Source organism: Coptis chinensis, chromosome 8 (assembly GCF_015680905.1).
Source record: "Coptis chinensis isolate HL-2020 chromosome 8, ASM1568090v1, whole genome shotgun sequence".
Taxonomy (NCBI): domain Eukaryota; kingdom Viridiplantae; phylum Streptophyta; class Magnoliopsida; order Ranunculales; family Ranunculaceae; genus Coptis; species Coptis chinensis.
Window position 1 is genome coordinate 11,772,636 of NC_141463.1, and position 57,656 is coordinate 11,830,291.

At 36.2% G+C, this 57,656-nt stretch overlaps 3 protein-coding genes and 1 long non-coding RNA gene across 5 annotated transcripts; 2 read left to right on the forward strand and 2 right to left on the reverse strand.

Moving 5' to 3' along the window:
- Positions 1 to 9,231: 9,231 nt before the first annotated feature.
- Positions 9,232 to 12,120, forward strand: LOC147479964 (small RNA-binding protein 11, chloroplastic-like). Of its 2 annotated transcripts, none has more exons than XM_086579909.1 (5): positions 9,232 to 9,450; positions 9,577 to 9,696; positions 9,769 to 9,837; positions 9,938 to 10,044; positions 11,783 to 12,120. In XM_086579909.1, the coding sequence occupies exons 2-5, from the start codon at positions 9,603 to 9,605 to the stop codon at positions 11,855 to 11,857; spliced, it is 345 nt and encodes a 114-aa protein (XP_086436035.1). In that variant the 5' UTR covers positions 9,232 to 9,450; positions 9,577 to 9,602; the 3' UTR covers positions 11,858 to 12,120. The 2 variants fall into 2 exon arrangements, with proteins under 2 accessions (XP_086436035.1, XP_086436034.1); XM_086579908.1 differs by having other exon boundaries at positions 9,314 to 9,450; positions 9,574 to 9,696.
- Positions 12,121 to 24,320: 12,200 nt separating this feature from the next.
- On the forward strand, positions 24,321 to 25,003 carry LOC147479965 (uncharacterized). The gene is made up of 3 exons (XR_015203523.1): positions 24,321 to 24,404; positions 24,523 to 24,612; positions 24,723 to 25,003. It is a non-coding gene; the product is annotated as an uncharacterized LOC147479965 (long non-coding RNA).
- Positions 25,004 to 33,612: 8,609 nt separating this feature from the next.
- On the reverse strand, positions 33,613 to 35,071 carry LOC147479966 (uncharacterized). The gene is made up of 2 exons (XM_086578529.1): positions 35,057 to 35,071; positions 33,613 to 34,953 (listed from the first exon to the last, which is right to left on the reverse strand). The coding sequence occupies exons 1-2, from the start codon at positions 35,069 to 35,071 to the stop codon at positions 33,613 to 33,615; spliced, it is 1,356 nt and encodes a 451-aa protein (XP_086434655.1).
- A 60-nt stretch (positions 35,072 to 35,131) lies between these two features.
- On the reverse strand, positions 35,132 to 37,048 carry LOC147479967 (uncharacterized). The gene has a single exon (XM_086578530.1). The coding sequence runs from the start codon at positions 36,461 to 36,463 to the stop codon at positions 35,132 to 35,134; it is 1,332 nt and encodes a 443-aa protein (XP_086434656.1). The 5' UTR covers positions 36,464 to 37,048.
- Positions 37,049 to 57,656: the final 20,608 nt, after the last annotated feature.

Here is a 57,656-nt window from a genome sequence, read left to right on the forward strand (position 1 = left end):
ATAAAAATTAGTTAGTTACATAATTTAATTGTGCTATTGAATTGTTTCATGAACCCCCTTCTCCCAAATTGTTTGGGGGTGGTATAGAAACACAATGTAAATGTTAAGCACATATTAGGTTGTATATTACGTATTATTTGTCTTAAAAATAATAAAAATAAAAATAAAAATAAAAAGTTTATGTTATACACTTAGGAATATTGGTATTGTTTCTTTCTCTATACTCTTAGTAATCTAGAAGTCTCACGTAGCTTTTGCATTAGAATAGTTTTTAGAAACTTAGGTTAATATGTAGGTAATAATCTTTGCTTCTATCTATAAATATATTACATGAGTATCTATGATTGTTTGGCAAGAAAGTTTCAAATCTAGGCTAGAGTACTTATTCTACAAATCTGTGAGAATATAGCCTAAAGCCTTATATGAGTGAAACATTTGAGAAATGACACAAGGGAGAAGTATATTCCGAATAGAGAAATCACACGTCCACTTGCTTGACCACTATACCATGTCCTAAGAGAGAATTTAGGCCATTTTTGGATCGATATAGCTAGAAATTCTGACCTAAGTATATTTTCCGCTAGTCGCCGTATTGAGCCTTTCATTAGCCCTTCCATAAACCACAATTCCTTTACCCTGTTACAAAAAAAAAAAAAAAAAAACAACCTACCCATTTTAGAATAAGTCTGAGAATAGGATGAGTGAAGAAAAGAGAAGAGAAAAACCTGTGTAAACAGAAATTAGTTAGTTGCTTCAGAAAAGAAAAAGAAAATAAGTCTCCATCCAAAGAAAAGAAAAGAAAAATAAAAATAGAAATAAAATAAAAACTCCAAAAATAGAATAAAAGGAGTCGAAAAGCCAAAATAAAAAGGCTAAGGATGGAAACAAAGTGTAGAAGCAAAAGAACAAGGTTTTCTCTAGTTACGTAATATGAAGACTCTATTATCTCAGACTTGTCTTTTTGAATATCCGTTTCCTTCATTCTTAAACCATCTCCTAATCCCCGCAACACCTAATAAAGACCTCTAGCTCAATTAGGAATAGGTTAGTGGGATAGTAAGTGGCAGATGTGTTTGATCAACTTCGCTTTCTTTGTGTGTCATTGAGATTGTAAGGTAAAGTATGCCCACGCATTTTGGAGTAGCAAAACTTGAGTGGAAAAATCGAGTGATTTTTGTCTTGACTTTTATGTGAGAACCTACTTAAGGACGCTTATTCCAAAGTTTTAAACGGGACTTTATTCTTGCATTTCATAGCATTACTCATTGTATATATGTTTATTAAGTAGATGATTGATTATTATGCATATATTAGCTTAGGTTTTGACATGATTATTCTCGTATTCATTGCTAGTGAGATGTATAGATAATTGAGACATAAATAAGGAAACAATAGTTTTATTTCTTAGTTGTTGTAGTATAGATGAAGTTTGTGAGTACCTTCATTTGGAAAACTCTCACGAGAGGCTATAACTTCGTCCACTTAGGGAATTCCTAGTGGTTTAAGGCCTTGTTGCATATGGTCAATGCAATCGCGACTCAGTAAACGAGTAGATAGAACTCCATTTTTGGTCACTTATTCTAATTTCTCATCTTTGCTTGAGGACAAGCAAAATGCTGTTTGGGGGTGGTTTGATAAGAGCCCAAAACTGTAGTTTTAACCCCTTAACCATCATACTTTTAGACCAATTATGTGAGTAATAATTAATAGTTAATATTGATTACGTGTTTTTATGCATTTCAGCCTTCAAAGTCCATTATGTGCAGAAATGTGCCACTTTAGCGAGATAAAGGAGCAAAGGTCGGTTGCTAAGGAGTTCTGTGAATAAAGGCCAAGATTCAAGGAGATAAAGCCTTTGTAAAGCCCGGTCAAAAGCTGAAAAGTCAACACAGGCAGAAATAGTGCACAAGTTAGCAGAACTTCCGAAGGCCGTATCTTTGGACTCAGACCTTGGAATTGGGATTATCTTATGTCAAAACGACCGGCTCAGAAAGAGCTTTCCAATGGTCCAAGCCTTGACCCAATCAGAGGAGCAAAAGTGGACGAAATATCTGTCGAAGCCAACTGCAGCTGAAGAGCCCATTTTGGACTAAAGAAATTGGGTTTTGGGCCCGATTTTCCGGCCCAAAACATGGCTCCAAGCCCATGCACGATTTTTGGATCTGAAGCATATAAAAACAAAAGCTTAGCTCTTTGTTAATGGTAGATAGTTAGGTTAGGAAGCTAATGTTAATGGAATTTAGGGTTAGAAAAAGATAGATCTAGATTAGTTAATTACTTAGTTTTCATTCCATTAATTAGTTTCATTATTTGTTTTAGATTAGTTATTTAAATCATTGAATATCATTCATTAGATAAATAAAATAGTTGTTATTCATTCAATCATATCTTGTTCTTATTGTTCTATTAGATTTATAAAGTTAATTACTTATTCCATAATGACATGTTCTTATTATTGTTCTTGTGTTGGGAATGGTAGTATAGAAATTTCACATCAAATAATTACTCTCACCATTGTTCCTTTTGGTTTGATTAGTTGAATTCAATTTAAGTCTAGACAGTTAAGAGTGGAACGAATCCTTACTCATTATGTTGCATGATTATGTTTTGAGAGTAAGAAGAATTGATTTAAACGTAAGAACGGTAGGATTACGTATTAGTGTTGTTAACATTAATATTTATGATTCTACTATTTTTACGGTTATCACCTACTATTCAGTGCTCCTCCCCTTATTCCCCTCTCTATGGGAAGTCCCCTCCCTTATTCTAAGTTACGTGTCTTTGGTTGTGCATTTTATCCACATTTAGGAGCTTATATGACTAACAAACTATTGTCAAGAACTACTGAGTGTGTTTTTCTAGGTTACAGCATGCAGCATAAGGGGTACAAGTGTTTTGACCACTCCACTGGAAGAGTATACATATCTCGGCATGTCCGCTTTGATGAGCAAACTTTTCCATTCCAATCTTCGCCCTCAAGCTCTACTGATGCATCTACATATTGGGTTATGGTTCTAGTACTTCCTTCAGTCTCTGAGCAGGTTCCTCTCAGTTCTCCTGCTCCTACTCCTGCTACAGTGATTGTGCCCCCTCCAGTATCTTTTAAGACTACTAGTTCTCCTATAGGTACTGATTCAGGCTCCTCGATCTCAATCGTCTACCGAAACTACAGATGGCCACTCTTTTGATCCAGGGTCTGGTCCACTTCCTAATTGTTCCTATTAGACATACTATGGTCACTCGTCACAGGGATGGCATTCACCGACCAAAAGTTCGCACTGATGGTACGGTTCGGTACCCTCTTCCTCGTGCTCTAGCTACTTAGCTTACCTCTTCCACTGAGGAACCGTACCCACTTGTTACTCACAGGCTGTTAGGTATCCTGAATGGCGTCAAGCGATGACAAATGAGTTTAATGCTCTTCTGAAGAATAAGACATGGACTCTAGTCCCTCCTCCCAGAAGCGAACATGTGGTACCAAACAAATAGGTCTTCAAACTCAAGCTAAAATCGGATGGATCTATTGAGCGGCCTAAGGCTCGGTTAGTGGCCAAAGGCTTTCATCAACAGCCTGACATTAATTATGGCAAGACATTTAGTCTAGTGGTGAAACCCACTACTATTCGGACAGTCTTGTGCCTTGCTGTATCTTATGGTTGGTCCTTGCGACAGTTGGATGTCAAGAATGCCTTTCTCCATGACTTTCTAGATGATATAGTTTATATGAGTTAGCCACCGCCCTGGCTTTGTTTATCATACTCGTCCTAATCATGTATGTTGACTTCATAAAGCTATTTATGGTCTTAAGCAGGCCCCTCAAGCTTGGTTTCAGCGTCTCAGTACATTTCTTCTTCATTATGGGTTTCTTCAGAGCCGAGCAGATTCGTCTATGTTTGTTTTTCGCTGTTCATCATAAATAATGGTTATGTTACTATATGTTAATGACATTATTCTGACTGGAAATGTTCCATCTATGTTGTCCTCTTTCATCTCTATTCTTGGAGTAGAATTTGAGATTAAAGACCTTGGCTCTCTCTCATACTTCTTAGGCATTGAGATCACCTCCACTCCTACTGGTCTCTATCTGTCACAGACCAAGTACATCACTGATATACTACGACGTTATTCTATAACGGACTGTAAACCTTCTGGCACCCCTGTATGTGCCAAATCCTAGCTTTCTAACTCAAGTGGTGATCATTTACCTGATGCTACTGAGTATCGTCAGCTTGTTGGTTCTCTTCAGTTTTTGACATTCACTCGCCCTGACATTATATATGTAGTTCATCACGTGGCTCAGTTTATGAGTACTCCACGCACTCACCACTTACTTGCGGCCAAACGTATTCTCTGGTATCTTAAGGGCTCTCTAGAGGTTGGGTTATTGATTCGTCATTCTCCTAATCTACTTGTCATTCTGGCTTATTCTGATGATGATTGGGTAGGTTATCCCGATTCTCGTCATTCTACCACTGGCTTTTGTGTGTTCTTGGGATCCACACTGGTTTCTTGGACTGCCAAGAAGCAACCTACTGTCTCGCGGTCAAGTGCTGAAGCTGAGTATCGATTACTTGCTCATGTGTGTGCTGAAACGATCTGGGTAGCTCACTTGCTGAGAGAGCTCCAACTCCTAGTTTCGGGTCCTATTACTCTTCTCTGTGATAACATAAGTGCAACTTACATGGCATCCAACCCAGTGTTTCATGGTCGGACTAAGCACTTTGAGTTGGATTATCACTTTATTCGCGAGTGCCTCATTGTTGGGACTCACCGAGTTCAATTTGTTCCCTCTCTAGATCAGCTTGCTGATATCTTCACCAAAGGGTTACACAAGCATTGTTTTCAACTTCTATGCTCCAACCTCGTCTCTCCAAGACAGTCGAGTTTGCGGGGGAATGTTAAGAAAACAAATATGTAGCAATATCCTTCTTGATTGTTTCCATATGTTATGTGTAACCTAAAGTATTGTGTATATATAGTACCTCCAATAGAGAGAAACATACATAGAAATTATCTCTTCTACATATACTAGCTTGATCACCTTGATGTAGAAATCGACCTTGCTCTGCCTACGAAGCTACGGATCGAGACCCTTGTTAACAATTCGCCGAATTATTCGCGAATCGAATTTTTGAAGGGAAAAACATATAATATTTCCGAATGTTTGAAAGATTCGCAATAATTCACGATTTTTTTGCCTTGAAACGAATAATACAGATTTTGCCGAAAAAAATTCGGCTAAAAAAAATAAAAAATCGGTTCGCGTTTTTGTTATTTTTTATGTACTTTATGTCCTCACTCTTACTTTAAGTCCCTCACTCTTACATTTTTAGTGATAAATGAATCTAAAAGCTTTGCTTTTATACTTTTTGGGCAATATTTAAATTGTCATGTTATGGTGTGTGTGAATTTTGAAATTTGAACGTTAATTTCAATCCAAGAACAAATAAATGAAAATATCTATGTGGACCATTCATTTGGTTTCAATATTTTTGTAGCTATATTGTTTAGATATGTTTGTTATGTTATAAAGAATGACAACTATTACTAATATTTACTAACATAATATCACGAATTTTTTACTTCTGAATTTTTGCAACCAAACGCTTAAAACGCGTATTAATTAAACACCGTATAATTACCGTATTGAATTTTTGATCGTACCATTTTTTTGAATCATTGAATAATTTTCAAATTATTCCCGTACTGAATTTTTGCCGTATCCCGAATTGCTAACAAGGATCGAGACATTGAGTATACCGTCCTATAGTCCGTTCTAAATGAGTGTATTTCAAATCTAATGAAAATGTACAAACACGTACAACACTACAACGTAGCTGCTTGTAGTACAAAGTTCGAATTGGGCCATTGTAATCTATATAATAAAGTAGCTTGGTTTTTTATGTATTTATATCAAGTGGTCAGAGAGAAAGCAGTTTTGGGATGATCTAACAGTAATTATAATACTTACTAATACCCACAAAATTAGGAAATAAGAATAAGAATCTTTCATCAGGCCAATCTATCTTTTTCCTTCAAATCACTTTTAGTTACCAATAAACAAATCACTTTTAGTTTTGGGATAATCTGACGGTAATTATAACACTTTCTAATACCCATGAAATTAGAAAATAAGAATAAAAATACTTCATCAGGCCAATCTATCTTTTTCCTTCAAATCACTTTTAGTTACCAATAAACAAATCACTTTTAGTTTTGGGATAATCTGACGGTAATTATAACACTTTCTAATACCCACGAAATTAGGAAATAAGAATCCTGAGAAAATATCTCTTTTTTCTTCAAATCACTTTTAGTAACCAATAAACAAATCATTTTTAGTTACCGAAAAAAAAATAAAAAATAAAAAAACGTCTTTCACTCTTTCCTCTCCCTCATGAAGATACCTTACAACCCTTTCTTCTTCCTAACCAGTAAGATAATACCATTCTTCTCACCCTGTCACGTTTGAGTACAAGGATCTCTAGACGCAATCCTCAGCTTAAGGTAAAAAAATCTCATTACTTCGTTGTCAGTGAGTTTTGTTGTTTTTTCTACTGTTTTTTCAGTAACCTTCTTCAATACTATCTTCTTCTCTTCAGTAAGAATTCTTAACATGATTTATCTATCTCGGTTCTCTCCACTGCGTCATGCTCTCTCCACAACTCTAAGTCTCTTCTTCAACAGGTAATATTAATTTGTATTTAGTTTACATACTAGTTCAATGCATAGTTTTATGGGCGTAATGAAAACTATGCCTTTAACACTCAGTTTGGATTTTCGGGATGGGATTTTGGCAAAATCCATTGATATGTGAATAAATATTTTCTATTGAATAAGATTCCTCGGGATTAAACTACAATTGTGAAGGCAAGTACATTTTAACGTCATTTCCTTCTAATTGTTCAAGTTTATTTCTATGCACAGAACAACAAAGAATCTATATTCATTTCGATATGTACAGAGTACCTAGACTTCAACGCTTCTTTTGCAATATTGAACTAATCAATGAAATATTTACGTATTGTTGAATGGGAACTTTTCAGTCAACATGACTGAGAACATGTCTGAGTTACAAGAAAATGTAAGAGTGAAGAATTAGCAATAATGGAAGCAAGTAAGTTAGTGGAAAAGTTATTTTTCACTATTTATATTTGAAAAACTATGTCTTATTTGCTGTAGATGTATGCTTCATTTTGTGCATTTTGTAGTTGTAAAGACGTGTTGAGTGGGAGACTAAATGCAGAAGAATGTATCGTTTCCCAATCCCAAATGTTTGTGCTGGACTCATTTCCCATGTTTATTGTGTTGCATAAGCACATGGTCAAGGATGTAACAACAACCAAAAGAATATAAGTCAAGGCACAAGTAGAACTTCTACTTCTTATGATATCATCACTCGAGTATCAAGGATCAGTATCTTATCTTCTTATCAGATTTTTGAATCCTCATAATTTATAATATGATATTTTAGTTTTGATAAATTTTTATATTAAGGTTGTAGTTTCTTGGATGTTTTCGGCCTCTTTGTATTGTGACTTTGTGTGCACTTATTAGGACTTCATAACCGTACCTCACAGTATATGAATTTAGTTATTATTTGATAGTTATTAATTATGTTAAATCCAAGTACAAAGGATTGTGGGTTGAATTGAAACCAACATTTTGAGAATGTGACACATGAAGACTACCTCACACCAAGATCGAAACAAGTAGATAAAAGTAGGCAAGAAAGCACACTTTCATCAGATACAATTGAGTTGAATATTTGGGTCAGAAGTTTGGAAGCTAATGGTTTATATCCTTGGATTGTCTAACGAACGTTACCGGATTGACAAAATATTACATTTTCATCATTGCATTGTGAAAGGTTGGCTATGGCTTTGTGATTAAGATTTAGTTGCAAGAAGTGGCTACAGAAGTTCAGATTTCATTGTCAATTGGGCTCACTTCTTAATAGCTAGTTACTAAACTGCCCCATGTTGTCCTGAGCATTGGTTATGGGCTGTCTTTAGCTTCTTACGCAGTAGTGTTGGTTGCATATATGCTGGATTTAGTAAGGATCTATTTTGTTTTTACTTATTAATGGATCTATGACTTTCACTATTATTATATTTATGCAGGAACTATCCAACGAAGGAAATAAATATGACAATATTTTGGCAACTGACAGATTTTCCACCCATTAAAGTTTGCAAATTGGGTATTATAGGCATTAAGAGCAAATTTTGGAAGTTCATTTGAGTAACAAACCTATTCCCAGTGGTATTTTTGAGTAACAGATCGAACTATTCCCAGTATAATAGTATCTTTGAGTAGCAGACTTATAAATTTGTTTACAATAGTTATATTTTAATTGGGCCTATTTGAAGCTCCATGGACTCTATATTGGTCATTTGAAATATCTTTGTTTGTTCAATATAATGACATAATTTGTAGTGCATCTTACATATGATCTATTATGCATTTTTGTAGTAATTGTGTAATGGACGTGATTAATTAGATGTATTGAATTCATTTAGCTACTGTCTTCAAACTTTTGATGTTGAGAAAATCAAAAAACTTGAGAACTTTTTGTTACTTTAGTAGTTCATATTAGTTACTGCTTTTGTTGTTGGCTGTTGACACTTCGTTTGGCAGTCCATTGGATTGCAGACTTGCAGACATGTCCTTTAGCAGGAAACATTTGATATCAATTTGGGATCTTAGTTGTTTGATCCAAGCATGTTCTACTGCAGGACTATCTGCAGAACTATTGATGATAATAATTATGTGCTCATTAATAAGTTAATCTTGTTATGTATTTAGCAAGATTAAAAACAAGTAAAGCAAAATACCCACAAAATTTCTCTCACGAAGATTATTATTGGCGAAAATTGCATTTACTTGCTTAATGATGCGGATGGGGTGTGCGACAAGTTCTCACTAAGAGTCTAATAATGCTCCAACAGTGTTTGTATAATCCTTGAGCTTTAGGTTTTTATTGATAGCAATATATACCTTGGATTATAGGAGTTTGCTATTGACTTTTTATTTATTTTTTTAATTCTTATAAAGAGACTTAACAATTACTCATGGGATTTGAAGTATTTGTGGGTGCATCACTTTTATGGGCATGTGTGAAATTGAGTATGTATGATGCACAAAAGTTCAATTTAAATATAAAAAAATAGTGGAAAAACTCTTGATTTTTTCCCAATAAAATTGGAGTTAAAATAATAAATTGACACTATTTTATTTTGCTAAATTGACTCGAGTGGCTACGCCCCGGGTTAAATTCTCGTATTTTAAACGATCACATTTTAAGTTTTTAACTCCTTGTTTTTATATTGGACAAAGAATTAAAAACAAAAGGCAAACTGACGGCCCGAAATATTTTTTCCAAAAACTGGAGATTTTTTTATATTAGATCTCAAGTCTCACTTGGCATCTCGAGCTCGATTTGTAACGGTAAGAAATCTTCTATGTCTTTCTTTGATTCTTTAGGTTCTAACAAGCTTGAATTTGAATTCCCATCTTCCCAGGACACTATATATTTTGTTAACGTGTTTGAATTTGATCTGCTATGAATAGTAGAGAGTAGCCATTCCGGATATTCATAAATGATGACGAACTGGAAACCTCTAGTTAAGAGGATGAACCCATGGAACCAATTCTTATGTACAAGGGGATTTTGCTCCCGACTCTTTGTTAGCAGTAAGTTTTATTTCCCCTTTTCTATTTTGTTCAATGTCATGCTAGTAACAACTAACAAATATCTTTTCTCAGATATGTCGTTTTATTCGAATGAAAGTGATCTGATAAACCTATTTTCGCCCTTTGGCAAAGTCAAAGATGGTAAACATTTATTCCTGTCCAAGAATTTTCTCTTTATTTTTTCTATGTGAATATTAAATTTTTATTTAAGATTATGTTTTCTGCAATGGATTATACACAGCCAAACTAGTGATGGACTATAGAACCAACAGGCCAAAAGGATTTGGTTTCATCTCATTTGAATCTGAAGAGCAAGCACAGAAAGCGTTGAAGGCTATAAACTGCAGCGTAATTCTTTACTTGTTTTATTTGAAACTCACCCAGTTGATAAAAATGACTAGCTTCATCTTATAATGTTCTGATATGGTTATGCTCTATATTGCACCTCATTATTATTAGTAATCGTGATACAGTTAAATAAAATCTGTATATTCCTGCCTAGGTTAGGTAAAGTTGAATTCAATGTGCTGATAATCCACCTCCCTTCTCCCGCACACACAAGCCACTATGAGTTTTCGAAGAGGAATCCTCTTCTTTTCGTCTTCAAGATCTTTACTCATGGACAGAAAAATACTTAGGGTGCTATCATAACTAATTTACAATGAAAAGGATAGTCAATTTCTGATATGATATATTGATATCCTTGTACAAGCTTGTAGAAGAGAATTACAGGCCACGTTCGTTGCACTAATCATTTGCAGTCTAAAGTAGGGGAATAGAATAGAACATGATTGTGCAGCTCTAAACATTATGCTTCACTACATGAGTATATGAATTTTACTATTTTTGAATAATTTTTGGTGGTATGAGCAAGGGCAATTATTTCGCTGTCCGAAAAAAGCAAACTGAAGCAGTTGAATAGTTTAAGGAAAACCGTGAATTACTGTGTTCCATCATTTGAGTCACTCTACAATGGAGTATGGAACTCAATCTTCGTTTATGGTTCTGTCCGCGGCTTCCTCAAACAAACGAGATGTACTTGATGCCTGCTTCAAACTAGACAGACTTTCTTCCCAAGTATACGTTAGATCAGACCATAAGTTTAAATTGTCACCTTTCAGCTAAAGACTGTATCTGTAATAGCCAAACCAGGCTAAGATCGACTCCCAGTTTTGCAGCTGTAAGAACAAATGGAACCGAGTCTGGGCTCTGGAACTGTGTCTGCCAGGGTGTGGCCCTAATGAAAGAGAGGCTGCATGTGACTGAATTGTATAAGTATTTCTGTAAGCTACATATGAACGTTGAACTTCAGAGTGCCTGAATCTGGTATTAGAGTAGTGCTAGTGTCATGTTTGGACTGAGAGTAAGCTTAAATTTGGGAAGGTAACAGAACACAACTGGTTTGGTGAATGAATCCCACGTCGTTGTCTTGTCAAGTAAAGAAAGCCTGTTAAAGATACCCAAATAATGGAATTTTTGTCTGGTTTGCACATTGATTTACTATTAGCACGTGATCAGTTTTGTTTAGAAATACCTCTCTCTCTTAGCATAAGTTCAGACTTCAGAGAGAGGAAAGTTGTCTAGTTTATCTCAGGAAGGCTGAAGTTGATACAAAGTGTTTTTTTAATATGAAATGGTTGCTTACACTGTCATCAAGAAGATTAGGAGATCTGTCATTACTGAATTACCTCAATTCAAACCTGCCTTAAAATGTAAATAATTGGAGATAACGACCTTTAAGCTCAATGGCATTGCAAGTGATTCAGGTGTTGCAGTTAAGATACTTGTAGGCTTGTACTGTTGCCGGATCTGTTATGTGTTCATCCTCATTGTTGGCTTGATTACTTAATACTGCTTGAGAATTATACATGTAGCCAGCTTATCCAAACTAAATGAGTGCATCTTCTATTCTTCCCACATGAATTGTGATTTAGTGAACCTAGTGACTTCTGTGGCTATTGTTCAATCAACTGTAAGTCTGCTGTAATCTGGTGAAAATAGAGCAGATTTCTATCTTCATGTATATGTTCCTGTTTGCCATGAAGTTAGTGTGATCTGTGTGCTTTGTATTTGTTATTATTAACAGATCGTGGGTGGTAGACTGATATTTGTGGAATTCGCGAAGACTGTAGAACCCCAAAAGTCTGATGCTGTCTCCTGAACTGTGGGCTCTTTGCCAATTTGGTTTTCTTCACCTCTATATCTCCTTGAGATCAGCTTCTTTGACCACACTATAACAGGGTCCTACAAACTCGCCTTTGCACCATCAACTTGGGTTGAATTGTGAAATGCGGCACAAAGCTGCAATTCATGTTTTGTTTGTCCTATTTAAAACGCAGAAAGAACTGCTCGAGTCGTTTAAAATATTATGTTATTTGGATTGATATTGCCTGTCAATATATGCATTTTGCATAGGGAATCAAAGATCAGATGATTTATTTTCTGTATATATATCAGGCCTCTTAAACGGATTATCCGGACGGTGTCTTGGACAGTTTATTTAGTGTCTTGAACAACTTTTTCATTTACGCTTATTACATGGTCATGGGCAAGACACTAAATAAGCTGTTCAAGACACTAAATAAGATATATCAAGACACTATAACATGTCTGTAAACAGATAATCCGTTTAAGAGAATTCCTGTATATATGTATATCTCCAAAATTTCCCCATATATCAGGATATGATATTTTCTACTGGCGTTCACGTACAAGCAATTTTGATTCTCAACCTACTTGAGTGAAAAATGACTTTTCCTATGAGATTGACCTATTTCTTCATGTGGAAGTAGACAAATTAACACCTTCTCAACCTTGTGAATCTGACTATTTTGGGAAACTATAGAAAAAATGCATATGCTTTTAATCAGAATAATTCCCAACTGTATTCTTCGCTTTCACAAGACTACTGATTTTTCCCTATCTCACAGTTGTTTGGTAATGCATTTTTTCAGGCCATTGTCCATAACAGTCATTTTCCTAAACTATGGATAGAGATTGTGCTTGGTAATAACAGCAATTTTAGCAGACTTTGGTTGTGGCTTGTGCTACTTTACCCTGAAAATATTGTAGTATATCTCAACCATTCAAAGTTACCATTCGAATTAGAGAAGATGGTACAATTCAGCCAAAGCTTTGCTGCCACTTAAAAACTTTCATCTAGTTTGGGTAATCAGGAAGACCGTGAGTAGTTGAACCGTCTCTTTTCTAGTTCAAATTCTAACTACGAGAAGTTAACAAATTTGCAGAAAACTTACCATAAAAGACAGTGCAAATTAATTATAACTGCACTACAAGTCTCCAAGACTACAACACTGAACACCACCATGAGCAATAGTCACATGAGATAACAACTTCCATTCTTCTATGGCTACGACAATATAGTCGAATTTGGAATCAAGAGACCGAAGGATTTTCTCCACAACTCTGACATCCTCCGGAACTTCACCATTTCGCCCCAGTTGATTTACAACTGCCTGAACTCTTGTGAAGTAATCAGAAACTAATTCTGATTCTTTCACGTGCAAGGACTCAAACTCACCTCTTAGAGTTTGTAGGCGCACCACCTCCTTCACTTTCTCAGCTCCTTTGAAGGAATTCTGAAGAATGTCCCATGCTTGTTTCGAGTTGTTTGCACTCGAAATCTTCTCAAAAGAGGCCTCGTCTATAGATTGATAGATGAGGAAGAGAGCATTCTTGTTCTCTTTCTTGAATCTCTCAAACTATCCTTCTCAGTTTGATTCAAAGTGGACTCATCTTCAGGTTATACATATCCTTTCTACACAGATTCCCAGACATCTTGAGAACCAAGCAACGCCTTCATTTGTATGCTCCAATTTTCAAAGTTTTCCTTTGTGAGTCGGGAAAGCTGAAACGGCATCATTCGGTTGGACATCTTCAACCGTAGCTCCGATACCACAATGTTGTGCTAAACTTAAATTTAGATCACTCACACACAGAAGGAGAACAAAGTAACTCTGAAACTTCTCTGGAATTCTCTTATCTCTAAAGAATGGATTACATGACTTATATAGGACTCAGAAACTCATAGATACATGTATCATACTTAATAACTTGACTCTTAGGATATCTAGATATTTTACTCTCAACTAGGTACATGAACTCTAGAAACTACTATATTTATTACTTTGGTTTAATTTCCAACATCGTTTTGTAGAATGTTATATTGTGATCCATGCGGTTTTTTTTTCCTGATGAAGGATCCATTGTGGTTGTCTTTCATTAATTATCCCCAATGCCAATGGAATTGTCTCTAACTCAGCTGAACTTTGCTGTGAAGCTTCAGCCATTTAAAGAACTGTTTTATTTTACTGGAATTGTCTCCATATTTTTTTTCCAGGTTTCCATGGAAAAGCTTCAGTATGTATCATGTATGCAACTCCGATATTAGTTGAGTAAAATTGTTGAACACGGGAAAGACAGTGGCAATGATTTCCACTGAAAAGTTTATTTGCACAACCACTATAAGTGAGGATCGTCAATGTGCCAAGTGCCCAATTATTTTGGAAGGTCTAGAAACTTTGGCACAAGAGTAGCGATATATACTTGAATCAAAATCTGATTCTCATTGTCCTGATCACGAAGGTTCAGGACAGATTAATTGTTCACGTCACAGTAAGAAACATAATGTGATTGCATTTGGAAGTATAAATACTAGTCCAGGGACAACATTAAACATCTAAAAGAGCCTACGGGTTTGTGTGGACAGTAAAAAATTTACAAAATTTGTTTCTAAGATAACAACCAGCGAAATAATCACGAGAGATTTTATTTGTGTTTTCGTCATTAATTTCACTACACGTACTTGTTCCTGTAGAGATTCTTGCTGACACTTTAGGTTGCAACCAATATATTAATTTGTAATATCTATGTAAATTCCCTCACTGTAGCTATCTATATAATAAGCTAAGGTTTTTTTAGCACTACAGGACAAAATAACAAGCAAAGGAAGATCCAGATCTATTTTAGGAAAATCTAACGGCTGCTGTGCACTTATTTTTCCAGATTTTGGGTTTAATCTCTCTCACCAAACAATCGTACATAAAACCTCTCCATATGCCAACAAACTAACATAACACCTCTCTTTTTTAAAACAAAATAAACTGACAAAAATACCCCCGAAAACTATCCCAACACCACCGTAAACAACTCTAGCCTCTCTTTTATCTTTTTCACATTTGAAATTTTTTCCTCACACCATAAACCCTCCCCTCTCTTTAGTCTCTCTCTATTTCCCGACACCACCACAAACTCTCTTGACTCTCTCTTTATTTCCTGACAAAAGATTACTCAAATCTTTTGAAATGAAAAAACATGTAATTTACTTAATTTTCTTACTGTTTATGGTAGATTATTGATTGGTATGTGTTCTTCCACCTCCCCAAGAAAGTGGTGAAACTAATTGGATATTCTCCACCAAAGTGTCTATATTTCTCATTATTTGCATGAGTAAACATCTTTCATGTAATTTAATTACTGAAGTTGAATGTGTAGTCTATGGTTAGTCTGCATTCTTATATTTGCAGACTAAATTCACAAAATCTTTGAAGATGTAGTATGTGGTTACTCTGCATTCTTATATTTGTGTAGTAGTTTTAGTCTTGAAGTTGAATGTGTAGTCTGTGGTTAGTCAGCATTCTTATATTTGCAGACTAAATTCACAAAATCTCTGAAGATGTAGTCTGTGGTTAGTTTGCATTCTTATATTTGCATAGTAGTTTTAGTCTTGAAGTTGAATGTGTAGTCTGTGGTTAGTCTGCATTCTTATATTTGCAGACTAAATTCACAAAATCTCTGAAGATGTAGTCTGTGGTTACTCTGCATTCTTATATTTACATAATAGTTTTAGTCTTGAAGTTGAATGTGTAGTCTGTGGTTAGTTTGCATTTTTATATTTGCAGACTAAATTCACAAAATCTTTGAAGATGTAGTCTGTGGTTACTCTGCATTCTTATATTTGCATAGTAGTTTTAGTCTTGAAGTTGAATGTGCAAATCCGTGGTTTAGTGCAAGATTCTTATATTTACAGACTAAATTCATAAAATCTCTGAAGATGTAGTCTGCGGTTACTCTGCATTATTATATTTGCATAGTAGTTATAGTCTGCATTTTCAAAATCAAACCTTCAAGTTCTAAAAGAGATGGAGATAAAATTGAGAAGATGTCTGCTCCAAAAATTACGAACAAACCAAATCTTGTTAAAATCAGTTCAAGTTTTCATAGATTTGCAATTTCAACTTTAGATTTTTATGTTTGTGTATGTAGTAGTTTTACTATGCATTTTGATATTTTCGTAGTTGTTTTTACTCTGCATTCTTAAATTTGTATAATATTTTTTATTTGTTTTTTCATGTTTGTGTAATGTGTGGTGGTAATTTTACTCTGTATTCTTAACTTTGCATAGTACTTTTTACTCTGCATTCTTAAATTTTACTCTGCATTTTTAGATATGCATAGTATTTGTACTCTGCATTCTTAAATTTGCACAATATATATTTTTTATTTGCTTTTTCATGTTTGTGTAATGTGTGGTGGTAATTTTACTCTGCATTCTTAACTTTGCATAGTATTTTTAATCTGCATTTTTAACTTTGCATAGTACTTTTAATGTGCATTCTTAGATTTGCATAGTATTTATACTCTGCATTCTTAAATTTGCATAGTAATACAATTCAGCATTTTAAATTTTGCATAGATGATCTTTGTTATTAATTGGTTTTCTGTCATTATAACAGAATGTAAACAAGAAGAAGTTGTACAAGACATTTAGATCTTCAATATGAGGAAGAGCTTGTGGAAGCAATTGAGACAGCAACAGGAGCAAAGAAGGATTGTTTGTGCTTCATTTAGATTATCTGCCACAAGGCTGCTTGAATGGAGGGTCTCTGCTGCTAATAGCCGCCCACCTAATCCTAAGTGAATTCCATGCCTTGGGAAATAATCGTCGTCTCTGAGCTTGGTTTAGTTTTGATTAGATTAGGAACTTTGTTTGCGTAGACATATATGATGGTACATTTGCTTGTTTATTATTGATTTATAAGTAGAACCAAGTTGTATCTATACAAGTGGTTAATATGAAGTCTTAGCTCCCTTGAATGCGTTTTTTTGCACTGAGTAGTTTAAAATTGGAGCTCGACATAGCTGACGCATTTAATGAATCAAATCCCGGTGACCTTTGTAGAAAGGTTAAAGGTTGTGCTAAATCTGGTGAAATAATCAGGAAGCCATATAACCTTGCTTCTTATGCCCAATTGTATAAACTTGTGCAATTTGTGTTCCTGGGTTATTTGCACCACAATTCCTAAATATAATAGTGAACTTGTGTTACTCTGCTTCATTCTAGATGCCACCGATACAAGATAAACTTCAGTGATTGTGTCTACATCTTGCATCTTCATAGAGAACAACTTTTATACTTTACATTTACATATATTATGTCAGGTGTCGGGCAATTTTTATTACCAAAAAGTTATTATGTAAATTTAAGTTTTCATAGGTCAAGTTACTATGTAAATATAGATTTACATATATAATGACTATGTAAAAACACAGTTACATATATTATGTTAGATGTCAGGCTAATTTCATTTGGCACGTAAAAAGCCCACTTTCATGCCAAACATCTCAACCACTTGAAGCCTCTTATCCCAAGTTGCAAATTCATCTGAAGAGTTAATAAGATTGTTGGCCTTTATAGCATCAACATCGTCCAAAGTCTCAATAATTCTCCTGCAACCATCTTCTCACCGACCACTTCTAGACGAATATCATGAAGGATGCCATGCATTTTGACATTAGCAGAGTTCATAGTACTTTTCATGAATTAAGAAGTCACAACATTAAGAAGCCGCAACGTAAAATTCTTATGCAAAAACAACTTTTCATATAAAACTACTATGCAAAAATATATTTGCATAGAAAAATTAGTTTGAAAAATTAAATTTACATACTATGCAAAAATAAATTTACATAGAAAAATTTGTATGCAAAAATATATTTGCATAGAAAAACGAGTATGCAAAATTAAATTTGCATATAAAGTACTACCTATGCAAAAAACAATTTACATAGAAAAACTGGTATGCAAAAATAAATTTGCATAGAAAAACGAGTATGCAAAAATAAATTTACATAGGAAAACTCATATGTAAAAATATACCTACATAGTATAATTTATAGTGAGAATACATTTGCACACTGAAAAATTGAAAGAAGAAAGGAAAAAAGATAGAAGAAGAGAAAAAATGGAACTATTTGTTCAAACCCACAAGTTGAGATGACATCATCAAGTATACTCAATTAATTTGAAGAAAATTGAGACCCAATAATAAGATGAAATTGAAGAAGATCTAAAACAGTTGAAGAAAATTAGTTAATAGATTCAAAATCAAATCTTTCAAACAAACCAAGCTCCTATTTAGAAAAAAATTGAAGGTGATTGAGAGAGAGATCGAATCAAACCTATCGAAATTGATTACTGATAAAAATCGAAGGTGATTGAGATAGAGATTGAAAGTGGAAGCTTGTTTCTTCAATAGCGAAATAAGAACATCACTGTTTCAATGTTATTCAATCGGTGCTCTTTATTTTTATTTTTTTCTCGTAATCCTCGGTGTTCTTCAATCTTAAATATCTATTTTCGTATTCCCCCATATATGAAAGGGTAGAAAAGGAAACAATTTTGGTGAGGAGATTAAAATTAGACCGGGTTTAATTATTTTTACAAAACCAGAAAGGTTATATATAAACTGTTTGAAAAGAGGGGGGCTTAGTGGGTCAGGGCAATTTGAGGGTGGTTTAGTGTAACGGGTTTTGAATGAGGGAGGTGAGCCTCATTTCTTGCTTATTTTTCTTGGTATTTTTGAAACGAAATTAAGATTTGTATGTGCGTACCAGTTGGTAAACAGCCGTTCCGTCAATGGCAGCTTGTAGGTTCGAGTCCGATCGAGTCCAGTTATGGTATATTTACTTTTCATTTTAAGCTTTAAGATTTTTCAGTCTGTCGGTTGTCGGTTCTGCTACTGGTTTTTTGAGATGGAGACAAAGATAGAAGAAAGAGGAGAATAAAGTCAAGTAAATTACTTTTGCTTCTGACTTTTTAATTTTTGTTTCCAACTCAAGTTAAAAAATTGGCACGTGGTACTATTTTGAATGAGGCAAAATACACTTTGGTTATTATTGAATTAAAGAACATTTTTTCGATTTTCTTAGCAAATATACCATTTAATATAAAAAATCTATATCATCGATACAAAAATAACTAAATATATTTATATTATATAAGAGGCGCTCGGAAGCTAAGGCAGTTAAAATTGGTTTTCGGAGCTAATAGTTAGAGAGCGCGATATGCGAGATTAATGGGACATACGGGATGTATATATTTGGTCTTTTTTAAAATTTACAATAGTATAATCATATCAAATATTTTTAAATAGTTATTAGCGATCCAATCACATTTAACCAACTCAATCTTGGAGTACTACATAGATGTTTTTTTAGCACTACATGACAAAATAACAAACAAAGGACGGTCCAGATCTATTTCAGGAAAATCTAACGACTGTTGTGCACTTATTTTTCTTGGTGTTTTTGAAATGAAATTAAGATTTGTATGCGCGTACCGGTTGGTAAACAGTCGTTCCGTCAGTGGCAGCTTGCAGGTTCGAGTCCGATCGAGTCCAGTTATGGTATACGTAGTTTTCATTTTAAGCTTTAAGATTTTTCAGTCTGTCGGTTCTGCTACTGGTTTTTTGAGATGGAGACAAAGATAGAAGAAAGAGGAGAATAAAGTCAAGTAAATTACTTTTGCCTTTGACTTTTTAATTTCCAACTCAAGTTAAAAAATTGGCACGTGGTACTATTTTGAATGAGGCAAAATACACTTTGGTTATTATTGAATTAAAGAACATTTTTTCGATTTTCTTAGCAATATGCCATTTAATATAAAAAAATCTATATCATCGATACAAAAATAACTAAATATATTTATATTATATAAAAGGCGCTTGGAAGCTAAGGCAGTTAAAATTGGTTTTTGGAGCTAATAGTTAGAGAGCGCGATATGCGAGATTAATGGGATATACAGGATGTATATATATATTTGGTCTTTTTTAAAATTTACAATAGTATAATCATATCAAATATTTTTAAATAGTTATTAGCGATCCAATCACATTTAACCAACTCAATCTTGGAGTACTACAGAGATGTCAAACCCAACAATTATGTTAAATATTTAAATAAATAAGAGGAGAGAAGAGATATTATATTGGGATAATAATCAGAATACAATAATTTGTTTATTAACTTTCGTTAAGGATGATAAAATAAGTAAACTCTTAGCTTTGTTTGTTGATTATGTCCTTTTATGATAAATCCGGTTTAAGAATCCAATGATTTGTTAATTTTACGTATATTTTTTGGATGGAGAACCGACATTTTCAATGATTATTTTCTTGGTTTAGTTAGAAATGGTCATCTCGACCAATTAATCAATCAATTCGGAGATTAAATCAGGCTAGTGAGAATTTTTTAAAAATGGGTAAAAACTAATCGGTCTACTACGATTAATCATAATCGGTGTTTAATCTCCGATATTGATAGCATAGCCTTGGATTACATAGCATTTCAAGTTAAACACTTTCATGCTCCCGCTCTCGCTCCCTCTTCATGTTATGGTGACTAAGGTCTTAACCCTACATTGGTTGAAAATCTACATATTAGTCCATTATGCAACTCCAATCTAATTGATTATTTTTTAAGATGACATTTTCTTTCAATTTAAAGTGTGGTGAAAGGCGCGTCGATGAGTACCTTTAAGATAGACACGACTTATGGTGCTTCATTATGCGAGTAAAGTCATTCAAACCAAACTATTGATTGGCGAGAAAGCTAGAAATCCGGTACTCATCCCAAAAATAGTATATTTGGCTCCCTCACATTTGGAGTTGCCTTTCAAACTATATATCAAGGTGACGATTCTCTATTCGACTAGCTTATGCCATGACAAATCGAAGGGCCATTTAGTGAGACATTGATTTGAGAACACCAAATTTTAGTCACAGACAACTCTATGTGGCCATGTTAAGATGTATTTCTTCAAAAACAATATATGCAAAAATTGTACCACAAATATCGTATACCCAGAAGTTTTGCTCTAAGGACATCAATACCAATGAGGAAAGGTGAGTGGGAAATTAAGGATGACGATTTATAGTTATAGTTATAATATAAAACCGAGAGTAGTCTTATTAATGCTATGTAATCTTTCTTTGATCTTGAGCTGGCGTTACAATAAATGTTTTCTGTAAGATAATGTGTTGGATTCATATGTGTATCCCTTTATTTCAAATGCCCCTCTTTCAAAACTTGAGTATATTTCTTTATGGTTGTTGAACTCCATCTTCTCTTCAATATATTTGCCTACAATAGTGTTTGGGCTGTTGGGTTTATGCTATTAATTCAAGGTTTTCTCCCTTTATTTCTTATTTGTTTTTCACTCAGATATGCCTTGAATTTATTAAGGTGTTTGTAAGTGGTAAGTGAAATGAGTTGGTTTGTGAGAAATGAACTGCATAGAATTGTCATAACCCCACTTGAGTGTTTCAATGACATGGCTATGAAGTTTAGAACTACTGGAAATGAGTAGTGCATTTTACATACCCTATCTTTATAAGCTTATAACATCGATTCACTGCTGCCATGAAGATTGTCCCTTGTGGTGTTGTTTAAATACAATGTGTCTTGAGTGCCATCTGGCACAGACATTAACTAGTAGGATAATAATCCAAAAGGTCGCAGCCGTTGATCACTGGCTGTAACCAAGATCCATTTTTGCATTTTCTCATTGGCAAAAAGTCACTTAAGAGGACCGCTTGGAAAATAGCCTTTGTCAGCAGGGTCTTAACTCTGGAGCCAAAATTTAAAACTGGGCCAAATGGGATTTCAGATAATCCAATATATAAGACAAAATAGTATGTCCAAATCTTATATTAACCTCAGACGTAACTGATACTTGAATCAAATCAAAGTCATACTAGTCAACAACCCATAAAACTTGAACATAAATATGACAAAACAATGCAAAATAACGCATAAAAACTCTGTGGGAGAAGAAAGAGAAGATGCGCGGCCTTGATTGCTTATTATGATGAAGCGTCTTGGCGCTTCGGTTGGTGCATGACAAATTTGACCGATATTGGTGTTTCTATAAAAGAGAAGACTCCATTCTTATAATATTGACGATTTTGAGCACTTGTGTTATATATATATATATATATATATATATATATATATATATATATATATATATATATATATATATATATATATAATGGAACCCTAAGAAAGCAATCAAGCAATAAACCTTTCTTCTCCCGTGGACGTAGGCGGCATTGGCACCGAACCACTATAAATTCTTGTGTTTTGTCTCTTTGATTGGTTGTTTAATTCTACATGGTATCAGAGCGGAGTGCTTAATCTCTTCTCTAAATCAATCTAAATAAACACAAAACATTATGTCATATCCAAAACCAAACCCAAAGTCTGTTGTAACAACAAAGACTGATTCTAATCCCGGTTGGAAGCTGTCATCAATCCTTTTGAATGGAACAAAATATATACCTTGGTCTAGGGCTGTTTCGCTATCTCTGGGTGGCAAGAGGAAATTAGGGTTCATTAATGGTGCAAAGGTGTGTCTTGCCATTGATGATGCCGAATATGAGAATTGGGTTTCCAATGATCAACTTGTTTGATCTTGGTTACTCAATTCTATGGAGTCAACTATTGCTGGAATTTTTACTTTCTCTGATTCTGCAAAGGAGATGTGGGATTCAATTGAAGATTTATACGGAAACCAGAACAATTCTGCCATTATTTTTGAACTTCAACTCGTAATCGGTACTGTAAAGCCCATATTTGTAATATGTATGTATGTATTTATTAATTAATTAATTTTTATTTTAAATGTGGTTGGATTGGATTTGGGATATGTGGGCCTGATTTTTGGGTCCGAGTCTGTGTTGGGCTTAGGTTTCAAACCCAGGTATATATTCATATTTTTCCAGAAAATAGGGTTTTTTGGATTAAAATAAAATAAAATGGAGGCGGCTCGATTGCTAGAGAGTTGGAGCGCAATGATTCGGACTATGAGGGATTCGTGGAGCTTTTAATTAATGTGAGTACCTATATATATATATATATACTGGTTTGGCTAGAGTGCCACTCTTATCTCACACTTCTCCTCAACCGTCCGATCTCACCTCAAGATCTGATGATCTAATTCACTAAAAAAATCCGATATTTTAAAATTTCGTAATATTTCAAAATTAAAAAAACAAAATAAGCCAAAAACGCGAAATTGGAGAACTCTCTCTCTCTCTCTTCAATCGGACGATTAACAATTGTTTAATTAAGGTATCAAACACTTTCATTATTTAATTTGTTTAATTCGTTTGATTTTCGTTTAATTCGTTTGGGTTTTGTTTAATTCGATTGAACAATTTATATTTTTAATGAAACTAAATATATCAACTTTAGTTTAGCTTTAAACATAGTGATTTATTCTCATCCCTTGCACTGGCCTCTTGCACATTTTGAAGAGGTTTAGTGGCAATTTTGGCTGATCATAAAGCTCTTTATAACTTCAACTTCTTATTTTCAAAAAGATTTACAGAGTTTTGTTAGCTTATTTAAGAGTTAGTGAAAAAGTTGACTATAAGTAGACAATTTTGTAATAGGTTATATGATTGGGATTTGCTTACGCCAGATTCAACTTTCCCAACAATTAGCCCGTTCTAAATTTCTAATGTACCTAACTTCTTGAAAAGTTGTAAAGATTCTTACAATGCAGTTTATTCATTATTGTGCTCAATTTTTCTATATGGTCATCGATGCTGAAATGGAATCATTATTTGGTAACAATAATGAGTAAACTGCTGGATTATCAGTTTGGAACTAGCATATTCGGTGAACTCTGTCAGAGTTTTGAACTAACATATTCGGTGAACTCTGTCAGAGTTTTGAACTAGCATATTCGGTGAACTCCAAGCATCACCCTTTTTGTTTGTTCTTTATATTGTTATTTCAGTGTTAGACTTACTATTGAAAGCATCTGTCCCTTTCCTCAAGGATTTATTGTTTAATCGTGGATAATGGTTATTGATGTTAACATGCTTCAAATCCTCATTGAATCTTTCACAGATTGCTAGAGAGATGGTAATAAGCCCTAGAAATTTGAGGTTGGGGCTTTCAGCTATGGTAAAGAGAGTTGGATTAATGGATCAACCAGATAATCCTGATGGCGAATTGATCAAATACAAGGTACATCACCTTCTATTTGAGAGTTGGTTTATGTTACAGTACATTGAGGAGACAGAAGAGCTTGCAATGAATAATCTAAAGCAAAACAGGTATATCCTGGATATAATTGCTAATGAACTATTGGAAAATTCAAGGATCATTGGATTAGTAAGTAAAGTATAGCTCTTACTATTACTTTTTTTTTAGGATGAGTGTAGGCTTATTTTCCAACTTGATCATTAAGGAGATTGCCATTTAATTGCCATTTTTACTTGTACAGTAATTGAGTTTTATTTTCTCTTTCCTAGGAAGTAAAGGCAAAATTGGAAGGACTTTCTCCAGTAATGTTTGAAAACTTTGCACAACTATTCCAGATCAACTTGGATGAGGTTTGCACTTTAATATGGTTTTGCAGTATCATCATGTATATATATTCAGAGAATGAGAGGTTTATGGAAACTCAATTTTGTCTAAGTTTTACTTATTTCTATGACAACTTGTGGGTAGATCTTCGGTATATTCTGTTGAACTTCCATCTGCTTGCTCTCCTAGATATGAACTTCGGAATTCTCTCATAAACATTTTCTGCAAGAGAAAGTAAGTGGACTTGGTGTTAAGTTTTCTTTCCATTAACCTCAAAAAAAATTTCCAATTTTTATTGTGTTATTGTTATTGGTATTAAGGAAAGTGTATTTTGTGTGTTGCAGATCCAGCTCGAGTTTTATAATCCTCAAAGCTCTGGATCAGCGTCATTAGTGTCTTGTGTGGATAGTCTATGTAATTTGGCTGTTCAAACTGCTGAAGTTGGATGCAGTTAAGGGAGCTGAATTGTTGAACTTGCAGCAGTTCTGACAAATATATTTCTTTGTTCCACGTAGCTAGGTTATAAATTTTTTTTTGGAGATAATGAAAAGTTGAAGACAAATATGTATAACCAAGAAAATGGTTAAACTAGTAACGCAAAATGGGATTTTCAGTTTCAATTGGATCACAATTCTATGTCTGTATGATGTATCAAATTGCTTTTAAATGAATTGTGTTGATTGTTCTTTGTTCAACATAACAAAATGGTGACAAAATTTAAAAATCTTCCAACAATGTGTATTTAAAAAGGTAAATGTATGCTCTTGACTACAGAGACAACGAGACATATTGTCACACAGTCAAGTGATTCAAGTCAGCACTCAACAAAGTTTACACAAAGTCTCGAGCTGGCTACCTGCTCAGAAGTTAGAAACTGTAGAGTTAGAACTACTATTTCTTCACCACATCAGCTTAAAAAGCAAAAGGATGTTGCTGCTTAATGTCAATGAAGCACCAGAAAAGCACTAATGAAGACCCAAGCAGGTGGGATTTCATTATTTTTTTTTTGCAGGTACCTCGTCAAAGCATATTTTACCTAACTGCAGCAGAACCAAAATTTTAAAGTATGAACCCACCAAGAAATAACTTGAAAAAAAGAACTTTAAAACAACATCCTAACCACAAAATTGATCAAAATCTCATACACTACCAGCTCATTGTTGTTTAAGTCTACAGGAGAAACATGTCATTGAGTTTTAGTTACATAATTATTGTCACAAAAAAAAGGCAAAAAGGAAAAGCCTCTATAACATTCGAGAAGAGCAGATATTATACCATCTATTTTAGTGTACAAAAGCTCTTGCAGCACTGAGGTGACATCAACACAGAAACAAATAACTCAGTCTCAAACATAGTACAAAATGCCGCGATATATCGCGATATGTGCCGGTTTTCTAGAGAACCGATATCGAAATATTGGCGATTCATTCCTGGTAAAGGTAACTCATCTTACCGGATTAATACAAGCAAAAATCGCGATATTTTGGATAAATTCAATTTGCCAATATACCATGTTTTTTCAATTGAAACGTTTTACTTGAGCAATATGGGATTATCTCTACCACTTCTTCTACTCAACAAATTTCAAAGAACAAATGGGTAGTGCCAAAGCTTTTTCTCATATGGTGATGGTCAATTCATTAATCGATCTACTATGTCTTTGAACTTTGAAGATGAATTGAAAGTAAAATCAAAATTTGTACAGAAGGTAAAATCAATTACGTGTAGCTCTAATAAAACATATATCTGAAAATTTTTGCAGAGTAAGAGTAGAACAAGATGAAGACGAGAAGACTTTGTGCTTACCCATTTGGATGGTGGAAGGTCACGTATTCACTAAGAATTGGACTCAAAATTAGGAGCCCACTACATTTTTGGGCTGGGACCCATTGTTTTACTCTCTAAAGGCTAGCCATTATGAGTTTAAGACTTGAGCTTATATCTAATTGACATTTTTCGAGATATATCGATATTTATGTCAAATTATCATTATTTCAATAATTCCAAATCTCATCTTACCAACCCTTTAGACATTATATATACCAAAAATATCGGAAATTAGCCCATCCGATATATTGCTCTGGCACGATACTTTGTACTATGGTCTCAAACTACAATCTTCAAAGCTGCAATCTGTCAGAATTGCAATCTTCAAAACTAAAATCTTCAAAAGCTGTCAGAACTGCTGAACTGCTGCAGGCCTTGTGAATGTGCAGGAATAAAAACAGAACTGACCTTTGCCTTGACAGTATCGGCAGTCCACTCTCCCGCTACCTCCACAGATCACACAATGTGGACATATACAATAATGTGGACATATACAATAATTCACAGATCACACAATGTGGACATATACTAAATACAATAATGGATGCAAGCCATAATGAATATGCTAGTTCAAAACTCTGACAGAGTTCACCGAATATGCTAGTTCAAAACTCTGACAGAGTTTAAAACTTTGACAGAGTTCACCGAATATTCTAGTTCAAAACTCTAACAGAGTTCACCGAATATGCTAATTCAAAACTCTGACAGAGTTCACCGAAAATGCTAGTTAAAACCAAGGCCCAAAATATCGATATCGATGAATATATCGGTGTACCCAAAAACCGATATATATCGGATATATCCATTTTTTTGGTGACCAGTCCAAACTATTTAAAATATCGGATATATCGGAAATATATCAGAAATATATTGGAAATATCGGATTTATATTAAAAAATGGTCAAAAAGTCAACCGATATATATCGTATATATTGATTATATCGGCAATATAAAGTTTTATATCGGAAATTCGGATATATATCGGGAAAAAAGGGTTCTATATTCGGTGGATATATGTCGGAAATATCGATGTCGGTGTACCAAAATACCAATATATCGGCGATATATAGGATATATCAGCGATATTTTGGTCCTTGGTTTAAACTCTGACAGAGTTCACCGAATATGCTAGTTTAAAACTCTGACAGAGTTCACCGAATATCCTAGTTCACCGAACTCTAACAGAGTTCACCAAATATTCTAGTTCAAAACTCTGACAGAGTTCACCGAATATGCTAGTTCAAAACTCTGACAGAGTTCACCGAATATGCTACTTCACTGAATTCTAACAGAGTTCACCGAATATGCTCGTTCAAAACTCTGACAGAGTTCAAAACGCAATACTTTTTTTGGGATTAATTTCTGATACATGCCATCACCAGGAGACATTATATAGGGATGAGTACAGACCATGGGGAGTTATGGATTTCAATTTTCAGCATGAACTAAAGGTAAATTAAAGCTATCTAGCCAACAACAAAATGGAACGGATGGAAGAATAGCAAGGGATGACATGGTTTATACAGTGCTTTATACAGTAAATTACAAAATAGATGCAATGATTTTATCAAGTAGTCCTAAAAACGAAAACTTATCAAATATTTATCAAAACAGATGCAATGATTTTATCAAGTAGTCCTAAAAACGAAAATTTATCATATAGCATATTCAAAATTTTATCAAAACAGATGCAATGATTTTAATTAAGTTGTTACTGATGAAGATTTATCAAATATTATTGAAGAATACGATATTAAACAAAACCCAAACTAATTAAACGAAAATCAAATGAAAATCAAACCTTAATCCAGAAGCTTGGTTGGGAGTGGAGAAGAAGAAGCCGAGAGAGAGAGAGTTCACCCAATTTTGCGTTTTTGGTTTATTTCGTTTTTTGGATTTTGAAATAACGTGAAATTTTGAAATATCGGATTTTTTGAGTGAATTAGATCATCAGATCTTGAGGTGGGATCGGATGGCTGAGGAGAAGTGTGAGATAAGAGTGGCAATATTAGAGTGGAACTCTAGCCAATCCGATATATATATATATATATATATATTAAAAATTTACCGAAACAAAGAAAAAGACTTTACTCTCGGAAGTTTTCTGCTCCGTTTTTGTTTTGCTTATTCTTCTTGAGCTAGTTTTTCTTGTCCTGCATATTGTTAAACTAGTTAAATGTTATATATGGTTTCCTTAAATATTGAAATTATTATTGGATTGCTGAAACTCTGTTATGTGCATTAATGTCTGCGCAAGCCCAGAGAACAGAGAATTGTCGTGCATATGATTTGAACCTGTATAATATGTATAATGTTGTTGTTTTGAGTTGTTGGTTGATGTTGGGGAATTAAGGTGTTGTTATGCTGGTGGATTGGTTGATTGGGTGGGTGCTGTGAAGGTGGAAGGAGGCGTTAATGGCGTCGAACGCCATTGGTGAGCAGTGAGGGTTTTTGGGTTTTGAGTATACCCTAAAGTTTTGGTTGTTGATGGGGATCAAAACCCAACGGTTTGGTGGTGATTGTGGTTGGACAGTGGTGTAGAGGAAGCTTCGACAGGCGTTAATGGCGGCGCGATTGAGTTTTAGAGCAGCGAGGGTTTTGAGTTTTGATGGTATCAAATTGTTGGGTTTTTCATCATGATCAAAACCGCTGAGATGAATGGGGAGGAGGAGGAGAATTGGTGGCCGGAATTCGGGCTGGAACGTGGTGGAGGAGAGCTAGTGAGGGAGGAAGACGAACCTGGTCCAGTTTCTAATTTGGTTGGGCTTGGGCCTAAACCTTTGTTAGTTGTTGGGCTGAAATTAATCTTTTGTTTTGGGCCAGTTTAGATTAGTTTCCTTGGGCCAATTTGGGTTAGTTTTGTTGTTGGGCCGATTTTTCTTTTATTTTGTGGGCTTGGTCTTTTTTTAGTTATGTGGATCCGGCTAACATTATTTGAATCTAATTTGGTTTGAGTCATGGGCCCGGCAGCGGCGCCAAAAACTTGATAGAAAATTAGTCAGTCTAAATTAATAGACTAATCTAACCCTAATTAAACCGCAAGCGCACAGCTATCGTTGAAAATAGTTACGGCAAACGGGTCGATCCCACAGGGACTGCTACTTAGAACAACTGAGTACTAACTGATTATTTATCCTAATGCGAACAATGGTGGTTTAGAGAAAGTTTGGAATTCACTATTATCTAAAACTATTTAATTTAACTAATTTCTATGAAAGCAATTAACTAAAGAATTTGGTTCAGATGATTGGAGAGGAACTAGGACTTTAGATTCCACCACTAAACCTTTTAGTAAATATTTTAAGATTAGGTTTCAATGTTTCAAATTAATACGAGAAACATCCGAATGAGAAATCAGTGCTTCGGGATTTTATCGTGACAACGCTTAATTGTATATAAAAACATCTTTGAAATTCAAAGACAAAAGATCAAACGTAAAAGATTATTTGTCTTTTTAAGGCACAAATAATATCCAAATATGATATTGGCAATGGAACTTCGGGCTATGATTATTAGTCGATCGGTTTACACTACCTAGGATGCTTGACATACAAGGTGCACAAACAAAACTAGCTATTAATCGAGAATCGACAAAAGAAGGTTGAACAGTAAATTGTATATGTGAAACAACCGAAACCCAATCATAAAACAAATACATCAAGGCTAGGGCTTCATCATAGCCCTAGCTTTAAAAGTTTAGCTAGACATAATAACAATTGAACTTAAACAAAGGTAAGGGAAAGAATAACTCATGCGTTCCGGAGCCTCTATTCTCTGGTTCGATCTCCAGTGTTGTGTTCTCGGCTTGGCCTCCCTTTCGCTTTTTTTTACGGTTGTCCGCCCCGTTCGAGAGAGCCACACTTCACTGCTCCCAACCAGCGACCTCCACGCTCTGTGCTGGTTTGGTTCTGCCTTCTTTTCCAGCCAAGAGACGCCTTCTTCACTCACTGCTGTTGCCTCTTTCCAGCCCCCCAGCGACCTCCAGCTACAGCCTCCTTCACTGCTGTGTTCTACCTTTTTCTCCAGCCAAAACCAGCCCCCAATTGCTCTCGCCCCCTTTCTTCTTTATTTTCACTTGTATATATAGAGGTTTCGGTTTTTAGCAGTGTTTGATTTGGAATGGAACTAGGAGTATCTAATTTGGTAGCGAGATTTTCGAATTCGATCAGTTTTATTTGAATAAGGACTTTCGGCCTTTTGTTCTGTTAAGTGAAAAATGTTTACGTTCATGAGCGAAGGGTGGAGAAACATAAGGTTTGATTCGGTGCTCTCATGTGGACATGAACCGGTATGGCCATTAATTGTTAAGCGGTTCGGTCCAACCTTTTAACTCTCGGTTCGGGCTTTGGTCACTTGGGCTTAGTCAAGCTAGGAAATAGAGGCCCTCTCTATAGCACAATCAGTCAACTTCCAGACTTTTCAACCTGTTCACGCATTCATACCATTTCTGCAAAAACCAAGGAAACACGATAATCAATACGAAATTATATAAAATAACTGGACTAACTCATATAAAATTGGGCGTGAATATGTAATAATTCTGCACTTATCAAATACCCCCAAACTTACATTTTGCTAGTCCTCGAGCAAAACTAAAACTAAACTAATGACAAAAACAAAAATTCTAACTCACTTTCGTAGGAATCACGATTACACTTAGCATGTGTAACAAGCCTTTAAACCTCTAGGTTACCCCTAGTGGACGAGTTTAGTCTCGTGAGGGTTTTCAGAAACGATACCCACAAACATTAACATAGCATAACCAATGGTGAAATAATTTTCTCAGAGATAAAATCTTTTTCGCCCACTACTAAACAAGTTCAAAAATCAGCAATTGTCACAGTTTACATCATCATTACCAAGACTCATCACTACTTCCAAAGATAGAAATCATTGATTACTACTCCAAACCAAAGCGTGTGTGTGTGTTTAGCCAAACTAATACAATCTCTTATCCAAGTAACGAAATTCCTAACTTACTATCCAAAGAATATATCAACCTCAATCCTCACCATTCATACACTCACAAGAAAGTCTCTCTTTTAGATAAGTTTTCAATTTTTACCTCTGTATGCAGGGAAATGAGTAAAATAATAGAACATCCCACATACTTAGCTAGAAAGACGGACTTGTGAAATTTCAAAAACAAATTAGTCTCATGGAAAGAAAATCAATCACATGTGAAGTGTCGGGTCCTTCACTTTAGCATCCTCTCGCCTATTCTACACTTCATATCATACTTTTGTGATAAGTCTGGGTATTAAGACGGGGCTTAGGATAGGTTAACAAGAAAATGGTAAAAAGGAATCAAAAATTTCTGAGAATAAACTAAAGACCATCTTGTACTTGACCTTCATGGAAAATTTCTTCACTTTGTAGATCACATTACTTGACTTTCTCACTACTTCTGCTCAATGATGTCTTTTTTTTTTTTTTTTTTTTTTTTATATATATATTTTTTTCTTTCTTTTCTATTGAATCACTTTGAGCAAAAAGAATGATTTTCTTCATTTGATTTTGGTAAATTTTCCTTCTGAATCTTCTTTCTTCTAGCTTTCTCCTTAGTCTTTTAGAAATTCTCAGAAATATGGGTAAGGCCAATAATATGGGTTTACACTCCATATCTGGAGTTGGGTTAAGTATAGTTGGTTTGAGAAGAAAAGGCTTAATATATAAGGCTCAAAAGGGGTTAACATGATGATCCTACTAGGTGGGATAAATAAAGGCTAATTGGTTCACTACTTGACTTATCAGTATGATATTCCGCTTCGAATAGACTACAAGACCTAATGGCTATCTCCCAGTTGATGTCACTTCGGATCGACCAAAATAAGAAAAAATGAGACCATACAACGAATTTAAGCACAGAAGAATGATTGAGTCAACTTAGACTCAGAATTTACGTAAAAACTCTCCAAGAAATTCAAAGGCTCAAATCTCACGGGTTAAGTCTCTATATTCCTCTTCTAGTTCACTAGGAGATTAAATTACTCTTCAATTTGACATGTATCAGGTGGCTAATAGTGCATATTCCACTTTGGCTTAGACTTTCATCAACAAAATCTATTTCTAGAGGTAGAAAATAGTCTAAAAGCAACAATGACTTCAAAAGTGACTCTTAACTTCATAGATTCCTTGAAAATCAGTGGCTTTAGAAATCAAATTTTTTTTTTTTTTTTTTTTTTTTTTTTTTTTTTCATCATAGAAAATCACCATTAATTATACCATGTTGGACATATTTATTTTTCGCTAAACAAACATTTAGGTCTCACCCCCAAACTTCTTATAGACATTGTCCTCAATGTTAACATAGATGCGTAATTTAAAAGATAACAACATGGAAAAGTAAAAGTATATAAGGAAAGAGGTTACCAAGAGCTTCCAAAAACGAAAAATAATATGTTTGAGTCACCTGTAGAAATTAGTACCTCACAAAAGATATAACAATGATAATATAAAAGAGGAATCAAGTTACTACAATGACTAAAATGTGTCACGTGTCTCATCCCATGGAGTTACACGTCTCCAAAAAGTCGGAGAAAAGGTGCTAGAGTGGAATGCATGATACATGTGCACAAAAGACTCAACAAAAATAGAAACATGGGTTGCCTCCCATAAGCTTCTGATTAACGTCTCTAGCGCATTTAATGCTTCGCACACCCAATTCTTAGATTAGCATTTTGTCTACCAACTAAACACAAAATGAACTCTCCAAAATTGAAAAAATTTCGACAGAGTCTCCTTTGTATTTTCGACATTTCATAAATACAAAACCTGTCATAACCTGAAAATCACAATAATATGTTTCTCATTGGTTAACCCAAATGGAGACTAGGGGCTGGAATGAAATATTTGGGAAGGAAGTTCAATTTAACTCTGTCACCCCCAAACTTGTGCAAAACAACACTTAAACATACCATGTATCACCTAATAAGATATGCCGATGTAGTGCACTATAGGCTAACATGGGACAATGCACTTAACAAATAGTGAAAATGCCATGAGATCTTCGCAAATCTGACAACACTTTCAAGTCATCTTTTCTCACCCAAACGGTACGTACATTAGTTGGAAAGTGTCTAGGGTCTGTTTGTTTAAATCTTACTTTTCTTTTCTTAGGATGAGTCATAGGTAGACTATAGTCAAATTCCAAAGAAGAGTTAGGAAGCGAATTAGATGTGACAAACTTACTAGGATGGTCATGAGGTGAAATACCTGATTGTGGAACTTGGTTCACAGAGTTACCCTGGTTTACACTAGTATTAGCTTTATACCAAAACTGAAATGCTCGTTTTCTAACCTGACAGTGATACTTAATATGCCCTTCACCACCACAATAATAACAAACAACAAGAGGCCTAGGACGTTCAATATGAGTAGTGGAAGGTGCAGTAGTTGAGACACGTTCTAAAGAAGACTATCGTGATCACTGGAACACTCCCCAACACTTGGGATTGTATCCAAAATTTCAACATCATTACACAGGTTTGGAAATGTCACATTCGAATCGAAATTCTTCTTTAAAAGATCAAAATCAGTTTCAATACATTTTTGCCTTTCCTTGATCATGTCAAACTCATGTTCCAAAGATTTATTCATATCACTAAGAGTTTCATTCTCCACTTTCAATTTATTAGCAATACGCATAAACTCATTAGCTTTGGAACTCAAAACAATGTTTTCACTCTCAAGAGATAGCATCCGGTCAGACAACTTCTCATTTTCCTCAAGTAATTGTTTATTTTTATCTAACAACTCAAAATAATCCTTAGCAACTTTCTCATGAAAGTCATTCACTACAACAACACAGCTAGGGTCAAAACATGGAGTGGAAGTACTAGAGAGAGGGACGATGGAATTAGGACATGAAGAGTTAACCTCAAGAGTACTATCAAGAGAGAGTTCATCAGATAGAGTATGCACTACCGCTTTTAGTACATCATCATCATCACTATCAGATAACCAAAAATCATCATCCAAAATCGAACTAGCGTCATTATTAGTGCTTAATTGTTTGCTAGCAGTCTCGACCATATTAACCTCATATATATTCTCTAACTCTCCAAGTTGTTTGCTCACATCAAAAACATTAAGCTCGACTGTCATATTACCAAAAGAAACTTTCATGACACCATTTCTACAATTTATAATGGCATTAGCTGTAGCCAGAAATGGTCTACCAAGAATCACAGGAATATTTCCTTTAGAATTTTGGACAGGTTGAGTATCAAGAACCACAAAGTCCACTGGAAAATAAAATTTATCTACTTGAATCAAAACATCTTCAATAACACCACGAGGGATTTTAACAGATCTATCAGCAAGTTGTAATGTTATTGGAGTGGACTTAAGCTCTCCCAATCCTAATTGCACATAAACAGAATAGGGAAGTAAATTCACACTCGCTCCCAAATCAACTAAAGCTTGCTCTATCTTATGGCTTCCTATAACACACGAAATGGTGGGACAACCTGGATCTTTAAACTTAGGTGGAGTTTTGTATTGAATGATTGAGCTTACTTGCTCTGTAAGGAATGCTCTCTTCTGCACATGCATCTTACGTTTCACAGTACACAAATCTTTTAAGAACTTGGCATAGGCAGGAACTTGCTTAATAGCCTCAAGAAATGGAATATTTATATGAACCTTTTTAAAAACATCCAAAATTTCATTAGATTGTATTCCTTTCGTTACTTGAACCAATCTTTGAGGAAAAGGAGCTTTTGGTATATAATGTGGCACGAGGGACTAGACTCTACGGGGAATAGAAGGTTGCCTAGAAGCTTCACTCAGCATGAGGACCACTAATATCACTCTCCTCACTTTCCGTTCACCCAAATCAGACCCTAACCTCTACCCTAGGCATCTCAACCTTATTATCAACATGTTTACCACTCCTAAAAGTAGTAATGTCGACTTTACTTGCTCATGGTGGTGCCCCTTGGCTCAAGTTAGAGCCTACCTCATGTTGACCATTTGGATTAGCTACTGGTTGACTAGGAAACTTACCCTTGTCCCTTTCATTCAAAGTATTAGCAATTTGACCTATGGTGACTTCAATCTTCCTAATGGCTTGAGCATTATCTTGAGTAGCAAGTTGACTGGCTTGCATAAACTGTTGGGTTGTTGCCTGAAATTTCATGGCGTTTTGTGATAATTGAGCAATGGCTTCTTCTATAGGTGAAAGTTTAGGTGGTTGAGGTGCATACTGTGGTACTGGGGTTGAGTTACCCACGGGGCCTCCCTGGTGTATACCTTTAGACCAAGACAAGTTAGGGTTATTACGCCACCCTTGGTTATAACTATTATTAGAAAAGGAGTTATTGCTTGGGTTCTGGTATGTGTTAAAGGCATTGACTTGTGCAGTCAAGCCAGGGCAATTATCAATAACATGATCAAGACTATCGCACAAAAGACAACCAGGGGTCTCAACATTATTAACTTGAGCTGGAGATTTTGTCTCCTTTTCTAGCTCAAGAGCCTCAACTCTTCTAACTAAGGCAACTATTTTAGCATTCGCGTCACAATCCTTATCAACGTGAAACATAGCATTCTTTGTAGTACTACTAGCCACCTTCTTAGGTTCACGACTAGTTTCCCACTGCTGAACCTTTTCAGCAACGTCTTCTAAAAACGACCATGCATCATCCACAGTCTTATCACAAAAATTTCCCGTACTCATGGTCTCAACCATGGCCTTAGAATTAAAATCAAGACCCTCATAGAGAATCTGTATAAGTCTACCCTTCTCTAGGCCATGGTTAGGACACTGCAAGAGCAGGTCCTTGAACCTTTCCATACACTTCCATAATGACTCCCCATCAGCTTGGCAAAAAGATGATAAATTTTTTCTAAAAGCAGTTGCCTTATGATTAGGGAAAAAATTCTTTAAGAACACAATGCATAATCTTTCCCATGTAGTTATGGAATTAGATGGAAGGGTGTGAAACCAACTCTTCGCTTTCTCCTTAAGGGAAAAAGGGAATAACTTCAGCTTTATAGCCTCATCGCTAAACTGTTGAAGCTTAACAGTCCCACAGATATCCTCAAATTCCCTTACGTGAAGATACGGATCTTCCTCATCCATTCCCCTAAACTTAGGAAGTAGCCCTAGTAGATTGGGCTTTAACTCAAAATGATTAGCATTAGTCGGTAGAGGAACGATGCAAGATGGTCGAGTTGTCCTAGTGGGATAGATAAACTCCTTAATGGATCTAGGTACTTGGGCAACAACTTCGTTATTATTGCCTCCTTCCATTTTTATTTTTTATTTTTTTTATTTTTATTATTATTTTAAGACTCTATAGGACGACACCCTAACAAAAAGAAAACTAACTTAACACCTAAGACTATAATTAATGCAAACGATGCACACACACAAATAATATCAAACAATTTTATTTCAAACCAGATTGAATTTTCAATAATGTCTAATATATTTGCTCCTAAACCCAAATAACACGATTCCCAGTTCTTGTGCAAAAGCACCGTCACTCGATCCACGTGTCAAAAGGGCTTTCCTAGTGAGCGGGCTAAACCTGTCCTAATGCAAGATGCCTAAGGCTGGTCAAAGGTGACTTAACCAATCCTAAATGCAAGAAACAATAAAAATAAGCAAAACACACAAAACAAACAAAGTCCAAGCCCACAAAGGAAAGAGACGTACCTCCGTGAGCCGCTCGAGGGGCTACTTGCGGCCGGTGACGACAAGCAAGCAACTTCACAAAGTCCACAACAAAATCACGACTATCGACCTTGTAAGAAGAAATCTTTGCTTAACTATCTGCAAAAATAACTAAAATTAAACACGTAAACTACGAATTAATATAACTACGACTAAACTTAAACTACTTAATCACGATAAATAAGACTTTAAAACTCAATTGTGCCACTACAATCCCGGCAGCGGTATAAAAACTTGATAGAAAATTAGTCGGTCTAATTAAATAGACTAATCTAACCCTAATTAAACCGCTTAAAGTTTACGCCTATCGTTGAAAATAGTCGCGACAAGCGAATTCGATCCACGGGGATTCTTTGTTTAGGGACAATTGAATACTAAAATATTACCTAACCTAATTCGACAATGTTGTTTTATAGAAATTTGGAATTACTATTTAACTAAAGCTAATTATTTTAACTACGTTTACTAAAATAATAAATTAAACAATTGAAATTAAACGAACGATTGGAGAGAAATACTAGGACTTTAGATTCCACCACTAAACCTTTTAGTAAATATTTTAAGATTAGGTTTCAATGTTTCAAATTAATACGAGAAACATCCGAATGAGAAATCAGTGCTTCTCGGGATTTTATCGTGACAACGCTAATTGTATATAAAAACATCTTTCGAAATTCAGCACAAAAGATCAAACGTAAAAGATTATTTGTCTTTTTAAGGCACAAATAATATCCAAATATGATATTGGCAATGGAACTCAGGCTATGATTATTAGCTGATCAGTTTACACTACCTAGGATGCTTGACATACAAGGTGCACAAACAAAACTAGCTATTAATCGAGAATGCGACAAAAGAAGGTTGAACAGTAAATTGTATATGTGAAACAACCGAAACCCAATCATAAAACAAATACATCAAGGCTAGGGCTTCATCATAGCCCTAGCTTTAAAAGTTTAGCTAGACATAATAACAATTGAACTTAAACAAAGGTAAAGGGAAAGAATAACTCATGCGTCCGGAGCCTCTATTCTCCGGGTTCGATCTCGGTGTTGTGTTCTCCGGCTTCAGCCTCCCTTTCCGTTTTTACGTGTTGTTGTCCGCCCGCTCCGAGAGAGAGCCACACTTCATTTGCTCCCAACCAAATGACCTCCACGCCTCTGTCTTTGGTTTGGTTACGCCTTCTTTTCCAGCCAAAGGCGCGCTTCTTCACTCATCTGCTGTTGCCTCTTTCCGGCCCCCAAATGACCTCCCTCTGACCTCCTTCATCTTTGTGTTCTACCTTTTTCTCCGGCCAAAACCAACCCCCCTAATTGCTCCGCCCCCTTTCTTCTTTATTTTCACTTGTATATATAGAGGTTTCGGTTTTAGCGGTGTTTGATTTGGAATGGAACTAGGAGTATCTAATTTGGTAGCGAGATTTTCGAATTGATCGTTTTATTTGAATAAGGACTTTCGGCCTTTTGTTCTCTGTTCGTGAAAAATGTTTCTGTTCATGAGCGAAGGGTGGAGAAACATAAGGTTTGATTCGGTGCTCTCATGTGGACATGAACCGGTATGGCCATTAATTGTTAACTGGTTCGGTCCAACCTTTTAACTCTCGGTTCGGGCTTTGGTCACTTGGGCTTAGTCAAGCGCTAGGAAATAGAGGCCCTCTCTATAGCACAATCAGTCAACTTCCAGCACTTTTCAACCTGTTCACGCATTCATACCATTTCTGCAAAAACCAAGGAAACACGATAATCAATACGAAATTATATAAAATAACTGGACTAACTCATATAAAATTGGGCGTGAATATGTAATAATTCTGCACTTATCAGCGGCGCGATTGAGTTTTAGAGCAGCGAGGGTTTTGAGTTTTGATGGTATCAAATTGTTGGGTTTTTCATCATGATCAAAACCGCTGAGATGAATGGGGAGGAGGAGGAGAATTGGTGGCCGGAATTCGGGCTGGAACGTGGTGGAGGAGAGCTAGTGAGGGAGGAAGACGAACCTGGTCCAGTTTCTAATTTGGTTGGGCTTGGGCCTAAACCTTTGTTAGTTGTTGGGCTGAAATTAATCTTTTGTTTTGGGCCAGTTTAGATTAGTTTCCTTGGGCCAATTTGGGTTAGTTTTGTTGTTGGGCCGATTTTTCTTTTATTTTGTGGGCTTGGTCTTTTTTTAGTTATGTGGATCCGGCTAACATTATTTGAATCTTTTGTTTGAGTCATGGGCTTGGCTAGTTAGGTCCGAACCATGGTCATGAGCCCATGAGCCATGCACCTTTACCTTAGCCATGACATGAACTATGACCTTAGCCATGAACCATGGCTATGACCCTGAACCTGTTGAACATGGAAATGTCATGTTGATTTTGACATTGACCATTGACCGTTGATTGTTAATCATTGACTGTGGAATGTTGACTTTTTCCAGATTTTCACATATTTAATTTTATGGACAATTGTAATAATAAAATGTTGTCGAAAATGGTATAACCTTGTTTGTCATTATCTAAATAAAATTTGATGTGAGTAGTGTGTAAATAATATAAATATTGGCACGTAACAAGAGGGGAATTCTTATAAGACTTAGATATATATGTTTTTATGAGAATTAAACTACATACAGACTCAGATTCATGGACTTTAGTATTGGGCTTTTGACGGTTGATCAGTTTGACTTGACTTGTGCTTTGGACTCGAATAATTATGCGTGATATTTGGACTTGAGTTGTTATTTCTTTTTAAAGTCGTTTCATTTTAACATTTGGTAGAATGGACATATATTTTGATTATTTATATACTATTTATATGGTGCACAAATGGAAATAATGCGTGCCTTTGATGGTGAATTGAGTTCACATAAATATATTAAACGAATACATTACATGATTGATTACTATTATGAGTTGCTACTTAAATGAATTGTGATGGGTGTATGTGATATGATTGGCCCTTTGGGCGTTTCAGTGAATCTGAATGGCCTTTCTGGCGTAGCCGAATAGTGGCTTGATTATTCTGTTCGCAAAATTAGAACGAGACGCGCGATATTTTATGCCGAATAGGGGCAGTACTCACATAATGGCTTTCGTGTGAGGGTTACCTGGTATGCGATATCCCGCTTAGGATAGCTATGCACGGAGTGGTTCATTATGTGAGGGGAGGCATGTGGATGTATATGTTCGGCGTTGGGAAGCAATTGTGGTAGCCAGGGAAACTAGGTAAAACATAGAGACGACGTGATTCTAGAGACACTTGAAGAAACTCCAAACAATAATTGTGAGGATATAACAAAGTGTACGTTAAAGCTTAAATAAATGATTTATCATAATTTAGGTTGCATTCACAATGGTTTTGCAGAAGGGTGGGTTGAAGTGATTATTTATGCAGGTGTGACCCACTCTGTGATTTGGTTTACACCAGTGTAAGTATAGAGTAAGTTTTAGTTTGGTTATTCTATTATTAGATATAGTTGATCCAGTACGGTTTGAAGTTAAGGCGCCTCAGTGGAGGAACTACCTGCCTTAATTATTGTACTTAACAATGTTGTATTATTCGTTGGATGTTAAGGCACCTTGGTGGAGGAACTAACTGCCTTATTTATTGGGTATATATATGTATTAGTATGATTTATATTTTAGGGCTACTCACACCAGCATTGTTTATAATGCTTACCCGATTTGCATGTTTGCTTATCGGGTGGGTTCATTAAATGAACATAGTTGATAAGTTTTGACAGGATTAGTGTTGAAGAAGGTTGGTTGCTGCTTGTGGTTTGCGTTAGCGTTGCATTCATGATATATTTTGTTTTCCCTTAAGGTGTAATAGATTTTAGTGGAGACAATGTTGTTTTGTATTTTCAATTGTAATTATAATTAAAGAGTTGTTGAAAGGATATTTGTAATTTAATCTTATTTGTGAGTTTTTGGTTATGAAGAGGACTTTTGTTTATTTGAAAATTTTTATTGGTTTTGAATTATCCGCGTAATTAAATAGATGATGGGTTTTTGGAAGTGGAGAGTGCATCACACCTCGAAAATCGAAAAGTCGGGAACAAATATTGTTTTTCCGATTTTGTCGAAATTTGGTGTGTGACAGGTGTTTTGCAACAAGGTGAGAAGACTTTTACATAATACCTTGGGAATTTGAAGAAATTGTGGGATAAGTTTAACATATATCATCCACACACCACAGATGCTAAGACTCTTTTGAAACGGGCTGAAGAGGATAAAATCTTCACAGTATTTCGTAGTCTTAAACTAGAATATGAAAATCTGGAAAGCAATATTCTAATGGAAAGCACTCTTCCATCACTTGCTACTGTTTGTGCAACTATTCAGAGAGAGGAAACAAGGAAGAAAACCATGAACTCCGAGGTGAAGTCCTCAATCTCTGAATCTTTTGTATTTCTTGCAGAAAACGATTTTCGAAAGAAGTCACAGGGATTTGAAAAAGGTAAGGGAAAAAGGGAACAGTTTCACTGTGATCATTGTAGAAAGAACTGGCACACCAAGGACCGTTGTTGGAAATTATATCCGCATCTTAAAAAGGAAAAGGAACTGTCCAAGAAAGAGCATGCTGCTAGCCGAGACATCAATGTCCAACTCAGATATTAGTCATCACTTGAGTCAAATTCTTCAACAACTCACTAAGTCCATGCCATCTAGCAAAGGTCAGTATGTCTCAACTCATGTGTCAGGTAATTTACATGCCTATTTTACTATGCTAGAAAATAGTAACTCATGGATATTAGTGAAGATATAGTTCCTGCCGCAGAAGTTATTGAACCTACTGAAGTTATAGTATCAACAGAAGACAAGGTGCGGGCGTGCTCACATGCTGAGCAACCAAGGGGCGCGCCCTCTCACTACTGACGACTTTACAGTAGACATGGCGCGGGTGCGCTCACATGCTGAGCAACTTAGGGGTGCATGTGCTCTAGCTCCTCCAGCTACTCCAGCACCTCCAGTTTCTTGACAATTAGAACGAGAGAGACGACCTCCAGTAACTCTCAAGGATTACTATAAATATCTGATAGAGAACTGCATCCCCCAGTGATTCACAAGAATTTTTATTCATTGCATGACGTTTCATATCTGCTACAGGAGTATATAACGTATGCTAATATCACTTCATCTCATCATGCTTTCTTGAGTACAGTCGATGATGTGCAAGAACCCAAGAACTTTAGAGAAGCTAACTCTTGTCCAGTATGGAGAAAGGCGATGCAGCACAAGAAGAACTTCGTGCTCTAGACGAAAATAAAACTTAGGAGATTGTTATGCTACCTTACGGAAAGAAAACAGTTGATTGTCGTTGGGTGTTCAGAAACAAGTTCAACAGTGATGGTTCCTTAGAGAGGTCTAAAACTCGACTCGTTGCAAGGGGATTCACCCAAACATATGGTCAGGACTACAAGGAGACTTTTGCACCAGTTGCAAAGATGAACACGTTTAAAGTTCTTGTATCTCTAGCTGTAAATCAAGACTGGAAATTGTTTCAGATGGATGTTAAAAATGCATTCTTACATAGTGATCTTAAAGAAGAAGTGTATATGAGCATCCCACCTGGACATCCGAAGGAGACTAAGGTTGGATTAGTATGCAAGTTAAAAAAAGCTATCTATGGACTTAAATAATCTCCACGAGCGTGGTATGCCAATCTCAGTTATGTTCTAGCTATGACCGGTCTTAAGTGGAGTGATGCTGATCCTTCCTTATTTGTTAAGTCTAGCAAGTCAGGCTTGGCTGTTGTTCTTATTTATGTTGATGACATAGTTATCATAGGTAATGACCATATCAAAATCTCTAAGCTCAATGATTTACTGCACAAGAAATTTGTTATCAAGGATCTGGGTATTATGAAGTACTTTCTTGGGATCGAAATTGCTTATTAAAAAAGAGGCATATTTCTTAATCAAAGAAAGTATGTGTTGGATCTTTTGAGTGAAGTAGGAAAACTGGGGGTAAAACCATCTGATTCTCCAACTGACAGTGGAGCCAAGTTGGACCACACCGGAGATCTTCTCACTGACATTGGTCAGTATCAACGATTAGTTGGTAAACTAATATATTTAACTATTACCCGACCAGATATTTTTTATGTAGTAAGCTTGGTTAGTCGTTTTATGCATGCTCCAAGGACTCCACATATGAATGTAGTTTTTAGAATACTGCAGTAACTGAAAGGGTCACCAGACAGAGGTATTTGGATGTGGAAAAATGGGCATACATCTATTACTGCTTATACAGATGCTGATTGGGCAGGATGTCCAGTTGATCGGTGGTCTAATTCCGATTATTGTACATTTGTAGGAGGTAATTTGGTCACTTGGAAGAGCAAGAAACAAAATGTAGTGGCTCGTTCTAGTGCTGAAGCTGAGTACAAGGCTATGGCTTCCACCACCAGTGAAATCATATGGCTTCGTGCTCTTCTGAAGGATTTGTATTTTGGTTTGCATATGCCAACTACACTTTACTGTGATAATCAAGCTGCTATGCACATTGTTGCAAATCTGGTGTTTCATGAGAGAACTAAGCATATTGAAGTTGACTGTCATTTTGTGCGTGAAAAAGTGTAGTCTAACATTGTCACTACCTCCTTTGTTCGAAGTGACCAACAGCTTGTAGACATTTTTACCAAGGGACTTCCAACTTCCAAGTTTCATGATATACTCTCAAAGTTGGGCTCGCTGGATATCTTCGCACCTACTTGAGGGGGAGTGTTTGAGAAGAAAGAGACAGTGTCACAACCCGAATTTCTAAACAATTACAAAGTCAATATTTGAAATATAAATATCTCAAACATTACTATGTTCAATTGTCTAAAACCCAGGCTATGACGGGGTGGATACAACACATGCCAAAACCTAAAACCCAAATCATAAAAGCATAAACCCAAGAATTTTCCAACATCACTTTATTGAGCTATCTTCCGTCCAAACAAAACATCAAACAAACTCTAAGAATAAAAGTCTTCAATATCTTATTCTCATGTCATATGAATATGAAACTATGTTATTACATACTTCTAATAAGAATTGGATCTAATAAAAGAAACTAACGGACTGCTCCAGGCAAGAATCCAAATCACACGCTGCGGTTTTACTGCCTTCCACCTACGTTCCCAAGAACACACCCACGTTGCCAAAACAAAGCAAACATGGGTCAACAAAATGGAATTTGCTGGTATGAGTAGACTAATCACATATAAACATTTCCAGTCTTTACTTATCAAACTAACACTTTAAATATATCATAACTTAATCATTCTTAGCTTGGAAGACAGGTAGTTTCGTCATTTTAACCGGCATAATTTCTTCCCAAGCAAGACTTTCATTCTATTAACTCATTATAATAACTCGTTTTAATAACTAAGTAATTGAATTAAAACTTACCGATATCCCCTTCTGTATAAGGGTAGGACCGCGTCCCTCCACAAAATATTAGTAAGTCCTACCCTCCTGCAAACGTAAGTTAGAAATTTTATATAACATATGTAGATATCCTATAGGTATTCAAATGTAAGCCCAAACACACTCGTATAATCAAATCGATTTCTCTTATTAATTAATCAATTACTTTTCTTATACACCCACCCTTTAGTACCTACTCCACGATTTTCACTCCACACATTTGCCAAATCACACATTTCTGTGTGCCTCTCTCCCACCGAATACCACAATATCATAGCCATCTCTGGGCTTTCATACACATATTTCACAGCCTCTTAGGGCATAAAACTCAAGTCATTCATGGTACATTCAATGAATATCTTAGGTCATTCCCGCCACATTCAAGGAATACCTATCATATCACTAACGGGCCATTCATGGCACATTCAAGGAATGCCCTGGGTCATTCCCGCCACATTCAAGGAATACCCAACCCTACATTCCCGTACACTCAAGGAATACAACTAACCCGCAAGGCGAATACCTTAGTTCCTCTTTTGGGCAGTCTAAACAATTTGGTCATTCATGGCACATTCACTGAATACCTGGGTCATTCATGGCACAATCAATGAATACCCATTTATAACGCTAACGGGCCATTTATGGCATATTCAATAAATGCCCACCTAGCATATGACATCATTAGTCATAAAACTCATTTCCGAAACTTGAGGCGTGGAGAGTTCTAAAAGAGTGCGGTAAATTTGTTTACGCATTATTGAACTTTATTGCATATATTATTTCAAAGAACGAAGGAGTAACTTGTTTCACGTATTATTGTTTACACGTTATTAATTAAATTGATGTCTAAGTGTCATAGCGTCGTATATCAAAAACTGAAATATCACATAGTAGTTAATACACGTACACACTTATATATATAAAGGTCGATCTTAGCCTAAAGCCAAGCACGCTAATAGCCCTAAACCTATCATAATAGACCTAATATTAGTCAAGTCAAAGGTCAAACTGGGTTAACTGGTCAAAGTCAACCCTGGTCAACAATCAAAGTCAACCTGCCAAGGGTCAACAACAGTCAACCAGCTAGGTCAACTAGTCCCAAACTCCTCTAACCCAAAAGCCCAAAGTTTAATGCCCAAAGTCTAAAACTTAAACCCAAAATAAAATCTAAAAGTTTAAAATACTCAGGCCCACCCACTGATTCGGCCCAAGCCCAAGCCAACACAAAACTCACGTACTGTTCACCTTCTTCCTCCCTCATCAGCTCACCAATGCCTCCACCACCAATCAACCACCACCATTCACCAACCTAACTCCACTATAAACCCCACGGTTTCACTCCTCACCAAAAACCCATTCTGTCGATACCCTCAAATCCCAATTCCTTTATACTGTAAGAATCGTGATCGACCCGCCATTAATGGCTTCTTCAAGCTTCAATCGCCCCCTCTCCAGCACCCACTCAACCACCAACAATCCACCTCAACCTAACAACATAACCTCACAACAAAATCAAACAAAACAATCATTTAAACAACCCAAAAATCCGGACGGTTTGGTTCTTGTTTGAACTCCATTAATGGCTGTTCAAAGCTTTCAAAGCTTCACAGCACTCCTATTCTCAAACAATCACATCTACATTCATCACACACAGTCCACACAACTCCACAGTTCACCCATCCAACCCAACAGTCTAACATCACGACAAAATCAAACAAAACAAATCATTCAAACACAACAAAAAAATCGGGATGATTTGGTTCTTGTGGTGACGCCATTAACAACCTGTGTCAAGGCTTCGACAGTTCAATTCTCAAATTCGTCAGAATTTTATATACTGTAGTACTTCAAAATTTTATCTAACAGCCGGCACCATTAACAGAGTTTACAAGATATCAAATAAGGAAATTACTATTACATATATGATTAGCAGAAAACAAAAATTTAAAAGAACATCTTCAGACTACTCACTATTTATAAACCGAACAGCTAGATTTCCAAAAGCGGAAAAACCCCAAAAGTCCGAAGTCGACTGTTGCGCGAAAAAGACGATCTTCCTCATTCAAAACCTTTTCTTTTTACTCTCCAACAACAACCACTAACTGGTGTTACTCTCCTTTCCGTCTCTTATTTTTTTTATGTGTATAACTCTTTGTGTTTTCCCCCAAAAACTCTACGTGAGAAAACTCCTTTTTATTTTTTAAAAAACCCCCCACCGAAAAACAATGATGATAGTTATCTATTTACCAACGGGGCTTTTATCCTTAACTAATAGTTATCATATATTTTGTTTTACCTACGGGGCTTTTATCCTATTATTATTATTATTATTATGATACTAGGAAAAAAAAAAAAAAGATGTGATGTTATAGGATGATCGCGTCGCTTGCTCAGTTGCTCATGATGATGAAAGCGTCTTCGCTTATTTCGGTCGGTGCATGACAAGTTTGACCGATCGATATTGGTGTTTCTATAAAAGGGAAGACTCCGGGGCCATTTGTTTTTGCCTTTTATAAGACATTGATGTCTTATAACCTCTTATAAGATGTGGACCAGTGATTTTGGACATTTTTTTGGTTTGTTTTTTGCCTCTTATAAGAGGCATTCTACTATAAATGTCTTATAAGAGGCATGATTTCTATAAGTACCAAAATTGGATCTACTAGAATTCTGCAAGTCTTGTAAGCTAGAAAAAGACATAAACGCCCCAAGCACACTACCCTTAAACCCTCGTTCTCTCTTCTGCCTTTTCTTTCTCATTTCTTCTTTGCCTCCATTTTCTTTAACTGCCGCCACAACACTACCCCAAAGCTGCTGCTGTTGTCGCACTTTGCTACTGCTACTGCTCCACTTTCGCACTTGCACTCGCACTCCCTCCACTCGCACTCGCACTTTGCTACTGCTGCTGTTGTCGATCCAACCGTTGCTGTGATGGTATGTCGATCCAACCGTTGCTGTGATGGTATGTCGATCCAACTGCTACTGCCTTTCTTTCTTTCATCTTAGTGAGGAATTGTGAGTAGTGACTTGTAAAATAGCATGTCCAAAAGAAGTGCACTTGTTGGTTCTATTGATTTATACTGTATTAGGGAGTCACTAGACAATGTGCTTCAGCAGTTTTGCTTGTGTTTTCATGTAGTTGTGAATCGAGGTTTTTTTCTTCTGATAATTGAAATGACTTGTGGATGGTAACGAGTTGTTTTTTGAATGTCCTCGTATGTAGAGACTTTTCATTTAGAACGTCTTTTTTTTTTTTTTTTTTTTTTTTTTCTGAGTTGTGGTTTTATAAGGTTTTGTAGGATCTTGGCAGTCTGTCAAAATCTTTCCCAGTGGTTTCTCAATTGATATGGTTTCTCTCTTCTTATTGAATGTTTTCTTTTGTTGGGTTGCCTTTGCAATTAGTGGTCCATGTTCTTTGTGACTCTGAATATTGTTGTAGTTCTTGAAGAATCTAAAGTTCTAGGTGAGTTTAACATTTGAGTTCTTGTACAATCATTTGTTTAATATCTAAGCTAAGATATGTTCTATTTCAAAGTCTCGATTGTTTTTCCAATATATTTCTGGAAAAACAATCGAGACTTATTGAAGAAGAACTCGGCCCCATATATTAGCTTTTAGCATTTCTTTTGATGTACAATTGCATTGCATATGCTACTATTCCAGTCGTCACATCATTCACCATCTGCTCATATGAAATGCAATTATTTAGATCGAAATGATTAAAATTCAATGAACTTCAGTACGAACAGATAGACCTTAAGCATATATAGCTGAATCCCAGAACAGGGTATTATATGTATATATGTAGTTCCTTATTTTGAGTTGAATGTTGAAGATATATAATTATCCGAACTATGCTTTGAACAATGAACTATATGCATTGTTATTTAGATTTTCAAAGTGCTAAAATAATCTATAATGAACTGTTTTTCTTTTTGTTTTTTTAAGGCGCTTGTTTGTTTACATTAGAACATATATATCATGGCTAATAATGTCGACAATGAGGGTAGTACTGAGAGTAGCGCGGCCAAGGTTCACCATGTATTTACCAATGTCCCTGGATTAGCTCAAGTTTTCCTAGACTTGTGTTTGGAAGAAGTTACGAAAGAGGGCTACCAAGGTTCATCCTTAAAACCTATTAGCTGGAAACGCGTAAGGGATACCTTGAATGATAAGTTTAAGTTAAACCTTGAGCAAAAGGCTTTCAAAAATAGGTGGGATGCACAGAAAAAGAAGTATGTGGCTTGGAGGAATTATGTTGGAAAGAGTGGTGGAGGAATCAATTTTGCACTTGGGAGTATTAATTGGCCAGAAGAAGTTTGGGTTGATGTTCTTCAGGCAAGTGCTATTATATTGCATAATTTGTTTTGTAGTAATTCAAATTTGTTTTTATTTTTGTGTTAATTATGTTATTGAATTATTTTGTTTGGTCCAAATTAATATAGAGGAACCCGGCTACAATAATCTATAAGAAGGAGCCTCTGAGTAATGCAGAAGAGTTGTACAAGTTGTTTGAGGGCACTTTAGCGATGGGGGATGCTGCTTATGCTACTGGGGAGGTTGGGTTGCCAGATGATCACGTGGTGATTGATGACGATGATTCAAATATGCTGAATGATGATACCATTCCAATTCCAATCCCAGATGTGGAGGTAACTGATTGCTACTGGGATAATGTACACATCAACACTCCTCCTGTTAGCGCACAACCTAGCACCCCCCACTTTGAACAAGGTGGAACTAGCAGTGTTGCTAGTGATGGTTCAAAAAAGAAGAGGAAGAAAGTAGTTGATGAAGAGGAATCTGATGGTGTGCAAGAGTTAATTGGTGTGGTGAAGAATCTAGTGACACATGTGGAGCTTGAAAGGATTGAAGTGAAGAAGAACATGGAGTCCTATTCTATGTCTATATGCATGGGTATTCTGAATTATCTAAAAGAAAATGAGCAGATGACTATGGATGTGTATATGGGTGCAATGGTGAAACTTGCTGCAAATAAGGAGTTTAGGAAAGCCTTAGTTGAATTAGAGGATATGGAGGATAAGAAGATTTTTCTCACGGGATTGGTTAACATAGGAGTTTAACTTGGTGGGGATGTCTTAAAACATACTCGGTCTATTTTTTATTATTATGTTGTAATGTGATATTTAATTAGTTATGCATATGACAATGCACTATTTTTGCTATGATGGAATGTTTTTGTTATATGTATTGTCATTTCATGGATGTTTTTTTATTTTGATATTAGATCATGGCTAGGGTTCAACTTGTGTTTTCCACTGTGCCTGGATTGGTTCAAGCTTTTCTTGATGTATGTTTGGAAGAAGTTAGCAATAAGGGATACCAAGGTTCATCCCTAAAACCTAATACTTGGAAACATGTGAAAAATGAATTGAATGAAAGATTTTGATTGAGTATAGATGCAAAAGTTTGTAAGAATAGGTGGGAAGTTCTCAAGAGAAAGTATATGTTATGGAGAAATTGTGTTCGATTAGCGGGTGGAGAATTCAATTATGCACTAGGGGGTTGTGATTGGACGGAAGAAGTTTGGGAGAATGTAATTGAGGTAAGTGCTTGTATTCAATTATTTTTACTCAGAGCATTGTGTGTTTGATTATCCATTATTTGACTTTGTTTATTTTGTTGAAACAACAGAGAAATCCAGATGTTCAAGTGTACAAGAACAAGCCCCTACCTAATGCAAATGAGTTGTACAAGTTGTTTGAGGTCACCTTGGTTTAGAAGAATTGAGTTTGGGGTTTAGAAACGTCATGAGTGTTGAGCAAAATTATTTTTATGTTGTATTTGGATTTAAATGTAATGTAAGAATTTCTGTTTTGACATGTTGCTTGTATGTGAAGTGGTTATGAAATTAGACGTGAATTGGTGTTATGTAATGGTATGTAAAGCAGGGTTATATTTGTCAAATAACCTTCTATAAGATGTTGTATGTTTGTTTTTTCTTTTTCTGCAAGTGCTTATAAGAGGAACTTAAAATAAAAAACAAACCAGTTTATAAGACCCTCTTATAACTTAAACCAAAAAAACAAATAGGCCCTCCATTTTAGAATATTGATGATTTTGTGCACTTGTGTTGTGCTATATATATATATCTCTGTAATGGAATCCTAAGAAATCAATCAAGCAATAAATCTTTCTTCTTCCGTGAACGTAGGCTGCCGCATTGGCACCGAACCACTATAAATTCTTGTGTTTTGTCTCTTTGATTGGTTGTTTAATTCTACAAACTCCAATGTGTTTATATCAACTTTTCATGTAACAACGCTAGTATTACTATCACACTCTATTGACTTTGATCTAAATGACAAGACACCATCAAAATTGTTTGCATGTACTTGATGAGTGGCTGAACAACATTCCAGAACGCAAACATGGACGCATCGAAATCCCGGACTGCAACACCTTATTGTTGTTTTGTTGGAAAATATATATATATATATATATATATATATATATATATATATATATATATATATATATATATAGATTGTGAGAATCAACAACTTTGATCCCCAAGAACTGTAATCTACAATCCAGAGTCCCAGAGATAAGATGTTTTAATTATATGCCTGATCCCTTGAACAAATCTAATTAGAAGTTTAGTTATATATCGGTTACTGATACGTACCAAATGATTATTTTCCTGGCAAAAAGACTTCGTGACTAGAGCAATTTGAAGTAGCAGTTGTTTTCTAAAACTTTAGAGTTTACGGGTTATTTGAAAATGTAACTCCCACAGTAGCTCCTTGTTACTGCCATCTTTTACGCAGTGGAAGCTAGGCTCCCCGAAGGTTTGAAACTCCTTCTCTAATTTGTTTAAGTCTACTTTTGCTTCAACAGGATACCTTGAACCAAAACTATTGTAGAATGCGATGAACTTATCGAAAAGATCCAAAGTAGATCTGAAATATTCGATTGTGATAAGCCATACTGACGTCCATGGCTATTCCACTCCTGGATCCAAAACATTGCCCAACTACCTTGACTTAGTGCGCTTTGGGAAACATCAATCCAACACTTTCCCAGTCCCTTTTGGCTCTGGATCTATCAATCAAAGAACAAAACAACCCAATGTCAGTGGGAAAAATGAAAGGAAACACGATCGGTCACCTCATTTTGTTGCATGTGTTCCCATATAAAATTTTAACTACCTGCTTCCATTCAAACTCCTCCTCACTTGTCGCTATCTTCTTCCCTGCTGTCGGCCAAAGGCCATGGATGGAAAAGGCTAGGGGAGTTTAGTTTTTTTTAGCGTTGCCAAGCTTTCTTCCTTCGATGTAAAAATAAGAAAGTGGCCACTACATGGAAAGCACATAGTGATCGAACAAACTTGGCAAAAAAACACTTCAGAGATTTCAAGAAAGAGAAAACAAAGTATAATAAGTAAGGCGGAGCTTCTTATTTGAAAGAAAATGTGTATACATATTCTCACTGACCTAATCCTGGTGGCAGGGACTGGGCCAGGATTCTAAGCCAGGGGGTGCGAGATTATGTGCACACCCCAACCCACCTAAAAAAAACCATATGCAATTTAAAAACCGTATGAATTTTTTTTTATTTTTTATTTTTTTTGTCGAAATGTCTAAACAATAGAGATAAACAAAATTATGCATTTATTTCAATTAACAAAACTAGAGTGCGTTGACTACTAAGAATTTAATATGGACTGATGAAGTTAACTACTTAAGCACTTAAGTCATTAATTGATACTACTATGTCTATATATATCTATATAACATTAATTGATACTAGAATTGTCCACAAGTCTACAACAATTCAACAAATTGTTAACTTCCTATAATGTTATATATAACATTATATAACATTAGAATGTTATATATAGACATATAAAAGATTAACATTGAAAATAAAAAATTACTTTGTTTGTTTTTTTTTTAAGTGAAAATTTTATTGATACTGATAAAGAATTTTACAAATAATTAGGACAAGCGTGCAACAAGCTGCGCCGCAAGTCCTTTCTGAATAGCAAATCCTATTCTTCTAAAAACAAACTCGTTAGAACCAGCTGTCATAACATTACTACTGTCCATAACTTTCTGAAGTCTCTTGAGAAGCTCAACAGACTGTTGTTCCAAGAAACCAAAAGTGTCGAAACTAAATGGAATGAAACAATGCTGGTTAGCCGTGCAAGCTTCCTTATGCTTCTCCATCTTCCATGTCGCTGCTCTCTTAGCTGCTTCCCCCACCTCAAAGACTCTATTCCCAAGCCCTACCAACGGAGAGGCTACAGTTACATCAACACATGCATGTCTCCCCTCAGACCAACTGTATATCAATACATCCGCTGCCGGAGTGTAGATCGTCCCTCATTCGGATCAGTGAGAAAATTCACAAGAGCCTCCTTCTTCACTTGTACCCCAGCCCTCCAAAATGCATCACATAAAATATCTCTGACATGATCATGTCGGTATTTGAAACCTGGAAAATATCTACAGTATGCTGCATGGTCCCCGAAAGCATCTAGTCTACTCCTTTTGCAAACAGGGCATAGACCACCATCAGAGTACAAAGGAATCATGAGACGGCACCGGAGAATAGAACGATACTCCACCGACGACATACACTGTCCAAGTCCCTCCATCGGAATAGCAAGTAGAAAATCCTTTGTGTGTTATGACTGCAAGCATCCAATGACTGCTTTTTGACGAGCAGATAACACAAACTCCCTCTCAAGACCAGCAACAATCTTACTATAGAATGCTTCCGCCAAAACTTTTTGTGGTTTTGAGGGGACGGTAGCATTCCCAACCATAGAACTGAGGTCAAAATTGGGTAGACAAAGACTCAATGCACTGCTAGAAACATCAAGAATCTCATCCAAAGGCACTGACCCATAACTCCTAAGAATGTGGTTCTGAAGCTCAGAAGTCTGACAACGGGAGGCCACAAAAGCAAAAGTAGAGACATCAGTGGCACAATAAATACCTAACCCACCCAGACGTAATGGGAGTGTCGATAAACGCCACTGCAAATCACTGAAGTTAGGACCATCAGAAACCACAATACCCTGGAGAACATTACAGAGATGCTGATTAAAAGTCTTAGCTGCCTCTCTAAAAAGGGATGGTGGACAAGTACGAATCGCAAATACCAACTTAGAGAGCCCAGCACAAGCACGTAAGAGAGTTAACTCACACTGTGGATTGTCTAATGTAGCTAAACGGTCTATCAAAGTCACAACCTTTTCAACACGCTTGCAAGCAAGGCCCCTGACAAAGGATGGATTAGTGCTGACCGCACCTCCAAGCAACCTGATTCCCTGCTGAGGACGGGACAAATCTAAAGGAAAGAGACCAGGAGTGGAGCGACGTGGATCTAATGATGGCCAAAATAGCTCAGTTTTAGCCACATTAAGAACCAGCCCATAAGAAGGTCCTTCTTCCTGAATCATACCCAAAGTTGTCGCCACCTGTTTTGTATCTCCAATCAGAGTCCCATCATCTAGATACCAAGCATGTAGCAACAACTGACAACTGGACTGGATCCACAGAATCAGGGGATGCAACACTAGTGCAAATAGAAGGGGACCCAAAGGGTCGCCTTGTTGGACCCCAGTAGCAGACCATATGTAGCTATCCCCCATATATAACCTCGCAGGTTGGCAATACAAGTACTCAACCCAAGGGGCAATAGCTGGGCAACGGATACGAACCTCTCTCAACATAGTAGTCCGATCAACCATGTTAAAAGCATTTTGAAAATCTACAAGCAGCATCGAAAGAGAGGTATTGTCACTGTTAGCATACACTATGTGGTTGACAACGTGCAAAATCACTTCTACACTACCAGAAACACCAACCCCATACTGAAAATCCTACAAGTATCCTACCACATCTTGGGAAACTCCTTTCATAGCAATCTTGGAGACCAAGCAACGCCAAACCATCCCCATAGCTATAGAACAAATACTATTATCCAGCTTAAGAAGTGGAGTAAGCGGAGCACTCGCAATAAATTCCGCTAACGGCTGTGGACATCATCCCTGTAACCAAAGATTCACCACCGGGGTCAATGCATCTAGCAAATCAGACGATATAGCTGCTGCAGCACCACTCATGGCATCCGACAAATGTTGAGCTCAAAGAGAATCACGACCACAAGAAGTACCCTTCGGAAATGACCTAATACATGACAATAGGGCATCTCTCTCTACCACTAAAGAAGGCTCAGCAAAAGGAACAGTCGGTCTCATAGGTGGTTGTCGCATCGGGTGTTTCTCCTCTAATGCACATATAGTCTCCGCAGTATTGGAGGCAACTCCTGCTGATGATAACACTTTGACCGCTACAACAAAATGTCCATCAACAACTTTCTGTAAGCAGCGACTCACATTTTGAGTGGAGGCAGATTTCCTGGTCGGCTGGACTGAAGGAGACTCTATTACAGACTCTAAGAGACGAAACATCCCACTAGGCTCATTCCATGTCGTCAAAGCATGGAGAATCTGTTTTTGCTGAAAGTTTTTCCTAGTGCTAGAACGACGTTCCTGACGATTTTGTGGCCGGAAAACTTGCAGAGTACAACGCGGCAAGAGGAGGAGACGAACCCAAGGCATAACTGAACTAGGATCAGTTGTAATATCCCAGAGAGCCGATTTTAGTGCACCCGAAAATGCCAATTGACAAGCACGTGGTATACTTTTCACGGTTCGGAAAGGTATACGAAATGCATTATCCAGTAATTTCTCACCAAGAGAAGAAGGGACAACAAGCGGATCAAGGGTATCACCACCACCCCTCTGTGTCGTGGATGCAAGATCTGTAGTGTCGGGCTTAGGTGGTGGGTGTGGTATGCCCACAATGAAACATGGGGATTCCCCATTCTCCATCAAAATAGGTGGTGGTATGATAGCGTCTGGATGACGACACGGTATACCAAGTGCGTGGATACCTAGACAACGACCACACATCCATTTGTCTATAGACTTTAAGGAATTCTCCAATAACAAATACAAATCACAATCATCCTTAAGTTCATCCCGTACCCTATCAATACTCAACTGGCAACCTACGTGTTGTTTATCAAAATGCGTGAGAAAGTAGGGAATAGTAAAACCATTATCGTTAACCCCATTAGTGCATCCATGATGATCACGGAAAAGACAATGAACACGTTTCTTAAGAGGCAGGACAATAGAACCAGAAGAAACAACTTTCTTCTTTCTCATATCCAAATCCTATCAACAACTCAACAAAACCCAAATCCAATCAAATAAAACCCAAAATAAGCAAATCTCAAATCCTGTCAGCAAAACTACAATCCCAAACCTCATCCCACCAACACACAAAACCTAAACCAAAACCTCTCCGACAGAACAAACCAGCCCAAAAAAGTTTATCTCCGACAGCCACAAAAACCCAACGAATGAGTTCACCAAGGCAACACAAACCTAACGAACCTAATACAAGTCATTTCCTACCCCAAACCACCCCGAATCAGTTGCGGGAGGTAGTGGTAGAATCCAACAAAAATGATGAAGCTTCTCGGGTGTTTGCGAGTGGAGGTTTGGGTGTGTAATGGTGTTTGGCGGTGGGGATATGGAGGTGTGGCAAGAGTGTGGCGCTAAAAACTGTGGCACTGATGAGGAAGGATGGTAGTGATTGCACTGGTGGCTGATGGTGTTGCGGTGGTGAAGGAGGATTGGTTATGGACTGGAGAAGAAGAGTAAAAATCGGTGCTGCTGGTTTTGGTCCTGCTAGAAGGTGGCGGTGGAAGCAACAGGCTGTTGCTAATGGGAGGAGGTGGTCGGGGATTGTGGTTGTGATTTGGAAGGTGATTCAAGGTGGTGCGGTGGCAGGGCGAGGTGATGGTGGTGCAGTAGCAGCAAGGTCGGGTTTAGATCGGTGAAGAGGGTGGAGGATTAATGCTGTTGGTGGCAACTGGTGCTGGTGGGAGGAGGTTGAGAAGAAGGTTGAGAGACGCTGAAGACCAGTTGGGATTAGGGGGGGACGGTGGTGGTGGCTGTAGGCGGTGGTCGGGTTGTTTTTAGATCTGGGGTTTAAAAGAGGCGGTGGTGGTGGCAGCAATGAGGTACAAGGTCGGGGGGTTTATGGGGGCGGCGGTGGGAGGTGGTGGCGATGGTTTAGGCAGCAAAAATGGTGCTGCAAGTTACGGGGGAAGACGAAGGTCAGTGAAGAAAGTGGTGCTGCGCAAGTTTTTGTTTTTTTTTTTTTTTGTTTTTTTTTTTTTAAGTTGAAATTTTATTGATAATGATAATGAGTTTTATAAATAATTAGGACAATCGTGCAACAAGCTACGTTGCGCCGCAATTCCTTTTTGAATTTGTGTTTTTTGTTTTTGTTTTTTTGGGTTGAGGTATGACCGTTTATTTAAGAATTGAGAGTGAAAGAAAGGAAAGAGAGCATACGAGTTTGTTATTGGTCATTAGAATTATACAAACTGACCGGTTGGGCTTTGGGCCTATGGCTATTTGTTTTAGTCTCATCAACCTATCAAATATTCAAAGACACATTTGTCCCTCTTTAATGATTTTGAACTCAAAATAAATGATAAATGATAATTTTGTAAGGGCAAAAAGAGAAGTAAAAAAAAGTTGGTTTATTTATTGTAATGTTTTTTATTAGTTTTTTTTTTCATACTATTTTTTTGTTGATAATATTCTTACTATAGTTGTGAAAATTTTGAGAGTACGGTAGTGGAAGTTTGCTAAAAAAATTGGGGGTGCTAGTCTTTATAGTTTGAAGATTTTTACAATTAGTTATGTAGTAGTGGAGCTTTTCTAATCTTAGGGGGTGACTACCCTACACGCACCCCTTATATCCATCTATAGGTGGAAGGGGTGCTTGTGGAGCTCTGGCAGCAAGGGCAAGACTGACTGAGAGAAGGAGTGATAGAAGTAGAAGATGTTTGCAAGCCATTGTGATCACAATACAAGTGCAAGCAATTCAATGTCTTTGAGAACGTAATTTGAGTCCTTTTAAATAAGCATGAAAATCTACAAGTACAACCAGACAAATATGCTTAGAACTTACTAGTTTCCCTAGTATATGAATTGAACAATAACTTGAAACTACCACTTCATCTACTTCGGCTGAAGTTAATTTAAACCGGATGAGTGATCGAGGGGTAAATAACATGTACATCAATAGTAATTTTATTGCCATCGATCTCATATTATGACGTTGCTTGCCCGATGATACTTGTGTCAAGGTAAATGACCTCACTAATTGTTGTTCACCCTTAACTTACACTATAATTTTGTGATTGACATGATTCAAAATTGTTTGCCACAACTCATCAGTTTGGTGCATAAAATAAGCACATCATCTTAGCTTAATTAGTGACATTAATTGCTTTTGAAAATACT

Bases quoted from the DNA above. Each gene is read 5' to 3' on its own strand.
- LOC147479967 (XM_086578530.1), bottom strand. From the start codon at position 36,463: ATGGAAGGAGGCAATAATAACGAAGTTGTTGCCCAAGTACCTAGATCC.
- LOC147479964 (XM_086579909.1), top strand. From the start codon at position 9,603: ATGATGACGAACTGGAAACCTCTAGTTAAGAGGATGAACCCATGGAAC. The intron at 9,697-9,768 runs GTAAGTTTTATT...ATCTTTTCTCAG, and splicing joins CTCCCGACTCTTTGTTAGCA to ATATGTCGTTTTATTCGAAT. The intron at 9,838-9,937 runs GTAAACATTTAT...GATTATACACAG, and splicing joins CTTTGGCAAAGTCAAAGATG to CCAAACTAGTGATGGACTAT.